The sequence below is a fragment of the Diadema setosum genome, chromosome 21, assembly GCF_964275005.1.
Source record: "Diadema setosum chromosome 21, eeDiaSeto1, whole genome shotgun sequence".
Taxonomy (NCBI): Eukaryota; Metazoa; Echinodermata; class Echinoidea; order Diadematoida; family Diadematidae; genus Diadema; species Diadema setosum.
Genome location: NC_092705.1, coordinates 16,633,004 through 16,705,092, shown reverse-complemented (window position 1 = coordinate 16,705,092; position 72,089 = coordinate 16,633,004). Strand labels below are relative to the sequence as shown.

The 72,089-nt window shown below is 38.6% G+C and overlaps 3 protein-coding genes across 3 annotated transcripts; 1 reads left to right on the top strand and 2 right to left on the bottom strand.

The window, feature by feature from the left end:
- Positions 1-15,678: 15,678 nt before the first annotated feature.
- LOC140244698 (uncharacterized) lies at positions 15,679-30,205 on the bottom strand. Its single transcript, XM_072324315.1, has 5 exons — positions 29,961-30,205; positions 19,859-20,220; positions 17,560-17,743; positions 16,892-17,065; positions 15,679-15,940 (listed from the first exon to the last, which is right to left on the bottom strand). The coding sequence occupies exons 1-5, from the start codon at positions 29,989-29,991 to the stop codon at positions 15,795-15,797; spliced, it is 897 nt and encodes a 298-aa protein (XP_072180416.1). The 5' UTR covers positions 29,992-30,205; the 3' UTR covers positions 15,679-15,794.
- A 4,988-nt stretch (positions 30,206-35,193) lies between these two features.
- On the top strand, positions 35,194-50,472 carry LOC140244523 (AMMECR1-like protein). Its single transcript, XM_072324150.1, has 5 exons — positions 35,194-35,795; positions 44,885-44,995; positions 45,556-45,670; positions 47,568-47,658; positions 49,780-50,472. Exons 1-5 carry the CDS (start codon positions 35,446-35,448, stop codon positions 49,962-49,964), a joined length of 852 nt encoding a protein of 283 aa, XP_072180251.1. The 5' UTR covers positions 35,194-35,445; the 3' UTR covers positions 49,965-50,472.
- A 12,016-nt stretch (positions 50,473-62,488) lies between these two features.
- On the bottom strand, positions 62,489-68,670 carry LOC140244585 (methylosome subunit pICln-like). The gene is made up of 4 exons (XM_072324208.1): positions 68,489-68,670; positions 66,068-66,351; positions 64,118-64,210; positions 62,489-62,895 (listed from the first exon to the last, which is right to left on the bottom strand). The coding sequence occupies exons 1-4, from the start codon at positions 68,611-68,613 to the stop codon at positions 62,792-62,794; spliced, it is 606 nt and encodes a 201-aa protein (XP_072180309.1). The 5' UTR covers positions 68,614-68,670; the 3' UTR covers positions 62,489-62,791.
- Positions 68,671-72,089: the final 3,419 nt, after the last annotated feature.

Genomic DNA, 72,089 nt, shown 5'->3' with positions numbered 1-72,089 from the left:
AGACCCCCCGACTCCTGATCGGAGGACCCGAGTTCGAATCCCGCCCAGTGCTTGGACAAGATGTTTTTACCCACTGTGTCCCTCTCTATAAGTGTATAATCTAACGGGTACCTGGCATGAACGCCTAGGGTGATAATAATAGCAGGGCCCTCTGGTAGAGCAGTGACAACACTGAAGAGGCTATGCCCTTGAAGCGGTGCAGTGACTTTGGTCAAACGATTTCCAATTCGTTTTTAGGCACCAAAATAAATTCAAATTCAGATGTAAGCATTCAATTTCGAGTTTGTGTGTTCAAATGAATGCGATGGGCTCAAGCCAACGGCGTAAATCCGTACTGAGGAGTAGGGGGATGATCGGCGATAGTCACCATCACCACGATTACAAGCCCATAACCGGACCGGCGCAGCCCTTGGGGGGTGGGGGGGGGGAGGGAGAGAGAGAAGCTTGCCCCCCCCCCCACACACACACACACATTTACAGGGATCAAATGTCCCACTCTTTTCCATGCAAAGTGGAAGAGAAGTGGCAGCAAAAATATGAAGACTTTTTGTTCTTGTTTTTGAATGTTTGTTTGTTTGTTTTTTGGTCGTCAGCCGACTTTCGGCGGAAAATCAGACCTTAAAAGTATGAAGACTTTTTTATTGTTGTTTCTCTTGTCTTTTGATGTTCTTTCTTCTTGAATGACAGGCGATTTTGACACCCCCCCCCCCCCTTTCAAAAACGTAGCGCAGTCCTGAATAATGCCCAAATAAATTCAATAAAATGCTAATATAGATATCCATTTCTTTGCATGTAATAACGTAGGCTAGTAGGTATTTTCCTGTAGCTTTTAATTGTATTCTTCAACAACTGTTCAATGTTCTTGATTTAAGTCAATAAAGCAATCATCCCAGGGGCATCGTTCCGTTTTAATAATGGGGGGTGGGGGATGGACTTGGAGTTTGAATATCTGTGCGAGGGAGTGGAGCGGCCTAGCCGGGGGAGGGTGTGGGAGAGGGGTAACCCCCTCCCACACGAGGAAAATTTGGCATTTTCAGACCTGAAATTCAGCGATCTGGTGCACACGTTTGGTGAAATTTGGGATTTTTTTCTTATCAAAAACAAGTAAGAAAAAGAAATATTATAGATAATTGAATGACTACATCGTAGTATTTCAGCTGTTGCTCCGCCTGTCCGACATCACTGTGAAGGCCTACTAAATAGTGGGGCCTATCACCGGCGTAGCCAGGATTTGATCTTAGGGGGAGCGGTTAGATGCGAGGGAGCGATGCGAGCGAGGGGGGAGGGTGAGAACTTTTTGCATATTTATGTTGTAAATGGTGCAATTTGATGCATTTTTTTGCGTGTTTTATCGACTTACGAAACAGTCCAACTTGTTTAAGGTAGCAGTACATTTTATGTAGATTATTATTGAACAATTTTGCCTATAAAATGGTATCATTTAGATAAACTTCTTGTATTAATTCTTACACTGAAAATCATGAACGCGATCATGAATTTTGACAATGCGCAGTCCCCAAAAGGCCGTTTGTAGCTAGGCCTATATTTTTTCGCTTAGGCAATTAAGGGGGCGCACCGGGCGCAACTGCTGGCAATTACTGGCAGCAACATCGGGAGAATGACATAACGATTAAATGCGAGCGAGCGAAGCGAGCGAGCTTGAAAATGTTGACATTTTACGGTCCAAAAACTGCCGTTTGTAGCTATATTTTTTCGCTTTGAAAATTAAGGGAGGGGGAGGCGCACCGGGCACAACTGCTGGCAATTACTGGCAGCAACATCAGGAGAATGGCATGACGATTAAATGCGAGCGAGCGAAGCAAGCGAGCTTGAAAATTTTGACATTTTACAGTCCAAAAACTGCCGTTTGTAGCTATATATATATATATATATATATATATTTTTTTTTTTTTTTTTTTTTTTTTTTGCTTTGGAAATTAAGGGGGGTGGGGGCGCACCGGGCGCAACTGTGGTAATTACTGGCAGCAACATCAGGAGAATGACATAAATGCGAGCGAGCGAAGCGAGCGAGCTTGAAAATTTTGACATTTTACAGTCCAAAAACTGCCGTTTGTAGCTACATTTTTTTCGCTTTGAAAATTAAGGGGGGGGGGGTGGGGAGGTGCACCGGGCGTAACTGCTGGCAATTACCCGGCAGCAACATCAGGAGAATGGCATGACGATTAAATGCGAGCGAGCGAAGCAAGCGAGCTTGAAAATTTGGACATTGTACAGTCCAAAAACGGCCGTTTGTAGCTATATTTTTTCGCTTAGGAAATTAAGGGGGTGGGGCGCACCGGGCGCAACTGCTGGCAATTACTGGCAGCAACATCAGGAGAATGACATAACGATTAAATGCGAGCGAGCGGGGCGAGCGAGCTTGAAAATTTTGACATTTTACAATCCAAAAACTGCCGTTTGTAGCTATACTTTTTTTCGCTTTGGAAAGTAAGGGATGGGGGCGCACCGGGCGCAACTGCTGGCAATTACTGGCAGCAAAATCAGGAGAGCGAGCCAGCTTGAAAATTTTACAGTCCTAAAACTGCCGTTTGTAGCTACATCTTTTCGCTTTGGAAATTAAGGGGGGAGCCCGGTAAGCTCCCCCCCCCCCTCCCCTGGATCTGCCACTGGTAAAAATAGTCAAGGGTGTCGGTTTATGTTCATGATTGGGGGAGGTATGACTAGCGAGGTGGCGTCGAAGTGACCAAGCGGGGGAAGGATGTCCAAAATCTGCACTTTAGAGCATCCCCTTATTGTTTGTGTTTGTGTGTGTGTGTATTCTATATGCATGGAAAAGTTAGGAAATAGCCCAGGTCAAGTCTTATTATTGACAATGCAAGGCATTTTGATATAGACAAGTATGTAAAGCAACACTGCAAAATCAATGATCTAGCTTTGATATAACGAAGCGTAAGGTACAAAGGTGTATACATTCTACATCACATTGCGCAACATTGCAGCGACTCTTTTTTGCCGTTCGGATGTTCTGAGTACACTGTGCATATCCTGCTTATATTCCGAATGCCAACCAGGAATCACGCTGAATCACAATCTTTTGTCGGCTCCGGGCTTTTTGAACAATGTTTCACAGTATATACCTCTTTAATTACTAAACCCTTTACTAAACCCTTGAATTACTATTTTGGTAAGTCTTTTTTTTTAAACCAACTATACGGGGGAGGGGGGGCATGTGCCCCCTCCCCCCCTCCCCCGTATAGTTACGCCACTGCACGCCCCTGCGTACACGAGGGTGCTTTTGCATTTTTAGAATTCAGATGAAAATATCTCGTAAACACAATTTTATGATGTAATCTGGGGGAAATTTCAATCCCAGAAGTGTATACTATTTTTTAGGGGAGAGGGGTGGAACCCTCCGTTAATTGAAAATATCTAGATATCTCCTTCCACCCAAGGAACATTTGCATTTTTCTTAAACTGAAGTAACAGACCTGGTGCACACTTTAGATGAAACATTTTGAAATCTGTCAATCTAAAGTGTATTAAGTAGAAATGACTGAACGGGGAGGGTATGGGAGGGGTTACGCCTAACCCCCTCTTACGCGAGGGAGATTGTGTATTTTCAGAATTGAAATTCAGCCATCTTTGGGTGAAATATTTAGACAGTTTTCTATCAAAAAAGTAAGAACATTTCCACATCTCGGGAGTTACGTGGAGGGGCAAAATGATCTGTTTGTCCACAATACATTTATGGGGGAACCATCCCCCCTCCATCGACGCCTCTGCATATGAGGGAGCTTTTGTAAGTGAAAGATCTGCTGCACACTCTTTGATAGATATAAGGAAATAAAACGTCAATCTCAAAAGTGTACAAAGTCTATCAAAAATGACCCAGTAGCGGAGCTTTTGCATATTTATGATTGCAATTCAGCGATCCGGTGCATAATTCTGGCGGTATAGTTGTACAATTTTCCATAAAGAAAGTTCGAGATTTGTCCTCATCTCGGGAATTTCTTGGGGGACAAATGATTTGTCTGCCCCCAACATTTCCGTGGGGGCAGGGCAAATGCCCCTTTGCCCCCCCCCCCCCCCCCGATAGATTCGACACCCCTGATCATCCCTGGGTATGCCCGTAGATGTATCAGAGTCATCATCGTTTCAGGAATGATTCAGGAAATAGAGGGGGGTTCAATTATGGCGGTATAGTTGTTGTTATTGTTTGTTTGTGTTCATACATAATTTGCAGATGGTCCCGAGTTGCTCGCTTCATAGCATGTTTACATGTAAGCCTATTTATGCTATTTGACGTTGTCAACGTCTGGACCATACCTTATGTCGATATTACTTTCTTCGCGAGCGAGCGAAGCGAGCGAGCGCTTGAGAAAATTATGTATACATTATCCTACAAGATAGAATACTGTTCAGCTCTGTTACCTGTCTGAAGGCGGGCGTACGAACGTCATGCAATATGCCAAAATTGATACGTGACATATTTATAGCAAAAGAAAAAAATCTGGATGTTCAAATTAACAAAAGATAAAAATGATTAGTCACATTCAATGATCAGTTGGATATAATCACGCTTTCTTATTCATAAACATACGTGGTTTTGAGTGCTTGAGCCATGGGCGTAAATCCCGGGGGGGATGGGGGATATATCCCCCCCCCCCCCTGAAATGGAGGAGGGGGGGATGGCCTGTACAATCATCCCCCCCCCCCCCCCGAAATTTGAGAAAAAATTGAGGAAGCAGAAATTTCTGCTTCCTCAATTTTTTCATCTTTTCTCTTTTTTTTTTTGGATAAATTTTGGCGAGCGAGCGCAGCGAGCGAGCCGAAATCTTGTATTTCAGCTTACAAAACATGGAATTCTTGGCGTTTTACTTATTAAATCTTACAATTCTAATCAAGATATTTTAGTGACGGCTTTAGAGATAACGATTTATACCAACAAACTAAGGACTTGAAAAAATACTCTAAATTAGTATAATATATGCGCGAGTGAGCCGAAATTTGTATATTTCTGCGTCATCATCACGTTTCGTTCTTATCTTCTTTTTATTTCTGTTAAATTTTGGCGAGCGAGCCGAAAATTTTTGTATTTCAGCGTACAAAACATGGAATTTTTGTCTTTTTTGCCTATTAAATCTTACAATTCTAATCAAGATATAGTGAGACGGCCTTATAGATAACGATTCATACCAACAAACTGAGGACTTGAAAAATACTCTAAATTAGTATGCGCGAGTGATGAGCCGAAATTTGTATAATTCTGCGTCATCATCACGTTTTGTTCTTATCTTTTTTTCTTTTTTTTTGTTAATTTTTGGCGAGCCAGCGCAGCGAGCGAGCCGAAAATTTTTGTATTTCAGCTTACAAAACATGGAATTTGGAATTCTTGTGTGAACACAATAAATATTGTTATTTGTCCACGTCATCATGTTTTGTTTTTATCTTGTTAGATTTGGTTTTCTGCGCCCCCCCCCCCCCCCCCCCCTCCCCCCCCCCCCCTCCCGCGGGTCCGGGCGAGTTCTTTTTTTTCTTTGCTTCTTCTTCTTCTTTTTCTCTCTTTTTTTTTCCTTCTTCTTTTTTTTTTTTCGTCTTTTCGTTTTTTTGCGCCCCCAAGGAGTGGCGCCCGGGGCACGTGCCCCCCCTTGCCCCCCCCCCCTAGATACGCCACTGCTTATATTCCAGTAATGTGCAGTTTAAGGCCCCGTCACTGTACAGGTATGCTAACCTGGAAACATTAAACTGCACATTACTTGAATATGAGTGGTTCCGTCCCATCAGCGAGGCATCCAACATCCCCAGAAGGAGTAGCCTACATACATGTCACAGTTATGCAGTTATTACAGTAACGCGACATAACCGTCTTTCCATCCCCTGCCTCGCCATCCGCTTTATTTTCGTGATATATACCCACGTCATTTCTACAGTCAGAAATCGTAGGCAACTTGTGCAGCATTTTAAAGTGCATGACCCTGGAGCGCAATTAAAAAGTCATCATCGAATTAATATTAAACAGCATTGTTGCATTTCCTGCCAGTCAGTGTAAACTTACCCTAACTGGTGGACGGTAGATAATCAAATCCTGCGAGGAATATAGAGTTCTTCACTTCGGAAACCGAAACAGAGGCTGCAGCGCTCACTGAACGTCTCTTCCCACCTCCCTGGTAGTACCCGTATACGCGCACGCCAAACTTGACGTATACATGCATTTGTATGTACACTAAGGCCGCGTTCATGCGAATTTCGTAGCCAGAATCACAAACATGAATCATGATTCAAAACGGCGTTTCAAATCACGGTCTCAGCGGAAGAGCGTTCATGCGGGCTTTCGCAACGCTGATTCTGGCTCTGCTCATCCTTTGCCATTGCGCAGCGCACTGCGCAGTTTGACCTTGTCTCTGCAACTCGAGCCAGACCTTCTTATTCCAGCTGTACAGGCCTTTACGTTTTTATTTCGGTGAATACTTTCCGATAAGTGGCATTCAGGCTCTGCCCACAGATCGAGGAACAGATCGAGGAATAATTCCTAATTCTTCGTCTCTCCAATTGTTTCCCTTGGTAGACACAGCGCTGCAACTATTACTTTTATCAACTCAATCGGAGAGTAATTAAATGTATTATTAACGTTAGATACTAGCATAGAATCGGTGTATGGAGTTGATGTAAACAAACAAGTGCAAGTATGGTACCAAAACACACGATTCATAAGACGTACATAAGCGCGCGAACAGAACTAGAAGCTGTGCATGGGATACCCCATGAGACACGCATGCGCACAGCGCACATTTACGTCATAGAATCATGATTGAAATCACGGTTGCGTTCATGCGGTTTCTGTGATCGTGATTCTGGCAGAATCATGATTCAAAACGCCCTTTTTTCCGCGTTTCAGATCGGCGTTTTGAAACGCGTTTAAATGGAAAAATCGCATGAACGCAACGCAACTAAACACGTTTAGCGACTAAACGTGTTTAGAAACGCAATTCTAGTTTCGCATGAACGCAGCCTAAACTAGGTGGGTACTAGTGGTCTGGAACCTGTGATTCCATTGCGAAATATTTCACGTCAATGGTCAGGGGAATCCCAGGTGGACACACCTTGTCACTAGAGGGCGATCAGCTCACTCCATCAGCTCTGCCCATCAGAGCAGTAACGCACGTTCCATTGCGAGCACATGTATCATGAACCGATGCGCTCTGTTGAGATGGTCCTAAAGTAGTAGTCTTCAATATACACTGTGGACTTAGTAGTGAGCCATAACTACGATGCAACATGTTCCTTGGGGAAGTTTTATTACGTTTGCTATATACATTATGTTTTTATCAGTATTTCATAGTCGAACCAACTCATGTATTCATTTTCATAAGTATAGGTTCTTTTCGGTATCACACTCAATGTGAGGTATCAAACTTTACAAGCATTATCATAGATAAAAGCAATCTTGCTGACACCGCTCTTTCCACAACGATCTCATAAAAGATGTCAGTATGACCAACTGATATACAGCTGCAATATCACTCACATTGGACTCACTACAAAACTCAAAAACTTTGTTTTTGTTCCCGTAACTATGTCAGTGTATGTGTTTTCTTTCAATCGCTGCTTTTTTTCCAAATGAAGCAATGTTAAGAGATCTCGCGAGGATTGTATAAGGAGTGTCACTGTGTAACGTCACTGTGTGACAGAGTATTGCACATTAAAAGACTCTATTATTGTCATTATTATTATTATTATTATTATTATTATTATTATTATTATTATTATTATTATTATTATCATTATTATTATTATTATTATTATTATTATTATTATTATTATTATTATTATTATCATCATTACTACTACTACTACTGCTACTATTACTATTACCATTTACACAACCTTTGTATGGTATGGTATGGTAGGGTATGGTTTATATAATGTTCTCGCAGCCAAAAGGCTGAATTGCAACATTTGTTCACACAATACATAGTTGATTAAAAAAGAAAATATTTACAATTTTCAAATCATTCATCACTATTTAAAGAATAACAATTGACATCATTTGCAACATTATTCATTATGAAATATATTACATTCACTATTCATTCAACACACTGTACGTGACGAATAAAAGGGACCCATGCGGTTACTTCCTTTTCTTACATTGTATTCACATCTTTCCCCTCCCTCTCTCTCACAAACATACACGCACGCGCAAACACAGGTACACTCACAAACACATACACGCAATCATCTCTTCATCACATCCAATAAATGACTCTCACACACATAAACACATACAGACACTACTAATACTCATTCTCCCACCACACGGCATTACTGATTATAACTGTACATTCATTTAAGAGTACATTATATATATATATACATATTGTTGTGTGAAAATTATTTGCTTCACAATGGTCTTATATTCAATTAATGTGCAGTTTAATGTTTCCAGGTTAGCATGCCCGTACAGTGACAGGGCATAAAACTGCACATTATTTTAATATGAGACCGTTCTGAAGCAAATAATAACTCACACAACAATAGATACATAATGTACTCTATTAAATGAATCCCACAAAAATCATCCCCAGGCATTCCAATTGATTCCTACTGATCAGTTACTAGCCATCCCCTTTAAATGAATTGGATCAACACCTGTTCTGAAAGTTTCAGTGGTAATAATGAGATTAAAGTGAAGCCAAACTATTGACTGTGAAACAACATTGCGACACCTTTGTCTAAAATAGATAAATGAATAGACAAATAAATAAATAAATAAATAAATAAATAAATAAATAAAAATAACAATGATGATGATAATATTGAGACCAGAGCAATCATGTTGGTACTCTTCACTGTGTGAATTAGCCAACGATTATTCAAATCAACATCAAAACGGCAGGTATATATACACTACTCACGTTTTATATCGCTATTGGAACACTGTGGTGTGGAAAAAGAACCTCCTAAACAGGCTTTTCCATGGTAAGTGTCAATATTGTTTTTTACCCTTTCCTTTTTCTCTGGTCAATCTCGATCTAGAACGCGGCCCCTAAAAACCTGCTATAAGAGTAAAATCCTTAGGATCCAGACGATGGAAATCATATAAAAGAAACATGGTAACGTCATTATCTTAATCACCTGCCATGTTGATCTCTCTTACCAGCCTTACCCACATTTCCACACATATACTGTAAAAGTGGATATTTTCGCGCGACCAATTTTTCGCGCTCGATCCGCTGGGCAAGAACAGGGAGATATAGTAAGAAGAGCTTCGCTTGTTTTTAACTCCGCGGAATCAAGACATCAACTATTGGAACATAATATCGCAAACAGAAATATTCGCGTGCTTTTGTTTTTCCGCTAGTTTTTGGTTGGGCGAAATGCGCGAAAATTTAAACGCCGCGAAAATTTCCACTAAGATACACCAGTACGTTGATAACGACACCTTGTCCTCCTCCAGCTGTGCCTCAGCGATCCTGTCTCCACTCCCCGATAACTGCATCAGTGTCACGTGTTCTGCCACCAACGGTGTTGGAGATACGTGTGTCATGGATGGAACATTGCCTGGCAGAGATTTCTTCTTGTAGGGTTAAAGTGGCATACGTAATATAAATTATGAGCTATCGTTCTTGAAGAAAATAATACAGTGTGGGCCTACGTGGGCCTATTGTAAAGAGAGATCCCTTCACCGTATTCAGGTATTAATAGAGGAAAGTATACCACTGATTAAAGGTCTCAATCACCACTAGCTCTATGTCACTTTTTTTCAAATTTTCGTGTATTATAGAAATTATAGGTACGTGTATTATGCATTGTTTTTTCCAAAACGCAAAGTGCTTTCATTTAAGTGTACAAAACCTTATATAGCCCAATAGTACAGAATCTTGGGAATAAGAAGATCATTATCCCAGAATACGGAGACACACAAGAGGACGCTAGAGAGTATTATTTCAGTGATGTAAAAATATAATAGATATGCTTGTTACTTACTGCTGTCTGATATTACCCAAAGCAAGTTCAGCCTTGTAAATGTTTTTTTTTCTCTCTTCTATTATAGGTACGTGTATTATGCATTTTTTTTTTCCAAAACGCAAAGTGCTTTCATTTAAGTGTACAAAACCTTATATAGCCAAATTCAACAAAAAGTGATATGCGTTAGCATCCGCATCGGATTGTGCAGAGGCAGCGTTTAATTTGTGGCATTTCGACCAACAGAAAAACAAAAACAAAAACAAAAAACGACTCCCCCCCCCCCCCCATAAAGAGATAGAGAGAGACACACACACACACAGAAAGAAAAGATAATATAAACCAGGAAAGAACAAACACTACCGTTCTCCATTGGTGTTTTATCGATAGAAGGTCCCACAGCTAGCCCTCATCGAGGGGTCCTTCGTCGAACACGTGCGTTCTTCTCGTCGACCACGTGCGTTCTTCTCGTCGACCACGTGCGTTCTTCTCGTCGTCAGTTTCATCCTCTCCATCATCACCTGCCCCACTGTCCTCATGAAGAGAAAGGGCGTCTCCTGGCTGAGGTAAGTATGATTTATTCACAGGGTGTACCTCCGTGCTTTGACAGAGTAACCACTCAAGTATAGGATGCTATAATATTTCTATTACATAATACTATGACGAATTCCTTTCCAAAAGGTATTAAATCCTCTTTTGGTGGCAAGGAATAAAAACTTTTTTTTTTAATCGCCTGATTTCTCAATTTTCTTGCAAAAAGAAAATCAATACTTTAAAGAGTTTACTGTATTGGACTACTAAAGATGAATATCTATTCATGATGAGTCTATTCTCTTTCTCTTTTTTATATCCGTTCCTATGCATTTATACCGGTATATGCACCCAATCAATCGCAATATCAAACCAGGGAGCGTTTTATCGTTTTATCATTGAATTTACATCATGAAGTACAGTATGCTTGTGTCCACGATGGCGTGTGTTGTACCATAGTCTCATTTCCCCCTTTTTCTTCTTTTTCCTTTTTTTTTTCTTTCTTTTTTTCCTTCCTAAGTTAATTTCATGTCAGTTGACATTGGTTTTGATTTTGTGTACGTATTTCCGAGGGTCCCACACCCTACAAGCTTTGCTTTTTAGTGGGACCCTCCATTTCCATTCTAATCTTTGTATTATGTATGTATATACCTTAGAAAGGAATTTCTGTTGTTGCTCGTGACCACTTGTATGTTTTCTTTGAAATGGTTACAAATATGTTCTGTAAATGTATTGTATATGATTTTTCCTGTTTATTCAATGGAAATGGAAATAAAATTGAAATTAAATATATTTTTTTTCTGAAAGTCCAATTTGGTGAAAAATGGATTTAGCAAATTGTGGAAATGAGTTCTTCATACATTAAATTTCTTGTATCATTTTACCACGTTAGTGTGTTGGTACTTGGTAAGAAACGCTGATACGCCTGAGTAGTTTTATGCTTGGAGATATCACCGAGACAGAATGGATAATGCTCGTTATTTCCATGGTTCGTTAATCGGAAAATGAAATGAGGTCCATTACCTGTGCCCTCCATGCAGTTTTTCTGATTTATTACATACTTCTCATTCTATTCACTGTCTTCCTTGTGGTTCACTCCCTGCGGCAGGAGTGTCTCAAATAATTTACTATCTGCCTTTTTATAAACAAACTTTTTTATTGTTGTTGAGTACACACTCTCTATATATATGTAGATATCATACCTTGTCCCCTCCCTCTTTTTTGTACGATTGACAGCATAATCAGTGTCCTGTTTATTTTTCTTTGGCAGCGATTTTAAGATCCCTTTATGACACTGCTGCAGGTATGCAACACTGCGGGGTTCAAAATGAGGAAAATCAATGGGTGGCATCAAGGTCTCCTCCTAATGAAGAATCAAAATTTGTACACGTTGTATCTTCACCCATTGTGAAAATTTCATCGTATGCGCATTATGTCTCATTTCTAGGTTCCGAAAGAGATTTACCGCCTATCAACGATCTTTACCCTAATAATTACCTGAAGTGACTTGAACCTAATAATTAAGAACATGCTTTCCGAGGAAAAGTAGACAGGAAAAGAACGAGCTTATATAACTGTTGTATATCTTATGTAATTGACGATAAACTTTACCTTTTAGTGATTTTGAAAGTACAGAATCATGCAGTGATAAGTCTGATACAAGACGTTAATGATCTCTCGCGGACTTATACAATAGCTGTTTCTTGTTGTTTCAGTGATTGGCGTAATTTAGCATACTGTTATAGAATGATGATAGTTTATTTTATGTTGAAACACTACCTGAGGCCATCTTCCTAGTCAAGCTCTGCTTGTAAAGATTGTCCACTGAATATCCAATTTTTTCTCAAAATTGTATGCAAAGCGTTTCTTCTGATCGTGTACCTTTGAGATGGCATTGCATTATACTTACTTTAGGCCTACATATTTTTCCTACGATTGAACTATGTTTTTACAGTGTATTATATACTTATACATGTATGTATTTTACATTGTTTGGCTACGATTGCACTACGTTTTTATAGTCTATACTGATGTACGATCATGCCGACACTTTGCAAACTTTTTTAGTATTGTATTGACAATGAATGCAGAAATAAAACGGAAATCAACAAAAGGCACCTAAGCTTTACATGATAGAATTATAGTTTGTGTGACCTACTAAAACATGCCTCGTTTTTATAAAACAAGGCTGAAAAGTAGATGAAGATAGCATTGGTGTCAAGTTTGTTTTCTTCAAAGTATTTTGTGTTTAGCAAGCAATCGCGCTAATATTCTTTGGTTAGTGTGCAGTCGGTTTTTATCATATCTGTATATCTTCCAATTAAAGTTTATGTAATGTTCTTTTGAAATCAGAGGAAAACTTATGTTTTTATGTTTATCCGAGCACCACCCGCTGGCGGTATAGAACTCGGTGAATGATGGTTCAAAAATTACCTATTGATTCAACAGACATAAAGCATTGCCCAGTGATTTAGAAGTAATGATAACAATTATTATCTTATCAGCTTATACATCTCTTTTGTATTCTTCTTTCCCACACTCCTTCCTTCTCTCTCTCTCTCTCTCTCCCTCTCTCTCTCTCTCTTTCTCTCTTTCCTCCTCATCCCTCGCCCATCCCCCCCCCCGCTAACATCCTCAAGCATGATGTAAACGCATAAATTATAGATTTTATAGTGCTCAAACAATCTTCAAATAACAACCGCAGTTTCAAATGCAAAGGTCAGTTGTATCCACACATTAAACGTGTGTTTCGCTCCTCTACCTTATCATTTTACGCCTTACGTGGTTATCGCAATGTTTCCATTTATTGGTCCAATATAAGTTCAGCGAATGATATTTCATCAGAGAAATCAAACACACAAAATCCGTCATAGCAATTTTACGGCGTAATAAAAAGACAGTGTACACTTGTGACATTTTCTACCTAAAACGATCTAAATTCCAAGTGAAACTTGAAGATTGTAATTTAAGGGAGGAAGGGGACACAACAATACATTGGTAAAAGACTACTATTCCTCTCGGGACATTTGAATAAGAACAGAAGCTTTCATTTACTTCAAAGTAAAGTATTTCATGTCATAGATTTCGAATTGTGACGTAATTGCATTTAATTAGATGGATATTGCTTTTTTACACTGGTGTTACCAAAGTGTGCCGAAAATAAACGTTCTCGTGCCATTGAGTCAACTGTGCTCAAATTTTGCACACACACACACACACAAACTATGAACAGGTAATTAATATGGCACACAGAGAGTTAACAGAATGAAATGCAGTCATTTTTATTTAAAAATGTGGCAGTATTATACCTTTATGTTACGGTGACAAGAATCAGCCCAGTTCAGCTCGAATGTATGGCTTAGAATGAATGCAATCTGCTTTTATGTAAGGACGTGTTATGCCCCAATCACAGACGGTTGACGATTTATGACTTTGTTTGTTTATTAATGCGACTCGTCACTTTTTTGAGGACGTGTAGCAGTAATATTGATTTTGATGAGACGCACCACAAGCATTCACTCTTATAAGTCATCTTGTGAGGGTGTCATGCGGTTGTCGTGGTAACATGCACTATACTTTGACCAGGTTTTGAGTGGTGCAATATTGATGATACACTGATTCGTGAAGTTTGATCATTATTTATACGACATGATATCTGTTCGTCGTGTGAAATACTGAACGATTGATTGTTCGCGAATAGACGAGGGAAGGAAAATTCATTTCGTTTTTCAACAGAACAAAATAATGAACAAGACAATATGGAAATTCACGGCGACGCAGTAAAATCATGCAATGTGACTGTAAACGATGAATGCTGCTGTATTTTTTTTTTTTTTTTGTAGATTATCTGTAGCTTTGGATTTGAGTGAAACACTGCTGTACGAAGGAATACATGACGAATGAGATGAAAAAAAAAATCACTTATTTTATACTGAAAATCAAAATATGCGAGGGATATTCCATGTAATAATATTTATTCCGGCAAATTCAAAATCATGAATATCAACAAGCAACTTTTTACATCATCTTTTCTCATAATAATTCAGCCAATTCAAAGTGGACATCTCATAAAACGCATTGAATGACACTTTCATTATTGATCGTTCAATATTGGTATAGGGCTCTTTAGACGCATATACGATCTGGAATGGCAGTGGGAAAGACTACAGGTTGTTCTACATTTTTTTTTCCCCTTTGCCCTCTCCTGGTCTTAGTCTCTCGTCTTTCACTCTCTAAGTTAGTGAGAGTCATGAGTTGTATTGCTTTTTTCCGATATGTCCCATAATGTTCTCTTTACGCTAAAAGAGATAGAGAGAGAAATAGTGATTACATGTGATTTACAATAAAAATCTATTGATTATTATTTTTCCCAAATGTTCTGCACCTACAGTTGCTGTCGGAGAAAGAATGAAAAAATTTGTCACAAATACCAATACTCTCGAATGTCACACACACATGCACATACATACACACACACACATACACACACACACATGTATACGTACAAACACATGCATACACAAAGACATTTCTATTGTGTTCAACAACAATCAAAATCGTTCCTCATTCGCGAAGTTGCTTCATTTCCAGTGTCAAATTAAACGACTGAACGCTAAGCGATTCATTCCTGTATAAATCAATACAACTGTACATGTTACCTATACCTTTTCTACATAATGACACACGAAAACTATATACCTTACGACTAAAATATATGTAACTGTGGCCCTTAAGCTATATTAGTTTCGCCGAGTACAAGACAAAATAATGCAGAGTTACACACAAAACCGTACATGAATTGATGCCAAGGGAAGGCACTTGTTAATTCCATATCTGTTAATCAAAAAATCATGTATATATACATAGTAATTACACATTTTAATACCATCTGTTTTAAGTGCCAGCTCATTACAAACCGGCGCAATACAAATCAATACGTCAACGAAAATTACTTTTGGGATATAAGTGGGCCTGAAGTGAATAGTGGTTGTGGTTTTTTGTTTGTTTGTTTTTTTCTCGTTGATCCTTCGACACAAGTTCAAAGGTTAAACGTGAGCACTCTTATACCACATATTCTGTCCTCTTTTCTCCCCCCCCCCCCCCCCCACCCCTTTCCCTGGAATAAACAAACATGAAGGAACAACTGTAATAATCACCGGAAAACTAGAAAACTGGATTCGACAGTCAAAAATCTCGCCTTCCTGTGTCGCCACATATACATTGGCTATATCCAATGGGACATTGAATATTATCCATGGATATGAAATCGAAATTTATATGGGGGGGGGGGGGAGGGGCCATAGGAGAATGAATGAATTTATTCATTATGTCACGCCTTATGAAAATTGGTTGTATCGTCCGGCAGCACTCTGTTTCCTGTACATGAGGCAGAGCCCAATCAGGAGAACGAAAATGACGGCACCTAGCGTCAACCCAACGATGAGGGCGGCATTCGGGCTTGATGGTACAATGCAGGAGTTGGCTGTAGAACAAAAAAAAAAAAAAGAAGAAGAAGTAAGTCATTACTTTGTCAATAAGTCAATGTGGGAAAGGTAAGTAGCAAGATGGGAGATAATATAATGATGTATTACATAAACATACATTGTCTTTCTGTCCAGTACATAATTATTATGCATTAAAAGCCTACTATTACGTATTTTAGGCTTACTTTATTGTATATATTTTGTATTATATCGGGCCTACTATACGTTGTATGAAATATGTGATATATCACAGTATATCATTATATCATATTCATTTTGATGGTAAAAATGCAACACGTTTTCTGCAGTCCCCTTTTTCACAAAATTACCAGTATGTTACAAATTTCAGATATTGTTACTTTTATAAATTATATCACACTGTTCTTTGTTTAATAAGTGAGCGAACGAATTCACGAAATGAAAAAAAAAAAAGTTTAACAGACCGACTTAAAGGGGCATTCCGGACGATTTTCATAATTTCACATCATGTAGTACATAAATCGACAGCTCCATGTATAGATTTGTGGAATTTATCGTGGTCCTTGAGCAGAGAAACAATACTTTGAAAAATCTTAAACAAATTACACTGAACAGTGTTGATGACAAAGGAGCCTCGCATATTTCAGAAATGTAGCAGTGTAATTCCATTACAATAACACTTGCTTGACAAGTTCACCTGTGTAGAATATATGCATGCCATCTTCTTTTGTTCCGCTTTCTTGAGCCCCAACTCATGCATTCTTATGGTGAGTCTGCCATGTCATCATCCTTGTTCATTGCAATTTGTTGTAAATTTTGAAAACACTCTTATTCCTCAACCTAATCACTATAAATTCTGAAACTCTGTACTCAGTATATTATTTATAGTTGTTCAAATGTAAAAGTCTGAAAATCATCCGGAGGTCTCCTTTAATAACGGATGATCAAATTAATCAATCAAGCATGCTCACCACTGCCCAAATTGTTTTTTTCCGTTTCCTGACTGTACGGCTGCAGCTCCATGTTCTCGAGGGTCAGGTTAAAGGTCATTCCCACGGTAACGGTCTCCGAGATGCACGAGTAGTAACTTCCGGTTGGGCTAACGAAGCGCCTCTGGAGCTTGGATTCCATTTGGGGAACCGGTTCTGCCGAGGGAAAAAAAAGATAGGATCTCGAGAGTTAGAGGCATGATAACATATATCATTCACAGAAAAGAAGTGATGATAGTCGTTATATCCGTAGTGCTGGTTTTGGCGTTTGGTAGAAGTAGAGGAAAAAGAAATTACTGTAGTTTGTGCTTGCAGAATTAGAGGAGTACACAACTTATAGGAGAGACGAAAGTAAATAGAAGTACTATCAGTTACATGCAGTAGTAGAAGAGGTAGTATCATTAACAGTATACTCATAGCGGAAGTAAAAGAAGTACATACTGGTATTCGTTGCAGCAGTAGTGGGGGGGGGGTTTGATCCGATTTGGATTAAATTGTCATCGTTGTACTCGCAAGACTTTACTCTTTCTTATCAGACCAACTTATAACTAGAACTTTTCTTTAAGAAGGTGGAGATAAGAAAGAGAAGATAATAATTATAAGCCGGAGTTGCAAAACCAGGGCTACAGTATTCAAACGCATCCGCTTACCCTGGTCGTTGATGTAAATGATAGACGTGTTCCACATATACCACTCAGTATCGTCCAGGTAAAACCTCAGGGTAACAAAGTATAATTTTACTTCATTGATGCTAAAGCTGAGTATGAAATCGGAGTAGAAGCCGTTGCAAACTGAACCTGCTGGCTCGGCTGATCCGGGTATCGTTATGTCGTCCTGAAGGAGCAAACACAAAGTGAGGCTGTACTTTACATTGCATTAATTATATCGAGAACACCAGCGTGCATAAATGGTCATATTTTACTATAGGTTTTCCCATCCATTTTCGCACTTTTGTCATTCAATTTTAAAGATTTATTATTCAATTTCGTCCCGTGAAGCACGTGGAGCGCAAATCCTAACTTCAATTTCGTCAATTGTCATTGTAATTCGTTTTTCGTCAAACATTTTCGAAGACATAGCATTCAAAATCGTCAATTGTCATTCAAATTCATCCCTCCCGCTGACGGATCGCAGAATGTGAAGATAATTCGTTTTTGTTCACACAATTTCATGAATTTTCATTCAAATTAGTCAGATGTTGTTGATTCTTTATTCTGAGGGTGAACCAACTTTAAGCCGACATATTTTTACTTTCTCTCGTAAATTGTATCGTTACACATTATTCCCTAACCATTTGCGTAGACAATACACACGGAAAACGGATATTGAAGGATAAACAACAATCAAAAGTCATAACCCAGGACAGTATGTCAGTGTCACCTTTTGAACTTTAACTCGTATAATTTTCAGGTTTTCGCATCATAATGCATGAAGCAAACTTACAATTTTGTACCTTGGAAAGCAGCAAACATAATCATGTTATCCATTCTTTGACATTAAACAGGCTACAATTATACACTTAAAATTTTGTCTTTAATCATGTTTGCCTATAAATCGTTGGCCAGTGTTTTCGTTCGCGAGACGGTACGTCTGTTTGTATCAGTGTGTACTCGGATTACTTGTGTGTGTGTCTGTGGTTCTGTGTGTGTGTTTGGGGGGGGGGGACACTTGTGTGTATGTTAACTCCTGAATGTAAAATGTGAACGTTTACAGAAAAACAAATACATGAATGACTGGGAATTCACACCGGATAGAGATATGAGACGAATATGAATGAAAATTTAACGAAAATGATTGACAAAAGACGAAATCGATCCTGCTGTTTTGAGTGCTGCGAGTGAGACTGACGAATTTGAACTGTAAATTACGAAAATATATGCCAAATGACTAAATTGAATGGACTTTATTTGAAAATGAACGACGAAAGACGAATTTGAAAGTAATATTGGCCTATTCCCGACATCCCGCGACGAAATTGAAGTAAAAATGTGTGAAATTGAATGAAAAAAAGTTTGAAAATGAATGGGAAAACCTATACTTTGCTTTGTAACTATAAAGAGGCTCCTCTGTTTCTTACTCAATTCTGTGTTGGCATTATTATGTCGGATGAACAGTCACGAAGTGCTACATTATAGTCAGTATCAACAGAATGTGTTTCGAATCATGTAATTGGCGTGAAAACCTTCGTACATTGATAATACAATAACACAATCCTTATAGAATGTGAAAATCTACCGTTAAGTCCAAGAATATTTGCATTAAAATTTATGATTTGTTTTATCTTTTAAAAAATTCTTAAACATTATGATCAAATGTACACTTTGTATATATACAAATATGTATTTGTTGTTGAATGAAAATAAAGAACAATAAAAGTGAATTATATGTAAATGTAAAAAAAAAAAAGAAATGATAGATACCGAGTAAAATCTAACGAAGAGGGTAGCGAAAGATGAGGAAATCCCTTAAGTCTCACTTTATATTTTTTTCTTTGGTGTTTTGTTTGTTTATGTTTATGTTTTGTTTTGTTTTGTTTTGTTTTTGCAGAATTGTTCCTTCACTTGGAATGTTCTGTAGATTAAACCTCTGACATTTACCAGCTCGATCAAAACGGCAAAAGACATTAAAAATGTTGCCACCGGCAGAACGTGTAAAATCGCCAAAATTATACCGGTTCATGCGTAGCAATTATATTCAACTCTAACAATCCAACAATAGTCTCAATTCGTTCAAAAAGTTTTATGTAATCTTTCTCCAACATGAATCAAATACAGTAAATTCCCAGATGCTAAATTTATGATGACTAGATGACAATCATGCAGCCAAATTTCCTCAGAAAGTGATGGGATTAAAACTTCGGTTACGGCTTCGATCCAGATATACAAGCTTTTCTATGTAGCCCTAAAAGTTCTGGCAAAAGATGAGTGGCTATAGTGCTAAATCCCTCACCGAGCCTGCCACGTGCAGTATTCCTTTGAATGTCATAATCATGCACGTATCGTTGTTTGAATCTGTCACGAGCCAGTTCGCAGAGGGCCAGCTAGTCGTGGTCATCTTCGCTGCCGTGGCTGTCGTTAACGTGGTCATCATCTCTGTGCTGTTGGTCCCATTGGTGGTGAGCATCGGTCCAGTGGTCATACTCGTCGTCGTATTGAAATCTGTTGTGTTGTCCGTGGCCGCTGTCGGTTCGTCCGTGATCATAGTCACTGTACCCATTGTGGTGGCATCCGTGGTCGTGGCTGCCGCGGTCGTGGCAGCCGCGGTCGTGGCAACCGTGGTCTGGGCATGAGCTCCAAGTATGCAAGTGTAAGCTGCAATGCAACATGAGGAAATCATTGACGTTTAGCTATCTCTTCATGTTATAATATGTTATTGTGTTATATCATTACGAGTTCAGAGAGACAAGTCTGTGTAACGGTGATATTCATACAGCTGGCCAAAAGAATTTTGAAAAAGTTATTGAACTACTTTATTATTATTATGTTTTACGATCCACTGATGTCTCATAAATGCAAATTCAAATGGCGTGAAGAGATGATGTCACGGCCTCGTAAGTTTACCATTCGTTTACTTTGTATACACAATCTGATGATATATCACATGAATCAAATTATTGTGTCGATGACACAGCAAGCACAGACCCTGCCCTTTTATGCAGTTGTGTCGCTATAATTCATGTCAGCTTCGAAATAATTTGATGCACATGTGACATGGTACATTTCTGTTGCGTTTAATTCCTTTATAAAACTACAAAAAAAAAGCTAAGATTTGTGTTCAGGTCAGTAGGATACATTGAACCACATGGTGCTAGTGCATCAGGGCCAATGAGATCATAACTGTACAACAGCAATATTACTATCTATTATTAACATAATTTTCTTCGTTGTCTTTTGGTTATTAAACTCTATTCCATGTAGAGTGCATTTGAACAAGAAACATGAGGTGGATTTTCACTGTTGCGATCGATTCAAGATAGCAAGGGGTAGGCCTAATAATTCCAAATGTCTGAAATAAGGTTTGTTAGTCCGAAGGTTCGTTATTCTGAAACACATAAATTCCCTATAGGCCTACCTTTATATAGACGCTATAATGTATCAGTCTTGTATTAATATTAATCTTGTATTAGTCATGTTAGCGTTGTTAGATATCAAATGCCTTGCCCGTCAGATGAAGAATATTATCTAAATTATTGAAACGACTTTTTAAAACACATGGTAACTCATTCGGTTTGCACAAGAAATTGGCACACAAGTATTTGGATTGAGGATGATATCTTAAGATTTTTTTCCCCGATCTAATGCTGTAACGCAGACTTTTTTAAATTTACGCCTGCGCGTTTAATCATCTTACGTCAACCTTTGCTATAATCCCGTTATACCGCATTATAAAAATTATATAACAAATAATACACACCAAAAAATACAAAGATACTGCAGATAGATTATGTAGATAGATATGGAGGGAAGTAGATGGACAGAGAGTGAGAGAGAGAGAGAGGGAGAGAGAGAGGGAGAGAGAGAGAGAGAGAGAGAGAGGGAGAGATTAATACATGTGGCCTAATTGCGTTCAAAGGTGTTTGCTTGATACCAGTACTGCTTGATACACAACATCGATGAGATAAACCAGGCGCATTTATTGCGTAGTGGCCCTCAGGAACGAATCCTAAGTTGAGTTTCCAATCCAACTCTACATTTAGTAATGACGTAATATCTTGCAGAGCGCAGGTCTGCACAATTGTGCACAATTGAACGGAGTGATGATGTTCTGTTCTACTTACACAGTATTTACGTCACATGGTAGTAATGAAAGTTTGTTGACTTTGAAGTGTGAATTTGAACACCTAGATTACTTTTGACAACTGTTTGCATATTCATCATCACAGATATTGGACCCAATATCAAAGTCAATTGCCCTTCTAATTCAAGTTGACTTGTTACACAAGGAATCGAGTTAAACATGACTATTAGTGAACAGGGAAACAGATGATTATGAAATGTTATAGCTTCCATCCACGTGCAAGCACAAAATATATAGTGATTTCAACTGCAGTCTCATTTTCAAATTAGATATGTAAGGTATTTTCATTGGAAAACAGTATACAGTAGTGCGAACAATATGAATGAAAATAATATATTGATAAAGTATGTACCCAAAAGGACTACGTTATTACTAATGGGCGGGCTTGTAATATGCATTTGATTTGTGAGGATATTGCTTTCTTGTCGCTCCTTAATGTTGTTGAAATTTTGTTTGATGGCATCAAGTTGAGTATTAGTCACAATATGAGGCAATGACAATGCACACACGCATACGTTATGATTCAGTTAAGTGTGGAAGACCCGTAGACGGAATTACATTGAATGAAAATGCATTTTCAAGGTATTTTTTTTTATAATTTCAATCGCTACAGGTTGTATAAAGAAAACCGAATGAGTGATACGTTTAACAATGCTAATATCAACGTATATATTACGAGTTTTGCGTGTATACCACATTCCAAACTACGTTAGTATAGGGGCTATATGTAATCACTATTATTAGCTCTATCATAATCATGACAGTCAGCATCACGTGAATGTTTATCATTGCTTGACATAGCCAACGGCGTAGCCAGGATTTGATCTTAGGGGGGGCGGTTAGTCTGCGAGGGAGCGAAGCGACCGAGCCCGAGCGAGCGGAGCGAGCGAGGGGGGGGGAGGGTGTGGGAGGGGGGTGTCCCCCCTCCCACGGTAAGAGCTTCTTGCATTTTGATGTTGTAAATGGTGCAATTTGATGCATGTTTTGCGCGTTTTATCGACGAGAAACAGTCCCACTTGTTTAAGGTAGCAGTATATTTTGATGTAGATTATTACTGAACAATTTGCCTATCAAATGGTACAATTTAAATACACTTCTTGTGTTAATTCTTTTCACTGAATATCATGAACGCGACTGAACCCGAGCGAGCGGAGCGAGAGAGGGGGGAGGGGAGGGTGTGGGAGGGGGGATGTCCCCCCTCCCACGGTAAGAACTTTTTTGCATTTTGATGTTGTAAAATGGTGCAATTTGATGCATGTTATTGCGCGTTTTATCGACGAGAAACAGTCCCACTTGTTTAAGGTATAGCAGTATATTTTGATGTAGATTATTATTGAACAATTTGCCTATAAAATGGTACAATTTAAATACACTTCTTGTGTTAATTCTTTTCACTGAATATCATGAACGCGACTGAACCCGAGCGAGCGGAGCGAGAGAGGGGGGAGGGGAGGGTGTGGGAGGGGGGTGTCCCCCCTCCCACGGTAAGAACTTTTTTGCATTTTGATGTTGTAAATGGTGCAATTTGATGCATGTTATTGCGCGTTTTATCGACGTGAAACAGTCCCACTTGTTTAAGGTAGCAGTATATTTTAGTGTAGATTATTATTGAACAATTTGCCTATAAAATGGTATATTTTTAAATACACTTCTTGTATTAATTCTTTTCACTGAATATCATGAACGCGACTGAACCCGAGCGAGCGGAGTGAGCGAGGGGGGAGGGGAGGGCTCCCACGGTAAGAACTTTTTGCATTTTGATGTTGCAAATGGTGCAATTTGATGCATGTTTTTGCTCGTTTTATCGACGTGAAACAGTCCTACTTGTTTAAGGTAGCAGTATATCTTAGTGTAGATTATTATTGAACAATTTGCCTATAAAATGGTATAATCTAAACACACTTCTCAATATTAATTCTTTTCACTGAATATCATGAACGCGACTGAACCCGAGCGAGCGGAGCGAGCGAGGGGAGAGGGTGTGGGAGGGGGTGTCCCCCTCCCACGGTAAGAACTTTTTTGCATTTTGATGTTGTAAATGGTGCAATTTGATGCATGTTATTGCGCGTTTTATCGACGAGAAACAGTCCCACTTGTTTAAGGTAGCAGTATATTTTGATGTAGATTATTATTGAACAATTTGCCTATAAGATGGTACAATTTAAATACACTTCTTGTGTTAATTCTTTTCACTGAATATCATGAACGCGACTGAACCCGAGCGAGCGGAGCGAGCGAGGGGGGAGGGGAGGGTGTGGGAGGGGGGTGTCCCCCCTCCCACGGTAAGAACTTTTTGCATTTTGATGTTGCAAATGGTGCAATTTGATGCATGTTTTTGCTCTTTTTATCGACGTGAAACAGTCCTACTTGTTTAAGGTAGCAGTATATTTTAGTGTAGATTATTATTGAACAATTTGCCTATAAAATGGTATAATCTAAACACACTTCTCAATATTAATTCTTTTCACTGAATATCATGAACGCGACTGAACCCGAGCGAGCGGAGCGAGCGAGGGGGGAGGGTGTGGGAGGGGGGACACTGGGAGGGGGGTGTCCCCCCTCCCACGGTAAGAACTTTTTGCATTTTGATGTTGTAAATGGTGCAATTTGATGCATGTTTTGCGCGTTTTATCGACGAGAAACAGTCCCACTTGTTAAAGGTAGTAGTATATTTTGATGTAGATTATTATTGAACAATTTGCCTATCAAATGGTACAATTTAAATACACTTCTTGTGTTAATTCTTTTCACTGAATATTATGAACGCGACTGAACCCGAGCGAGCGGAGCGAGCGAAGGGGGAGGGGAGGGTGTGGGAGGGGGTGTCCCCCCTCCAACGGTGAGAACTTTTTGCATTTTGATGTTGCAAATGGTGCAATTTTGATGCATGTTTTTGCGTGTTTCAACGAGTTGAAGCAGTCCCACTTGTTTAAGGTTGCAGTATATTTTAGCGTAGATTATTATTGAACAATTTTCCTATAAAATGGTATATCATTTAAATAATCTTCTTGTATTAATTCTTGCACTGAATATCATGAACGCTGTCTGCAGTTCAGCAATCAAACAGAAAAAGCATGCACACGAGAGTGTAGATAGGGGCATATCCCCTCCCACACGAAGGTGTTTTTGCGTTTTCAGACCTGAAATTCAGCGATCTGGTGCAAATTTTTGGTGCAATATTATACTTTTTCATCGAAGTGTTAAAATCACGGAATTTAGCTCTTATTCCGAATGTGCACCATCTGTGTGTATGTATAAAGTCTAGTGAGGTAGAGCTTAGGGGAAGGGGGATTCCCCCTGCCGCTCGCGGAGCTTTTGCGTTTTTAGAATTGAAATAAAGCGATCTGGGTATAGCCACAGTCTACTTCTATGCATGGCGGAAGGGGGGGGGAGGGGCGGGCGAGTAGGGAGAAGGCGTGGGCGAGTGTTATCTCCACCCTTCCCTTCCGATGGAGCTTTTGCCTGAAATTGAGATATCTCGTATACGCATAATTGATGGAATCAACATTTGGGAAATAAAAAAAAAAAAAAAACTGATGGGGGGGGGGCTGAGGGAGGAAAGGGTCGATTAAAAGGGGAAATTCCCCTTATACATGAGGGAACCTTGAGTTTTCGGAATATAAGTGATAAGTCTTGCATGTGCACTCAGAATTATTAATATTTTTTTTTTGTGTGTAAATCTAAAAAGTGTACTAAGCTAGGGAAAGAGGCACAGAGGGGGAGGGTTTGGGAGGGGGATACCCCCTCCCAAGCACGAGAAATTTTGCATATTTTGAATTGAAATTCAACGATCTGGTGCACACTTTGAGTGAAATATTCAAAAAAAATATCTTATTTGATGAAAGGTTGCAAAGGAGACCCGCTTCATGTGCATGCAAACGGTATACACGCATTTTTTTTTCCGCCTCCCAAATCCCCGGTCCAAATCTTAGGGGGGGCGACCGCCCCCATCGCCCCCCCCCCCTGGCTACGCCAGTGGACATAGCTCAAATTATTAGCTCCCGAGCGTCCACAAGGACTTTGAAACCCTTTATCAAATCCTATATCTCTTTGAAGATCTTCTCTTATCTTTATGAATTGTCAAATGTTGTTATACCAACGTATCGGCTTAAAGAGAAAAAGGAACAGAAAATATTTCGCCCTTTAAATCTTGGAGTGTTCTTATATCTCATTGTTGACAAGACGAAATGGCACGGTTATTTGCAAGATAGTGTTTGATCAACCTGTTCAGAGGTCAGAGGTGGTTATCCCCGTTGAAAAGTTTAACATAGATGAGCATGTAAGATAGCCATGTCATAACATCTATGCCATGTTGACAACAAATATATGTATTATATATATATATATATATATATATATATATATATATATATACATCACTAGTAAACTTTTTTTTATATTGACTCGTCACGTAAGAAGCTGGTCCTTAAAGCTGAAAGGTTACTACATGAACCATACCACACTACTTCACTACATCGAAGTGCAATTCCTTACCATGTCTATACTGACTTTCAAAAGTAGATTAAAAAGATAGATTTTAACAATCGTAATGTTTACCTCAAGAATTACAATGTAAAAAAACACTCTTGAAAGTAACATTAGGCCATAATGTAACCACCACATTGCCCTCCTGTCTTTAAGTTTTCAAGAACATAATCATATTACATTACCAAAAGACTTGATGTGACGTCATTACCATCTTCAATTCGGACATTATGGCTTCGACTATTATGATACTACCATTTCGTGGAAACTAGTGAAAATGCAGGTGCCATGTATGTATAGGCATAAAGCGTACCTTTCATAGTTCTGGTGCAATTTTGGTAAAACCATTGAACATCCTGTTCTCGTGGTATTCTTCTTTGAGCCAATTTGAACATGGTGTAAAATTGCATATCATTAAGGGGACAGTAATTTATAGGTAGTGTGAAATAGGCATAATTATATTTCTAGTATTACAGTCATGAGAAATTTACTCTATACCAGAATCAGAGTTAAGTGATTGTGAGGCATATTGACGGTTGGCAAGTGATAAGTCAGACCTATATACTCTTGAAAAAATCGAGTGAAAATGATCACCCTTGAAGGAGTGAATCACAGAAAAGAGTGAATTTACAGTGAAATTGGAGTGAATTTTGAGTGAAAATGTTCATTTTCACTAATTTTGGAGTGACCTCTGCAGGGATCACTCCAAAATCTTCGAATGATCCCTATGGTGATAGGTCACTCTAAAATGAGTGAAAATGCCGAATTCAGAATACATTTTGGCAGTCTCCATGGTCTAGTATCTTTTTAAGCGTGTATTGTTTTGTGTATATATGTTATACTTGTATATGATTTTTTTTTTTAAGTCTATTGTAATCCAATGTTTTATCATGTATATGTACACAGGGCTCCCCTGGAAAGCAGTTGAGAAACAGAGGGGACTATCCTGTTTAAATATGACGGAATAATAAATAGATAAATAAAATGAAAATTTCCACTCAAAATTCACTCCAGTTACACTCAAAATTCACACTTTTCTGTTCTTTACTCCTTAAAGAGTGAAAATTTTCTCTCGATATATTTAAGAGAGTATAATTTTATACTTTTTTATGACTTTATAATAAGCATCTCATAAGCAGGACTTAAAGAAGAAATCCACCGCAAAAATGAGTAAACTTTAAAAGGAAGAGAAAAAATATTCCTCGCGTAATACATGTCTCTCACAGGGGAGGCAGTAGCTGTACAGCTGTTCCTGAGGCGGTTTTGGTTTCCTCTTTTTCATGCATAAATATTATCATATCTTAAGTTTTATTTTTATATTCATTTTTTTTTGTATTCATGAATACAATGAGAAAAAAAGGAGATGAAAATTCCAATTTCGAATATGCCGTTTCCTATAACGTTAATGTGCTTGGAACAGAGAGAGATTTTTTGATGCAAAAATGACTGCATTATAGGGCCCCACACTTACATCATAACCACAACATGATAACAATCATGTCCTGTATAAAAAAAATGGGCATAGTTTTCTCCTTTATAAAGAACTACGAACATCTCTCAAACGGACATAGTCACTGATGGGGTGACAAGACCTCGTATCTCAAATTTTGGTGAAAATCACTTTTTTGGATTACTTGCCAGATAATCAGTCAAGTGACATCCTGTCCAAATCCTTACCCCCAAAAATAAAGCCACCATCATGTCACAGGAAAGGCAATCCCATTTGTTACAATGCTTTGGTTGCTACGTTTATTTGTGTTTTTCGCTCTCCTGATCATTTGACATTTTTGAGATACAAGGTCTTGTCGCCCCAACAGCCACGTCCGTAGTGTTTCATCTTCAATGACATATTAAATACTTAGTTCTTTAACTTCAATGACATTAAAATCATATTTCTGTTTCTCTTTATGTTTTTCCCTAAAAGATTCAGACGTCTGAGCTATCGAACGTATGTATATTGAGTAAAGGAGAGACACAATTTTCTGTACGCTTGTATATCCCAATACAGGATAGCGACCTTAAATGAACAGAACTGAATTCTTCTATTCGTTTTATATTCTGTACCAAAATCATATTTTTGTTTTACTCCTTCTCATGTGACATTCTTATCTACGTAGAACGTCCCTGTAAGTAACCCAATACACATACATGTAAGATGGCTCCACAAAACTGTAGCAGGATGTAGAAATAGTTTGAAGTTTGAACCACAGCAGCTTATACATGCCCAGGAAACTGGCAGAGGAACCTCATGTTGCTATAATGATGATGATGATTATGATGATGATAATATTGATAATAATAATGATAATAATAATAATAATAATAATAATAATAATAATAATAATAATACTGATGATTACAATAATACATATATATATATATATATCCTGCTTTTGATATTGCTCATTACTCCATGACTTGCTATACTCAAGACCTCTATTTCATCCATGTTTGTACAAAGAGACAATAAAGCTAAGATATAAGATCGAAAGCTCCTATACTCTCCATGCAGCTGCATACCATCCTGCGATATCCATTGTGTTCATATACATTTTGATATAGGCCTAAAAGTTCATGGGCAATGAACGTCACTCGCCATAAATAATTTGTGTGAAATTTTATGGGAAGGCATGTAAAGAGAGACTTGCGTCATACAGCATGATGCCGAGACCAAAAAGAAGTTTGTAGGCCTAGATGCAGCTCTAAAGTCATGTGATCACGTCGAGAGATCACGTGGTTAATAGTTTACCTTGAGAGGCGTGATAAGACCCTGTACATAATGGCATCGCGTGCAATCCTCTGTCATGCATGAATGTCGAACACTAAAGAATAAGGAAAGCACTAAATGCGTATCATAAATGAGACTTATTGCATGGACTCTGGAATCTATAAACTTGTAAAGCAATACACATAGTGCAAACCAGATTATGTATTTGCCGAAAAGAAAATGCAGTGTCCTGTACCCGAAAGAGTCGAGTATTAAAGGTGCGGAACTCAAATACTTAATCGTAGTGCCGTGAAGTTGAAATTTAATCACCATAATAATCATTAGATCATGTAACCAGGAACGTGATCATAGAGTGCTTGGGTGAATGGTGTGAAAAAAAAAAGGAAGAAAGTATGAGCGAAAAATAGTGGCAGATTATGCTATATTGCTTGCTGTTATTCATTTCTGCAGACTTCCAAGTTTTCAATCGATCGAGGGTGCATGGGATCCACCTTCTGGTTCTACTCCCCTTAGGACCCTAAACGTTGGTTGTTTTCAGTACAACTACCAGGAATAATGATAGAGTGAAAACCTGAATGTGTGTATGAGCTTAACCATCTTCGCCGCGGTCAAAATTAATGAGAGCACGGATGGTGGCCTATATTTTGAAATATATATAAATTTTTTTATGTGTGAATTCGGCTTTGATGCCGATTATTGCTGAAACTGTTAGATTACATGGAGCAATACACACAAAACGCAGGAAGTAAGCTTCGTGCGATTCTCCTTTTCATTTCTATCCTGTATTCTAGATAAGGTTAGCTGTCTTGATTGGCGTACTGGAGATCGAATACTGAGCATTTCATGATGTCACACTAACTTCATCTGTCGACTGGACCCTTTTATGATCGACGAACAATGAAGTGTACAGATAATAATATGACGTGAGCTGCGACAAGGTTGTCTTTTTTTTAAAAAGCTAATAAGACAATGCATTCATACAGTCGGTGAGCTCTTCCTCTGTCTTTACATCGTAGCTTGATTTACAAGAATTACACTTACCTATGAGAAGACAAAGTGCTACGGACTTCATAATGAAACAGGCAGCAGAACAAACACCAAGCAGAGAAAAGACACTGCAGAATCGTCAGACAACCTCCTTTCACCGTCTGATTGTTAACGCTGGATCTTTGTACGAATATAGATGTCAAGGGAGAGCCGTAGTTCTCATGAAGGCGGGAGAACAGTAGGAGCCTACAGCTAACTCATTCACTATCATTACACATACTGAGAAAATTGAGCGGGCCCTGTGCGTTACCCTATAAAATCGTGAACACGAGTGCTTATCTTGAACAATTTCCTCTGTCGCACTTTTTCGCCTGTTTGCCGATCAAAGTTCACTATAATTTGCCACTACACCGTGTAAGAGAATATTGTTACTATCCGTTGACGGTAGTGATATATTCCCTTATGAATTTGTGCAGGAAGTTCAGTCGGGTCCTTATCGGAAAAACAGAAGGATTCGAAGAAGTACAGAAATTATGCCATTCGATCTTAATTCCTTCCTGGGGCATGCATGAACTCAAACAGTGTTAAGATTATGCTATATTATATCAACGAAAACATTATTGATTTATAAACATTCTACAGCATGCAGGTCTATAATGACCGTGGAATAATTTAGTAATGTGGGGTTGAAAAGGGAGGGGGTAAAGCATGCAGGGGCAATCTATCCCCCCCCCCCCCCACACACACACACACACACATCCGGAATCTGGGGGGAAAATCTCTATTTACGCTAGTTGGTTTAAACCTTTTTGCGTGTTTTTCTTCTCTTACTGCCGCAATCTGTCATCGTTTTTTGGTTTTTTTTTGTTTGTTTGTTTTTTTTTTGTCATTGTAGTTAAAAGTGTGGGGTCCCCATCCCCATGATCGGCCTGAGATAGATATTGCACATGCAGTAATTAAGGTGCTCAATGGAGATAACCTAGCTGTTTGAATACTTATAGTATATATTTTCTTTACGTATCTGCACGTGTTCATGGTAGGTTCATGCTGCTGCCCCTATAACATTCGGCTTTTTCGTCTTTATTTCCATGAACATGGCTGTAAGTTCAAAGCGTTATGTATAGCCAGTCGTGATACTAGATAACAATATCGCAAACACAAAGGGAATAAATGCCGGGTGGTATCAACGGTGGATACATTCGTGATTCTATCATAAGTCTTCCGGTTTATTTTTCGTTTACGCATATAATATGTTTCTCCTTGATAGAGTCTAAATAGAAGAGAGGTGAACACCGGTGATCCAATCATTGTATAGGCTGGGTTCAGTACATCCAAGAAAGCGATATGTCACCGGTTCACGGGCTGGGGTCAAAGTGCAAAAGGGGCGTGTACGCGTGCGCGTCTATAAACTAGTCAGTCTGCGAGCTTTGCCATAAATTGTCACGAATTCTTTCATCCGTTCTCATCCAGTCATAAGTTCTTGATTTATTCATAATTAACGCATTAGTGCTCAGAGTAATATGCAGTGCAAATCGTAATCTAGTCCAACATATAGTTACGGTACCAGTCCGTCTAACAGGTCTAAATGAATGAATGAATGATTCATTACCAAATTTAAGTTCAAGTTTACAAGCACAGATAATTTATACAATCATTGAGAATACAATAATAATAATACAATTAACAGGAATACAAGACATGAAAGTATAAAATCAAACCTATCAACAATATGAATATGAAAGTACAAACATACTTACAAATTTGGTATAAAAGGGTCCAACAAATAGCAACGCTAGTGGACGTTTGCCCTTGAGTACAGAAGAAGAATATATGAATTCAACAAGAAAATTATTTACATTATGAACAAGTGTATTTACACTATGTACAAGATTAACATTTTGAAATTGATATAAGTGTACTTACATTACTTATATTACTAGAATTGAAGTTTTTGCTTTGTGGATTACAAAATAAACAAGTTTATTCCAATTATGTGTTTTCGATATCGAAAGTCGCGAAGTCGTGTTCAAAGTTATGATCGAGAAAAAAAAAAATCATACTGAAAAGCATTTGGCGAAATCAGTGTTGTTGTGAGTGCGTCCATTTCGCCCTTCTGACAAGAACTTCGAAGTAATGAAGCAAGTATGGTAGAATACAGTAATGGAGGTATGTGATACCTCCTTGGAGTACACGGAGCTCCCCCCCCCCCCCCCCCCTCCTTCCTCCCCCCCTATGCGCTTATACATACGCTGTCTATCCCTTTATCTGTTCTGGATTAGTAAAGACATTGTACGGCTGTACTTATGACTTGAGAGGATTTAAGCAAATGAGCAAAACAAGACACCGCTCTTCTGAGAAAAAGAATGAAATCAGAAGTATAAAGTGACAAACGGGAGCGGATACAATAAAAAAAAACTACACTTAAAAGAAAAGGTTAATTAAAATCAACATTTAAAAGGGGCGAGGAGTGACAGCGTTTTTAAAATGTTGTATTCACTCCTTTTATCCAGTTGAATCCAACAGTTAGTATGTGCTAGATACAGCAAGAAAAGTGGTGAATACAACATTCGCTCCTCGCCCCTTTTAAAACGTTGATTTACCCTTTTCTTTTTAAGAGTGTAGGGGGATAAGAAACATAAATTAAATTTCGTTTTTGATCAAGCAACGATAAAAGAAAAATACGTAGGCCCCTTGTAGAAATAATTATAAATGAATATTATGGAACATGTTCAGATATTCATGTGGCCACAGAAATGATATTGATTGTATTTTGAATCAACGCAAGTCATCATGCATTTAGTGCATTACATAGTGTTTGGTTGTTCATGAAAATAAAAGTGTCACCCTGAGAGCATGACGCGGACACAGCTTACGCCCAAAAGATGGCGCTATTATTCTTGCTGATGCGAAGAGTACTACGTGCAGAGACATACGAGTTTGGCAGATTATTTTGAAATAATAATTATTAAGATAAAACAGAATCAAATAATTAATAGGAAGAATGTAATGATAATATGGAAGAAGACAATATAAATAATATTAGATAAGACAAAACAAATTGGAATGGAATATGATGAAAATAACATGAAATTAGATAAAACAAAAATATGAATACAATGTAAGATACCTTATTGATTGCTTGTTTTTTATGTCTGATGTCCAAGTTAATCCTTTTTAGGTTCTCTTTGCGGCTCTAAAAGACAATGTCAGATTATGGTCTTCTTTTTTGCACTTGTTTTGAGAAAAAAGAAAAGGGAAAAGCGATCCCTCTTAATTTGAAGAAAACACGTTTTTAATAACTGAATTCTTATGTGTGGACGTGATGAACAATGTTATTGATGCAATTTATAACATTATTCTTTTTAATTCTGTACGTATGTTGTAGGCCTATAAATGAGAACGAAATGCAGAAGTAAATTGAATTGACAAGGAACGGTGGCAAGATTTGGAAAAATTTTAGAAAGGCTGATGACAAAATGAACCAAACAATTGTCAATGATGAATATTTCTTAATCCAATTCAAGATAATAATAACCATCAGTGGTGGATCCAGGCGGGGCGCACCGGGTGACGCACCGGGTGCGTGCGCCACCCCCCCCCCCCCACCCTTTAAATTTGTAAAGGCGCCCCCCCCCCCCCCCCTTTACGGAATTCCTGGCACTCCTGCTATAGGACTATGATGAAAAGTCATAAGCTGTATCAGACACTGGTTTGACTAAAATATGGTGATTATACTTTCAGGGGGTTGATTTGAATAGCAGGGATATTGCCAGTGAATGGCGTATAAAAATTGCGAGATAGTTTTTAAATTACATGTCGGAGAATTGCGCGCCGGATATTATTACGCCATCTGAAGTTCTCACCGATGATGAATAGGTTCAAACCTTTTAGAAAACCTGCTAATGCTGTGTGGTAACGTATACATAAGGATTATATCGAGAAAGTTTTATGAACATTTTTGTGATTTAAGTCTACAGAAATCGTTCACTTCACAAGTATGTATATGGCATACGAGATGGTCACTACAATAATATTTTCAGTTTGCGCAAAAAAAAATTTCAAAGAAATATTCGGCCAAGAATTCAGTTAACTCTTATTAGGAAGCGTATAACACGTCTGATAGAGAGGTTCAGGAAATTACTGGGGCATGGAGTTATATTCACAGGAGCATTTCTTGAAGTTCGGCTTTTCTGTTCCTTGTGTAAGCAAAGTATATAGAGCAATGAAAGTAGGCCTATAATCATTTTACTTTCATATTGTGAGTACAATGAAAGCATTCTTGCAACATCTATGCATAAAGTGGAACTATAGGTTGAAAGGAGTGCACTAGGAAGACATTCACGTTGGCATATCAGGAAACTGACGAGAATTGAATGTTATTATGAATATTCATGGTTAAGCTATAGCATCTGAAAGGAAGAGAGAAACAAAATAGGGCCTAATTGTTATTATGAAAAGGTATTGGATTGTTATAGTTATCATCGGCCCTATTACAATATCATATCTGAAAAGGGAAAGTGTAAAGGCCTTGTGGTCGATTTTTTTTTCTATCTCTCACACTTTGTCCTCAGCCCCCCCCCCCCCCATATTATCTCACAGCTGTTGGAAAATGTAGGATAGACTGAACCATGAATTTTGATTGTAGAAGAAGAAGAGGAAAGAAGAGCAGAAGAAGCGACGATTACATAGGGCCTATAGATTCACGGTCCTTTGCGCTCTTAACCGTGCTATACCTGAAACAAAAGGGACACAGCTCTGCTGCAGATACCTTAGGCCCTATAAAACATGAACATCTTGATCGTTCGAATACTGGATGTCTGTTGTACACCATGCAGGAATTTTTTTACGGTTTCGTGATCCAGAGGTTCCTAGTCCATTCTAAACGATTCTGCGTAAATGCCTTTCTTATATAGGAACCTGCGTGACGAAAGGCATATAGTTATTCTTGTCAACAAGGACCAAGGAAATATTCTTTTATTAATAATTTATTCAAAACAAATTTGACCTGTCCAAATGGCATGATTGAAAGTGGTAAACAAACTAGACTTATTCCGATATCATACAGGGAATATTTTCAAAATGCAGTGAATGGACCTATAGAACAAAATAAAGATATCTGAAAGTGAAAGGCTCATCAAAAAGATATGTCATAACGCGAAAGGTAAGGTGATGTTAATGATATGGGATCGTCGAATGTAAAGGCCTACATGACCATCACAGCCGTTCTACTGCTGTATTGCACTCTCGTCAATCACTATACAGCACACGCTGCTGCATTTATCTGTCAGATTGCACCTTCGGACGGGTTTTAGCCCATGCGATCAACATTGTAGACATTTATGTGCGGCTTGTTGGTCATGTTTGACCCTCTGGCTATTGTATTGTTCGATTTGACCTAGCCAAAGCTATCGACAATCCCTGAGTCATGCAGCAGAGGTAGCCATCAGCCCCACATCCATAAGGAATAACGAGAATTCTCTTTCAATCAGCTGAACAGCAGACTGGTAACACACCTTACCCCTTATTCGTGGTCGCCACAATGAACTATTCGATGTCGCGCGATAGCAGTCTCTCATTACGTTCTCAATCAAAACTTAGGAAAATGGCGACCGGCTGCTGCGGTGTTAAGCGACAGAAAGTGTCGGCTCCTCCTGAAAATGAAGGAAACCAGCAAGGATCTTCGACGTCATGTTCTGCAAGAGATTATAATCCGTCTGCCAGAAACGGTTCGGCTGTTATACCTCGACCAAATGGCCTTAGCAATGGACTCAATCCCAACCTAGCCCGTATTGTGTGTGAAGAGATGTGTTATTTCTGCTTTGAAACTCTGTCCCGACATCTTAACAACGAAGGGCCCGCACCATCGCCAAAATTCACCGACAAACCTTTGTGAGTGTGCTGAGTTTATCCCTAATTTCATTCAACAAAAAATGACTTCACACTATTTTAACAGAAATTGAGACTTGACAGTAGGCCTAACCAGTTTTTGTATGCATAATGTCATCATGCATTGTTCCATATCATGATCATGGATGCCCTTGTAGAAGTTGTATGGTTGAGGGGTCTAGATATCGCGCACGTAAATTTGAAATGCTCTTATAATAGAAGTTATTCTATAATCGTACCTGAATTTCTCAATGAATATCACGAAAAAGCAGAAAAATCACCTCCCAGAATCTCCTGATGATACGATGACGGAGTAGTGCGCTGTCGCCGTTTGTATGTCGGACTTTTTTTTATGCGTTCAATTTCTCGGGGTATGTAAAGATCGCGCAGCTGCCCTCTGTAGTTTCATGCGTGAAAGTGTCTGCCCCTCTGCGGCTGTAACGTGCTCCGGCTTTCGTAGAATATTTTTTCACTTGATATTAAATTTGTCCCTGTTAGAAGCAACAGCAGTTTTACCTAACTTGTGTATATTATTGTTATTATTATTATTATTATATGTGTTATTATTATTATCATTATCATTATTATTATTGTTATTATTATTATCATTATTACTATTATCACCACCACCATCATCGATCATCATACAGTAATCATCATCATCATTATCATTTTCATTATTATTATTACTTCCACCACCATCATCGTTTTATCATTCTTATTATTTTTATCATTGATATTTTCATAAAATCGTTAATGATTTTCATTTATAAAGTTTTCTTACAATATTTCTAATCACTTTAACCAATAATATACACGTAATATAAAATGGAAAAAAAGTAAAATATGAACATATACTTTGTGTGTGTGTGTGTGTGTTTGTGTGTGTGCTTACCCATTCGTCACCCTCTCATTTTCGTCACCCATTTGTCACACTCTCATCTAATTTGTTTTCTTCAGTATCATTATGGCCCTCCCCTGTCACAAATATATCACAAGTTAGCGCAAGAAATCACAAACAAATTCAAATTGAAATCACACTTCAACTTCGATAGACTGAAATATTTATTCCTTTGTAATATTATAATCGTTGTGTTAAAATATGACTTAAAACAACATTTATTAACAGTATTTCAGCGTAGCTGGCAGCATACATTGTTCTTGTGTATGATGACGTCACGTGGTAAACGATCGATCGAACAAATTACGAATTCTATCGACTACGAACGAGACAAGCGAGACGACACGTCTAGGCTACAACATCCTTAGAACAGATTTTAAGGGAAGGTAGGTTTGTACAAGGTAAAAAATTGGAAATTTAGTGGAAAATTTGTTGGAAATCAAAATTTCTTACCTGCTTCCTTCTCATGTTGAGCGGTAAGTCAGGTATGTTTATTCCATGGGCGTATTGGCAAATTTTGCGCTTAGTCCTACGCGTAATATCGCTTGCTATACGCAGTTACGCTATGCGCGATCATTAGGTCCCTGCGCGAGACCTAGTACCCTTACTATACAATTGTACAATTTGTAAGTAATCCACCAGCAGTTGTCAAGAATGGTTGTGTGAGTGACTAACGTTAACCTGTTAGACTCTTTCCCTCAGTTGCTCAGTAGCGGTACCTACCAGTATAATTATGAGTCAGAGAGAACCCTGTGGCTTTGTAGGCTCTAGTCTCTAACAGTTAGATCATAGATCAATCAAGTCTTCTATTAAACCCTGGGCTTTGTTGACTGGGGGTTGTTTCATGAAGTCAAAATTAATTTTAAGATTGACTAAAAATTATGGTATGCCACTTGTTTCCCTGTTCAATTTCATTAGCCTAATCACCACCCACTTCAAAATTATCATTACCGACCATGTTTACAGAATAGTTCTGTTGTTATTTATTTCATCTTGTGTTATCACTAGCATTGGAAAAAAAAAGTTTACAAAATCGTAATGTTCATTAGAAAAGTTGAGCAACATTGAAGACACACACAGTCACAGCGTACCATAATTTTTAGTCAATCTTGAATTTTAAAGGGACTGTATAAACGTCAATTACCATGAAAGTCACCACTACTTAAACTTAAAGTCGCCAGACATTCACATTGCATGTAATGCGTGCCGCGATCAGAGATCAGCTGGGGCGACAGATTTTCATCGCTCTCAAAAGACATTCCTAATTCACCTTTTTCCTCCATAAAAACACAAATAATTGCAACCCAAATCAAATGTACTTTACCATAAATGTAACAGGTGACAAAACCATTGTTAATGCGAGAATGTTTTTGATTTTGAATCGATTTCAGATTAACACAGTTTTTCAAATTATGTGATGATGCCCAATGCATCCTACATTGAAGTGTGTGTATTAAACACATGTGCTAATATTACGTGGCGCGCTTTGGGTGTGGCGAACTTATTCAGTGCCTATCGACATATATCGTTAGTTCGCCAACCCGGATGTGCATACGAAATACACACAAGTGGCGACTATACGGTAATTGACGTTACAGTACTGGTTGAGGTGGGTATTCATGTTTTGAACATTCCTACAATAAGTGAGATAATGAGAAACCTCTTATGAAATATGAAAGAGCATGTTATTTTAAGAAGGATTCAACGTTTATTTGATGAAAATTGGTTCTCAAATGGCCAAGATATCCAAAAAAAAAAAAAAAGTGATTATAAAAGGCGACAGGCCACGCCTTTTATTACTAATATTAGGATAAAGCGACTGGGCTGTGTATACATAGTGAAATAGTGTACAGTGTATTTTACATTGTGTATGCACAGCTACATGTATGTCACATCATTATCACAGCAAGTCATGACTGGTACTCTTTGTGGTCTCAGTCTGGTCTCCTGGGCTCGGGCCCGGCCTCAGGCCCGACCTTGGGCCCGGCCTCGGGCCCGGCCTTGGGCCCCTGGCCTCGGGCCCCCCATCCTCAGGCCCCCGGCCTCGGGCCTCAGGCTTAGGCCTTGGATCCGGCCTCTGGCCCCAAGCCCTACTGTACATTGTGTTATGGTCTTTGTGATTTTCAGCTGCATTTTCAAGGTCATCGCCAATAAGACAAGACAATTTGTGATGTTTACAAACTACATGTATCATCACAGACGATTCCATGTTGTGTTTTGGCACTTCATCTGCACGAAACTGGTACCTTGGTATACTGTTGACACCAAAAGCATGAGGCATATACGTAAAATCAAGCACATGGAAACAGTGAAAGGGACAAATCAGCATCAGCACTGGTGATGGCCAAAGCAAGCTGATTCTTCCAAGTACATTGTAATGTCATTGGCTCATCCAGTCAAAACATTACCTAGAGCTGTGCTGGACATTTGGCATATCATGGAACTGCTCCTCACTACAACTGTAGCTTGATTACCCCTTACAATCCTTCTAGGCACCTTAGGTCTTCAAACTCATCTCTACTTGCTGTACCACAAACTCATAATTCTTGGGGTGATCGATCATTTCTATATATGCTGGCCCATTCCTATGGAATAGACTCCCACAAAACATTCGTAATCTGTCCTCTCTAAGTGAGTTTAAGAGCTCACTTAAAATCTGGTTATTTAGACAAGCTTTTTTTGTAAACATTTCCTTTATTCCTTTTCTCATACCTCTTTTTCACTGGTATTTTCTTTCTGCCTCTCTTTCTTGCGCCATGAGCATCTATTCATGATGGATACCGGCGCATTACAAGTGTTCATATTATTATTATTTTTATTATCGTAGAAGACTTGTTCAAGTCATTTTACAATTAAATTTGTGCACCTACACTGTACAGTAGAACTGTATACTCTGACTACTTACAGGTCTACTGACCAATGTTAATCAGCACTACAAAACAGACACAGTACAATGTACCATGCATCCTGAATGCACCAACCACATACCACATGTAAGATATTTGTATATTTCTTGCTGAATTGTTTGAAGAAAATGCCATATTGATAGCTAGAACGTGTTATTAAGAGTATGGTAGTTAACATGACTTGAAAAAAATACAGAAAAAAGTGCAAAAAATTGCAGTTGGGGTAGGGGTAAAGGAGAAGGAAAATTTAACCTGAAACATGGGCAAAAGGTTAGTATCATGTGGAAGATTAGGTTTTACACTAAGATTATCATTATAATCCATTTCCTTGACCCCTAAGATATGGGGTTACAATGTAGACTCCAAAACCATCACAATAGACCAAAAGATAGCCGAGTTATGGCCAAAATGTCTTTTTGAAGCCAAAACGGTGGCCATCTTGGATTATTTTTACGATTTCGCCCGGGGCACCCCGGACTTCGCATTTTTTTCGTTCTTTTTTTTTTCAAAAATGGTGTCAGTAGGCACAAAGTCATCAAACGAGGTGATGAGCATGTTCTGAAAATGTGACCTAAAATTAACCCTCTATAGCCCACCTCTAATTATATTGAAAGTTTTGAGTCCATGGAATTTTGACTCTGAGTAGGAAATCTCTTTTTTTTTCTTTCTTTTTTAAACTTTAGAAAAATAGTACGTGTGCATATTCTCCATGCACATGATTTGTGTGTGTGTGTGTGTGAAATCCATCATGTTTTAGCCATGCAGTGACACCACAAACAATATTTCTCATGGTGTTTGTCTGTCTTTGTGACACTCACTTCTTTCTATCTTTTGTACACTGTGTTTTAAACTATGAATATGATTATATTGGAACATACTCAGAGTACATATGTAGAAGTGAAATATGCATTGTGAAAAAGAAAAGACGTACCAACTGTATTCAGCAATTTAATAATCTAAAACGTCATGGGAAACTTACCTAATAGTACAAACCGTATAACATACGGCTTGTTCAAGATTAAATTTGTTTTCATCACTTTCATCAAGGTTTCGTCCACGGGCAAAGTGTGTGTATTACCTACATGTACATACAGGTGTACCTACCTTATGGATACCTAGGGATGATTTTGAATGCAGGCTTTTTAAAAGTATTTTATAATCAGATACAGATTTGGTCCTTCTTGAAGTGAGCTGGGTCCGTTGCCAGATGGAGTGGCATCAAACTTAAACTTGATGGGTTCGTTGATCCAAAACTTGTCTTAACTGATTTCAAAGCTGTTACTGAATTGAACATGCTTGAGAACATGAACAAGCAGACATTCACACATACGTGTACAGACACACGCACGCACACACACTGTACAATTTGTATGCCTATAGTGTATGAAAGAAGAAGAAATCAGGTGTAGAACTTTAGTTGACTTGCCTTTTCATAGTGATAATGCATGATTTTACATGTATGTGAATGCTGTGCACATAGTACCATTCTGTACTGTCTATATTGTGCATAATTTATTTATTGTTATTTTTTTCTAAATTTCAAAATGCCCTGTCACCCACAGTACATTGCAGTTTACAGACATGACTGTCTCTGGAGGAATTACAGTTTGTACCAGACTGTGGCGCGTATTCACAGAGTGACAAACAAGATACAATGTACAGTATCTGTTACATGTACTTCTAGCATCAATACTCTGGCTGTGTGGCTCCAGGTTGTGACTCACAGGGTGAAGATTTGACCAAGGGTCAACTCTTGGGAGTCCCTTTCATTGACACACTGATGCCCCGACCTACAAAGATTGTACAGTGTACATACAGTACAATACAGTCCGACCTCTCCTGTCCGGGCACATCGGGACCGGTGCTCATCCGGATAAGGGATTTGGCCGGATATGTGAGACTCAGTCTCTAATACGAGCAGCTGCCTACAGATATACACCCATTGAATACCCACTGGTAGCTACATGTACATGTAACCTATTCAGGGTTCGAAATTGGCGATGGTCCGCTAGCCATTGGCCACCCGAAATCACGTCGGACTAGCTAAAAATCGTAAAATTATGAAGTTACTAGTCTGTCTGGCTAGCCAAAATATTGCTTCAGTGTCAAAATTGATTCTAAGTAGTCCGCCTGGCTAGTTAAAAAAAAAAGTTAAGTGCGACCCCTGAATACTATTGCAGGTAGCGTACACTGAAACTCTTTCTTTGCTCTGAGCTTGAAATTTGGCGGTAGTGAATGTCTGAATGGATGCTATTTTAGATGAAAATTTGATGTGAAGAATGTATGTTGATTATGTTAGGAATAATATGGAATTCATGCGAGTTTGTGTAGGAATTTTGTTTGAGTTTGAAATCCTCCCTTCTCCTGTCATTGTTAGATTAAAAAAAAAAAAAAAATCACGGCGAGATCGCATCCATACACAGCGAGATCTGGATAAAGGGAGGCCGTATAGAAGAGGTCGGACTGTATACCTGGTAGCGGTAGGCTGGTACCACTAATCTATCCCACCCCAGAAGCATTGTGCTACAGATGTAACTTGCTTCTGTTGCTGCCATTTACTCCACTATAAAGGCACACAAAGGCAGAGCTATCAACTGCAATAATTGTAGTATGTTTTATGATATTCTGGATTTCTGGATGTCTTTAAAACCTTTTCCTTTGTAAAAAGAAAAGAGATTTTTTAAAGTACATTATGATTTTTATTCAATGTTTTTCTGCTGAAATTAGTATAACTTGTTTGCAGACTTAGAAACTACAATTTGCAGTACATGTAATTTTCCCATTTTATAACCATGATGTGTACAATTAAAAGCTGGTATGATCATTTTATAAGAGAGAAAAAATGTCCCATTTTGGACATTTTTAATTGTCAATATACAATGGGAATAGGTGAGAATCATGCTATCAAGTTAGAAATACTGAATGTAAAGAGAAAATTCCCTTCATCCAATTTGTTGTAGAGCAATTACTGTAATGTACACTTGTATGCCATCCAAGTCATGGATCCAACATGTTTTTACAGTGTATACATGTTGATTCTCATATTTTATTGCCTGGATGGTTAAATGTACAAGTAATACCGGTAATTTGTATCAGATTAAAAGTGTACTGATGCATGTACAATGTACATGTAGTTCAAGTTAGAGAATAATGTAATGCCTGTGCAGTATAAAGTGGCAATACACGTACATGTACCTGGCTGCAAAATGTATGCATGTGATGATCGATCATGCCCTTGCAGTACTTAGTATTTTCCAACAAGCTCCATGCGATTCATTCTTGCGCAGAAGATCGATGGATGCTGCTGTAGCCTGATTTCAAACATTACATAGCAACCACAATCAGATACTACTGTAGTATGCTTTGAGAGTGCATATATGCGATACTGTCCGCGTATCTACTGTATTTTGCAAATTGCCTATATTCTGCAATATTCTGCATTTTTGGTATCACCCAACTGAAATCATGTTATCCCAGCATCACAACGTATGGTATTGTCACACATTTTTTTTTTGGACATACGCTGTATGTTGTCTGTGTCCATTTAATTTAAGAGCAAAAATCAACAGTTTATGCAGACGTACTGAAACAAAATCAAATACCGGTAATGGTAGGTCAGGATGGGTTAAGGGAAAAGAACATATTTGTAGTTGTAAAATAATGTAAGTTGTCAATTAATACCAACATCTGCATGCTATAAAAGTATTGACTCTTGGCTACAGCTGTACATTAAAAGTATGCTAATTAGATCAGGTGTGGTACTTTGGAGAGTAGGTCAAGGTTACAGTGTAAACAGATATGGCAAAACTCTGTGATACAAGCTGCCACACGTATCAGTCACTATTGTTATGTAATGGGTCCCATCACATTATGCATGAGTGAAGGCTGCCAAAGATCGGAGCAGTGGCCCTGACACACTTTTTGTATCAAATTTTTGTTTGGTCTTCAATTCAATCAATTGCTTTTTTTCTGCTGTACGTGCTGATGTACAAATGTAATGCTTTAGTGAGTCCATTGTAGTAGTGTTTTTTTTTAGTATTCCTGAAATTTTGTTACTGCTGTTGTCGTGGCAACTATGTCCATGATTTATACACATATCACAGAAATGAACACACATAACAAACACACACGCATTGTACACACAGGGAGACTCTTCCCACCTCTCTGGTGATACACTGAACATTATATACTGTATGTACACATACGAGTGTATTAAGCTTCACGACCATATTACAGCTGCATGTTGTATGTAATAGCTTTGGCAAGGTGCTACATAATAAACTACTTCAGTGTACTTGCCTGATTGCCCAAGGCAAGTGAAAATCGACAAAATCAGGCAAGTGTTAAGTGGAACAATGAGAAAAAGAAGATAATGATTGCTTTATAGTGATGCAACACACAGCATCTTTCCAGCACGTCTTGTACATTTTACATAATACATTGTATATGAAGAATAAGTGCACCGATGCAACACAGACACTCGATCAAACCAAGTTTGTTACTCCAATGTGTTTAAGTGTGGGAATCAATGTGAGCTGTTTATTTTGTAAACATACAATGTATGATTAATCCCTAAGTTACAAGTGATCTTCTAAATCAGTTTCTTATATTTTTTGACTTTTTTTTTAGGGAAAGTGAAAATTATGTTCAGGCAAGTGTTCTGCAACCATTTGAAAATCTGCTTACTGGACCAGGCAGGTGGTGAAACAAAGAAGTTACATAGCACCCTGCTTTGGTGTGGTGTACATGTAGATGATTTTTTTTTTCTTTTTCTTTTTTTTTTCTTTTTTAAAAATAGTTTTACCTACTAGTGTGATACATACAGATGTGAAGCCCAGTTCATTGTGTGTATCCCATGGCTACAAACTGAAATGTTTTCTTATTCAATGTCTTGCTGTGGATGATTGTTCATTTGTATCTAACATACGTTGTAATATTAAAGATCACTAAGCCAACTGCGCGCATCAAGCATGCATGTACAGTATGTACTATACAGCCATGTGAAACATTTGTTTGTTTGTTTCTACAGTATGTGCTCCATGCAGTGTACAGGTGTACCAAGTGGAAGTTGAAATTGATAAGTTAGATAATGCTGTGGAATGTCTATAATCTGTTGCACCAGGGAGGTGGAAGAGATAGCTCTTCTACCTCCCTGGTTGCACTTTCACAACCCTTATTCATGGCATTCTGCATCGTGGGTTATCATGTGCACAAAAGCATGGTATTCATGTACATTTCTTGACTATTTTTTATGTCACATTTTTTTTTTCTCTGTCCTCCTGCAGTCCACTGTTTGTTACATGGAAGATAGGCAAAGACCAGCGCCTCCGCGGCTGTATAGGTACATTCACTGCCATGAATCTCCATGACGGTCTCAGGGAATATGCAATATCTAGGTAAGCACAATTAGATTGTAAACATACTCTTCATTAGAACTTTCAATATGCACAATTGTATTCAAAATGATTTGGTTAATTTGCAAGTCTGAGTCGGGAGGATGCCGCTATATTTGCGATTTAAATGTTTCCGACATTGATTTAACTAGCAAATTAAATACTTGAATTGCAGCTGTGTCAGCCAGTGCTACAGGTCTAGCAATGTTTGGCAATTTTTATGACCCATTTGGAAATCTCATTTCAATGTTTGAGGGCTTTCCCTCAGTCTTGTTCCCAGAGATCAAATAGGATAGTAATAAACCAGGTTGTAGGGTAGGCAAGCTAACAATTTTGTCCGCCATCACTGGATGACATACTGAGTGCTCAGTTGGCTATATGCATGATGTGATTCTTAATGAGGTGATCAAAATTGGCTTGCATGTCCCCTTTGTGTTGTACCGCCACCGAAGTACACATAAAGGCTTCAACACTGCCCAAATTGTTACATGGCTTGAAGTAGAAAGCTTGTGGAACAGTGCTGCCGTGATAACATGTCTTCCCTCTGGTCCCATTCCTTCCAGTGCGTTCAAAGATACGCGGTTTTCGCCTATATCCAAGGACGAGTTAACGCGCCTTCACGTGTCTGTGTCTTTGTTACGTCATTTTGAAGATGCCAAAGACTGGGAGGACTGGCGGGTAAGTAATTGAAATATTAGGGGAAAAAATGAAAATATCAATATTTGTACAGCTTGGGATATTTGAGTGTGTGTGTCAATGTCATTGATAGCATGACAATATGTAAAGAATAGGGGTGCTACGTTGGAAGCACTTGCCCAGTTGCCCAGGGCAAGTGAAAATCAAATTTGGGCAAGCATTTTTTAACAATAAAAACAAATGCTTGCCCGAATTGGGCAAGCAAAAATTTTTGAAGCCACCTGCTTTTCACTTATTCTCCCTTCCCAACAAACCCACAAAGTCAACCGTACAGAAGCCCAAAGATAATGGCTGTTTACTGATGCAGCACACTGTATATTTCATTTCAGCATTTTTCCAACACTACATGAAGAAGCCCCAATGCAATGCAGCGGCAACACTTGATCGGACAGAGTTTATACTCAGTGTGATTACGCATGCGAATCAATGTGTGCTGTTTATTTCAATGATTGTGTTTTATTAGGCCCTTGACTCACACATGATTTTCAATAATCATTATGCTTAAAGTAGATGAGATATGATTTTTTTTTTTGCAAAAAAAAAACAAAACAAGCAACAAACAAATATAGTTCTTTGAATTTTTCTGTGTGGACCATTTTTCCTACATCACTTTTCCTAAACATCAAACTGGCAGGTTCAGTTAATGTCACACTGCATAAATGATGAAGAGGGTTCTTAATTGTGGCTATAACTTTGTTTATGCAGGGAGGTGCTAGAGAAGGAGAGGCAACTAAAGCTCTCCTCTGAAGTCATGCGCGGCACCACCGAGAAGTTATGCGTTCAACTACATGTACAGGTGTTACCCATGTGCTTTGACAAAAGAGAGCATCAATAATCGGGACTAGCGCTCTCACATCTAGAAACATTTGCTCCTACTGCAATTCGCTCTCTCTTTCAATGTGATGGCAACAATGAATTTGTGTACCTTGAATTGGAGCAGCGAATCAAAATGCAGTGTAAAACTCACAATTTTAACAGCAAATACTTTAAAAACACGCTGGAACACGCTTTAACGGAGTACTTTATTTGAAAGATCAAAATATCCCTTAATTATACAGATAGAAAATTAACATGCGGAAATGTGCGCATTATAGAAAAAATTAGGTTTTTAAGAGGGCCTAATTTTCATTTCCTTTCGATTTGCTAATTACAAAGAAACTAGAAATACCAGTTAATAATATTGAATTCTTTCCTAAACTATTCTAAATCAATTCGAGTATTTCATTTAAAATTTTGCGATGAAATAAAGCTTGTAATTCAGCGAAAGGTGAAATGTGTTCTTCGTCTCCGAACTTCGTCTTGCAACTAGAGCGGTGCCGAACATGACTTCAAAGCGTAATGGAATGCTAGACATCCCATTGTAACGCCTTGAACCCAAACATGTGTTTGCATGAATTACGAAGAGTTGCCACTCCATCTCTGTAACACCTCCCTGGTTTATGTACACATGTACAAAACATAAATGTGTCATTTTGAAATTTAGTCACAGGCTTTCTCAATAAAAACATTTTTGACAGTGGCATTAATGATATATGGGAGCATACACATATAAATGGCATGAACTTACAGAGAAAGAATGTACCTGGTATATTGCAGAATCTACAGTGTATGACAGCATGTAATATTTTTATGAGAAACCAAGCTTTCTATCATCTAGTATGACTGCGACTTGTGTACAGTCTGCAATGTCATTGAAAGAGTTTGAAAAATATCAAGAGCATGCTATTGGATGGGGAAATTCCTAAATATGTTCGGGTAGGGCCAGCCTTCCCATTGCATGGGATCCCAGCACTACTGGGTCTTTGAAGCTGTTCTCTTGCGTGTCTTCTTTCACTTTTTGTTGTGTTTTGTTTTATTTTGTTTTGTTTTGTTTTTGTAGGTGGGAACACATGGAATTAGGATAGAGTTCTACAATGAGAAGGGAACAAAGAAGTCAGCCACCTATCTACCTGAAGTCCCTCCAGAACAAGGTATGTATGACAGTGTGTTTAGACTACCCTCTGAGATAAACAGTTAACTCCGCTTGGTTACATTGAATATCTTGGGTTTGAAGAAGAATCTTCAACTTCATTTTTTATGTAGAAAATTTGACTTGAAATATGTGGTATGAAAAAAAAAAAGGAAAAAAATGAGTCCTGGAAAAGATGTTCAACTTTAATATCAATGCCACCTTAACTTGAATATATAGAGTCTTCTGTAGTTTTGGATGCCGGGCAATGACTAGCTCAAATAATATTGTGATGTCACTTTTCTAGTACATGCAATATCATGCTCCCAAAATGTCATGAATATGCACCTTGGTCATCTTTGCTGATTTAATAGTTTTGCTGAGAGTTACCAGTTTTCCATACTTTAAATAATATGCTAGCATTGAACAAATTATAAACAGAATTTACTGGTTATTGTACACTTTTTTTTCCTATCTAAAGTTTGGCTTTCTCACTTTTCCACTCACGAGGTACTGCCATTTGTTCCAGTAGTTGATATCTTGATTCTGCGGAATTAAAAACATGCAAAAGTCTTCTTACCTGGCTGAGCGCGAAAATTTAGTCGTGGGAATATATCCACTTTTACAGTACTTGAAAGTATATGGGAGGTTCAGTAGCAGTCAGCAGTTGGTCTGCTACGCTGACATAATCTTGAACAGTGTCATTAGTGTCAAGTGGAACAAGTTTCAAGCTAATCTGATTATTCCTTCAATAGTTTCCATGGAGTTCAATCAAAGTAGCATTCCTAAATGTTTGATTTTCCATCATAAACATTATATTTTGGTGGGTTAGGGGCATCCAGTTTTGATGGGTTGTATATCGACTAAACCCTGTGTGTCAAGGCAAAGCATTCCATTAATTCCTCCGAACTGGACCAACATGTACATGTTGTAAAAGGCCCACTCTGGTGTAGCAATGTGCCTCAGTTCAACAGGAAGGAGATATATAGGGAAACAATAGATTCTGTAATCTCCATTCATTAGCAGCTAGTTTCAAGACATATTTTGTACCAATTGACAGAGACTGCACTCTGGCAGACATGCATGTCAATCACTGAATAAAGCACAGTACAGGTTAAAGGGGATGGCTAGTAACTGATCAGTGGGAATCAGTGGAAATGCTGGGGGATGATTGTTCCAATTCTTGTGGGATTCATTTAAGAGTACATTATATATCTATTGTTGTGTGAAAACTATTTGCTTCAGAATGGTCTCATATTCAAGTAATGTGCAGTTTAATGCCCCGTCACTGTGCAAGCATGCTAGCCTGGAAGCATTAAACTGCACATTACTTGAATATGAGACCATTCTGAAGCAAATAATTTTCACACAACGATAGATATATAGTGTACTCCTAAATGAATCCCACAAGAATTGGAACAATCATCCCCCAGCATTCCCACTGATTCCCACTGATCAGTTACTAGCCATCCCCTTGAAAGTTGACATTCTTTCAGAAATAGACCTTAAACCCACTGAAAAGTAGTCCAGAGTATGCTTGGGCAGGTGTGTATGGGAAATGTGTCTTATAGCAAAATCAGCTAGTCGTCAGCAGGTTAACTACAAACTCTTACTTCGATTCATGACTCTGCGTACATTCTAGAAGAGGTCTTACATGTGTATTATCATAGATGCAAAAGCAATGCTCCCTGCAGTCTTAGAATTGTGCTCACTGCAGAAAAGTTGCACCTTAAAGACAAGCTTATCTAGGTCACTAGTGTCATGTGTCACTGGGTCTCAAGTGGAAATTCAACCATTTGTGAAAGCATTTTCCAAGTCTGGATTTGGAAAAAAACAAAACAAAATAGCATGCACAGCATCTGCCATGGGTATTTGAAATTAAGGAATAATGCCACAAAAAGTTTGACACTTGGCACTCATCCAGTGAATGTCTCTGTGGACTGATGATTATAGGAAGTGTAAGGCCCTGAAAAAAACAAACAAAACAAAACAAAACAAATGCCAGCAATGAAAACAAAGCAGCTTGTGTGAGAGATAGCTGTGGTGTAATAACAGTTTATTGCCCCATGTCAAAATAAAATCATTGATTGAATACTGAGGCAAGACCATGTGTGATCTACTTTTGGTTTTTCCCCCTCTACAGAGTGGACAAAGAAGCAAACGATAGACCATCTGCTGAGGAAGGGCGGCTACACGGCACCTCTAATACGAGACGAGTTTCGTCGCACTATACGAGTCACCCGCTACCAGAGTGAAAAACTGACCAAGAGCTATGCAGATTTCACCGCCCATCATGCCAGGTGTCGACAAGCCAACGGACACATTTAATGAAAGCTTTTGCCACGTGGGGGCAACATGGTTCAATCTATTTTTTTTCATCATCCTCTTTTTTATATGTATTTTTCAATTCATCATTTCTATGGAGACCTCATGCATTTTTTAGAGTCTGAACTAGATAGGTGCGTGTAGTAGGTGTAAAGTGGATGTGAACTGAGCCATCACATGGCCAAGAGTGGGATTGCCGTTCATGGTTTGGTAGATAAGGTCATAGGTGCAAAGACAAGAGTGTTTATTGCAGATTTTTGGTAGGGTGTGTACAAGTACCATTTGGTGGTGTGTAGTGGTTGTAATAGGTTTCATTTCAGGACTGTAGGACATGGCATCCATCTTGCGCAACCAGCCAAGAATTTCTTTCAGGTCTGGTGTCCTGGCATGTGCAGTGCTGTCATACATGTCTTGTTTCAAATGACACAATTGAGAGCATTTACCATTAAATCCAGAAGCTTTTTGTGGACATCTGATGTCTGTGACACTTGGGTAGTTTTAGCATTCTCAAGAGCAGTCCTTGCACACATTATTCAGCATCTACTCTCGGCAGCATCAAAAATGTTTTCAATCACTAATTTCAATCACTAATTTCAATCGCTGTGTTGGGACTGTGTCAATTGATATCATTAGAAAAGAAGGCTTTAATACAAAAACTGAACTTGATACCAATATACAGCACAGACTGGTTCTGTCCCTCTCTCATAGGGCACATTTGTGCACACACTCAAAGACTGACCATTAAATTATTGGTCACTGTCAGAATCAAATTTCTGATGAGACTACTACTCCCATATACGCAGTGACACTTACAGACATATAAAACAATCAACTGCACATGGAAATTGTGTGCGTCATGTGTAGAAATAGTTTGGGGCATTAGCATGTACGCCTTGTACCTCTGCAGCATCAGTGTGTGCTACAGTAACAGAATTCCAGTGCCATCACACTTTAAGACGATGTCTTTGCTCCTAGTGATCTAGCCTTTAACTTCACATTTTCATATCAGCTTCTGCACCAGGGCTGAAGAAATTTTCCAACTCTTGCCAAGAAAAAAAAATGCACTGAGCTCTTGATTTTTTTTTTAATTCTATATATACCTCTGCTATAATAACATTTTAGTCAATTGGACATCTTGGTCATTTTATTATTATTATTATTATTACTCTTATTTTTCATTATCATCCGATTGCATTTGCTGTGGTATGCTGAATTTCCTTTTTTTTTCTCTCTCTCTCTCATTGACTTTTTTTTTTTTCATTTGTTAAAAAGTAATGTCTCACCCCCCCCCCCCACACATGTATTTCCTTCAAATGAAATGTAATTTCCTCACATCTGGAAATATACTGAAAGTGCAGCAGTTTTCTTGGCAATAGTTAATTGTGCAGTACACTCCATAAAACATTCTTTTCATTTAATGTACACAACAATTTATGCCTCAAAGGGATAAGAAATGGCTTGGCAGCAGCATTTTGTTGGTCAAGCGATCACTAGAAATGTCCATTCATCATTCCCATTGTTGATACCTTCCCCAATATTGTTTCCTGGAGAGACATAGATGGCTTGTAGACTTGGCATGAACATTAATCCAAACAAACAGAACTTTGCAACAATGCCTGTGGATGGCAAATAGCTTTTGACATTTTGCTGTTAACCCATTTTTCCTGCAATTCTCAGAGAGCTTTCAATGCCCTTAAACAAGATTCTTTTGCAGGTCGATGGAGAAGAGATGGGTTAGTAATCTGTTTGTGCAGAAGCAGTCAAGCAGTACATGCATCCCCTTTGTACTGTCAACTACATGTGCCGTTGAACAATGAAAGTATTGATCGGTCAGGAGGTATGAATAAAGCGCTCACTGATGGGCTCAAAAACTCATTTGTTCTACACAAAGAAGGCACCTGAATGAGGTCAGTGAAAGCTAATCTGTACTGAGCTCAGCCTTGCTATGTACATCTTCATATGAGTTTTACATCGGTAGAAAGTGCGCATTTCATTGGAAAAGAGGGCAATTAATACTGCGATACACACGGTTTTCATACAGAAAGAAAACAGATATTGATTGAAGAAACTCTTATCTTTCTATCAAAGCTATTTTATTGGTCAGCATAACACAAACATGAATTTGGGCCACGAATGCAGGCAGTCTTGTCTATATTTTGGGAACCTGGTATACCAGGTTCCCGTATATCAGTAGACACCACAAGAAGGAACGGGTTAAATTGGCTCAGCTTTTGAGTGTGTTTTTATATGTGCATGTGTGTGTGTGTGTGTGTGTGTGTGTGTGTGTGAGAAAAAAAAAAGGAGAGAAAATAATTAGACTTGTCTACAGAGCTGGAAAACCAAATTCTAGGAGCCTATGAAATGTAAAACAATATATAATGTAATTTGTGGTACACAGGTCTGTGCAGAAGGCTTTGAATAGGAAGCTTGCTATTTGGGTGGGGTCAACCATTACCTTGAGAATTACATTAGACCATCTTCAGCAGTTAAATCAGATGCCTTTATGGTTGGTGGCTTGACAGAATTCACAGATGATAAATCAATCATATTGTTTCATACATTTACACACAAACAAACACACAAAAAGAGACCACAGCTGGACTGTAAAAAAGGTGTTTTATTATGGTCGAGTTTGTCAGTGTATGTCATGAGTAGATTGCATAATGAAGGAGTCGTTCAGAAATAAGACAAACATCTTTTCTCTCTGTGACTGACATCTCTCCAAGGTTCCATTATTGAAAAGTGTTAGTGTTATGCAGTAATTGCTAGGTATGTCTGTGTAGTATGTTTGCTACCAAAAACCAAATCCCACGCACTGTTCACGACTTCTTTCTCCATTTCCATTGCTTCACATTGTGTGTGTGTCTTGCTGAAACATGGTTTGTTAAAAGAGGAAACATTCCACTAGGTGTAGTGCAGGATGACCAGTGTATGTTTTGATCTGCTTCATTGTCAGTGTCAATCAAGTATGTCAGTGATAAAAAGATTGTGTGGAGTCCCCAAGGAAAGTCCCAGCTCTGTTTTTTGTTGTTGTCCTACTACAGTCTGGAGCCACTGGGAAACACTGGGACAATTCAGTGTATGTGTAATTATTCAGTATGAGTGCTCTATGTGCTTTCAGCTGGCAGTTTGTTAGATATCACAATTTGGTTTTCACCCGCAGTTCATTCGTGGAGATGTAATAAGCTCAGATTTCTTTCTGTAAACGTTCTTCATATCTTCCGTCAGATCTTTTTCACGAGCAATAATGATCTATCAATTCAGGTGATTTCTTTTATTTCATTTCCAGCATGGACATAGTGAGCTGTAGCTGCAAAGAAAAAGAAACAAGAGTATAGTTGATTATGCTGTGCCACACGAGTTCCATCCAGCCAGTAACTTAACTTTATGACTCCTGCGTCCACATGCATTTATCCAGTCTACATGTATCAATATTTTTCAGTAGAAGTGGTTACATTTAACTCACTTTGCAGTTAATGGAATACGGCAGCAATGAAATTTTTCTCCTTTTGTCCTGGCTATCAAGATCATGCACCAAAGTGAATTGGCAGTGCTTGTCAAAGTTATTCTCACAAAATTGTCAGGAGGGCCAGTTCTATTGTAAGTTATGAATAGAAAGGCTAGACTTATTTTGCTTGTGTGTTATTTGCATTGACAATCTCGAATGAGTTATTGAATGCTGGAACATGCCTATTTGTGTCAAATGCTGTACCTCAACAATGCCTTACAAATTAGGTACAATACTTAAATTGGGCTGACCTTGTCAGTACAATAATGATTCATCCCGTCTATATGTGGAAGGGCATATTCATACTGAGAATTCACATCAAATGGAATGTTTGTTCTTGTCGTTTTCCCTTTTTGATTGGACTGGGAGAGGGCTACACATGTCAGGAAATTTATGAAGTACAGATAGGTGCAAACTTCTTCAAAACTGGTCAAGTATTCAGTGTATGAGTGTCGGTAAGAAACATGGCATCGTGGGTACCTCAAAATGCTTGTTTTATGATAAGAGTATCATATGACACCTTCATTTGTTTCTAATGAAGAGAGACCAAAATTGAATTTTCGTTTATTTTGTTCTTTTGGACTCTGTAGGCAAGAGTCAAATTCCTGCAACCCTTCCAGGGGGGTGTTTCATAAAGCTGTTCGTAAAGTTACGAACGACTTAAGAACAACTGGCGATCAGTTCTTGTGCTGAATTATTGAAATTCTGATAAGTACAGTATAGCACATCAGAACGGGCAGATTCAATGGGAAGTAGCATATGACAACACAGTGCCAACACATAGGATTATGACAACACAAGTGAAAACTCAAAATGCTGGGATACTTTTGAATAATTACAACAGCTCCAAAGCCTGCTGGGATATGCATTTCTTGCACGATAGACAAAGTTAACTTTTCTTGTCTTGTCTCTATTTGACCCAAAAGGGCTGGCATTGTTTTGTGTGTACATTGTGTTTGTGCAGACCCTGCTGGAGTATTGTAACCTGCTTATTATTGTTCATGAGAAAATGTCACTTAAATGCGACGGACCACAGGTTTGTTTAATGGCAGATAAATCGTAATGTAGATGCTCTCTGTTGAGTACCCCATGCCAGCGCTCCTAAAAATTCAGGGATGACTGTACTTTGTTGACTCAGCCTTGTAAAGCACAATTTGTTGGTTGCATGGAATACTGGATTCCATTTTGTAAATTCCAAGTATACCGCTACATTGATTTTTCTTGCCCATATGGATATTGCTTTTTATGTTGTCACTGTGGACTTAGCAACTTGTGTGTTCGCATTGTCTTTTTTGTCATTTTTTGTTACCAATTTTTGGAAACTTCATGACAAGAGTTGCCTTAAGTCTCTCAATTGTATACTAATCACTATTACTTTTTATCTTATTCCTGTAATCTTTGTGTATTCTATCACCATAGTTTTGTCTTTTTTTACTTATTTATGTCATGTTAGTCTATTGTAAAAAGGAACTAGTGTGGAAAAGTAAGAAGATAAAAGGATAACTTTACACAGAAAAAGGAAAATGACAATGTATTTTCAGCCATCAGGAATCTTCAGCTTAGAATGGGGTAGCCCTTATTAGCAAGATGACTAGATCGTCCCAAAAAATATCTAAATTTTCTGGAGTTTTAATCTATTCTCTGTTGCTGGTTTATTACCAGAAAGCCTCTCCTCTAATGCCACATTGAGTCTGGAGTATCAAAACAGCCGGGTAATGTTACATCAGCAGCCAAAATTGATGGAGGTACTGGTGCATTGTAGATACATGCTGCTGCACCTGATGATTGATTGTGTGCAATGCAGTTATCAAAATGCAGGGAGCATACACAAAGTTTGATATCTCTAAGAAGAACCTTTCAGTCTGATGTATTATAGCAACCAAACTGGGGGTTCTGCCTTGCTTGAGTACACATGTAAGGGTGAACTCCGCACTCCCTCCAATGCAGTGTCGTACTGTATCAACATGGAAGAGTTAATAGGATGACCAGTCTTCACGCATTGACCTATGAGGTACAGTATGCCTTACCAGAATGTGTCACAGAATGCACAGGAAACAAATAGCAATATTAGCAGGAACAATTGTTCATGCTAGTTGGGCAGGACATCCGTACTGGTGGTGAGCATGGGTCTATGGTATCTTCAAAAATATAATTCTAGAGGGCTACTTTCATTCCTGCAGTTTGGCGAAGAGGTGTTGTGAACACCAACACTAGGGAGATTTGTGCCAGTTGCTTCTTGGCTGTCATCAACAAACTACATTGTATGTCTATTGTGACTCAAGGTGCGTTCACACTGCTTGTCAGTGTGTTCATACTGGACAGAGATTGGAATGGATATGATCGTGTGTGTCATACTTCTTAGTAAATATTTTCATACACTTGAACCATCTTTCAACGTGGTGAAATGGTTAAATGAATAAATTACAAAAAGGAAAGAGAAGGAAAATAGTCCTTATAGATTGGAGAGAAAAATAGATTTATCTACTGTAAACATTTTGATATTGTACCTGTGTGTGTGCATTTGTACAGATTGTAAGTTAGATCGAGTGTTTAGTTTATGACCAGTTATGTCTACAAACTATTTAGTCTGGATGGACTGTGTTAGGTAGCTAGATAGGTTTTTATTGAGAGTTCTATGACTGTTACTGTGGGTTGGTTTTTCTGGGATTTTTTTAAAAAGAAAGGAACACATGTTTTATGTAAATCAAATTGTAGGTTGAATGATTGACTGGACTATGAATAAAGTGCATGGTGATAAAAAACATCTTTGGTGATTCCTCTCTCTGTGTTCTCGCAGAAATAGAAAAAAAAAAGTCTTACAGTGTAACAAAATTATTGGAAATTGTGACGAGACGTCCACAAAATCCCATTTGAATGTAAACTCTAAATACACCATTGTATGTGTGCAAGTTGAGAGAGATAGAGTGAGTGAAGTCAGATAAAACTGTAACAGTTTCTTGCAATCAGAAATAAATTGAAATTTCTGCAAGTTGTGGGGAATTTGGAGGCTTTACAGATTTCATGCGACAGAATCAGTCTCGATCATGTATGCAAATTAGATAATAATAGTGATATCATGAGCTCACAAGTTTACCATTGGTTAGTACACATATGTACAAGAAGAACACATTCTTTTTCAACCATCTTGCAACAAGATCTCCCTCAAAAAGTCATCAACTACCCAAGGATCACAACTCATACGTTTGTGTCAAGAAAATTATGCATGTTCATGTATCAGCATAATCTTACTGTATTTTTCTTGAGTTTCATTAAAGGAATTTTTGTCATATGCATACAGGTACATGTACATGATGTGATGGAATCATAACTAATTTGCATATGTGATACATGAGGTTAATCATTTCAGTGCATTGTGATAATTTCGAAACTGCACAATCCTGTAACTTCGTTTACTTTTTTTTGGGGGGGGGGGGGGAGGGGAGGGGGGTTCCTGATGCTGTCTTGTTCAGTTTTAATCTATACAGTGCACTCCCGTGATAACGAAATTCTGTTAACAACGAAGCAAAAATTCAGATCACAACATTATCCACTCTTTGTTTTTTATTGTTTATATGTTGGTTATAACAAAATTTCGATATAACAAAATTTTTACATAACAAAATTTCTACATAACAAAGTTTCGGTATAGCGAAGAAAACTGCGGTCCAGAAGACTTCGATATAACGGGAGTGCACTGTATATGTACTGGTATCTAGGTCAAGGTTCCAAATGAGTGTTGGCAATGTCTAAATGATTGTGGCCCAATATAACCCAATTACAGGCAATTCAAGCGAACATCCACATTTACACTTGGAATTTTGAATTCTTTTTTCTTTACAAAAGATTTATTCATCACAACGAAAAGCAGAAGAATGTCAAAACTATACACAACACTGCTACTCTTGTAGTACCACATTACAAAAGTGTCTACATAATGTCAGACGTGTACATTTTCATTTTGTGTACAGTGAATGAATCACATTCTGGAGAAGCAGGTGGTGTAGGTCAAAGGTCAACTCACTGACACACTACATACTTAGCATTTATAGATGAGATATCAATAGTAGGGCTTCTTTCAAAGATGACAATTATTAAAGACTGAACATTAAACGTACAAAAGCCTGTCACACAGAAATTAATCATCTATATTTGCTGCAGAGGGACAAATAAGTTTGGTATAATTTTAAGCCCACTTCAAAGGTATGATTTCCAAGGTATGAAAAATTAAAGAAAACTTACATTTATTTTTTTGTATGCAATGAGACTTCTGTACGTGTCGTCAGTTTGAGGTATGGCAGGAAATCAGGTCAAAGGGAAACTGCCGAACTATGAATTACTGTGTTTGGTATTTATTATACATTGGCAATATATCACTTATGACTCATTACTATGCTACAATGTATTGTGATAAAGGTGCAGATAGTATTAAAGCCAAAACACAGTTCTAATATGCATGCAGAACTGTCGAATTTTGTTCCAAATTGTACACATATGCATAAGAAATGTCTGAAATAATGCTGTAAAAACACAATTTTAGTTGGGTAATAACGAAAATGCGAAATATTAGTCAACAGGGTTTGCCCTGAAGTCCACAATCTTGGAGCATACCCGAACATAATCGATATCGAAAATCAACAAATCGGGCTACATCACGGTATTCCTCGACCTTGTGTGCTAGAGTGAATTGCATGCAACTTCTTGGAAAAACTGATTGCTAGGTTATGATCAATCATCATGTAATGTTCTGCCTTCCTACAATGCTGAAAGGGAAGGGCTCTACTGGAAAAAAAATTGTGTACTACGATCGAAATTATTCTACACTTTTGATTTCAAAATACATGTACTCCAAAACAACTCATCATCCCGGCAAATCGCATCAGCCAGTTAAGTTTCTTGGTCGACCCTTTCGATGTATTGCAAGCAAAATTCCAAATGAGAACTATGTTTTGGCTTTAAAGCCAAGAAATGCACAATACAGAACAGTGATTTGGTTGGGGAAAAAAATAGAAGCCTCATAAAATTGACAGTTTGCACTCTGAACACTTCCTCCTAACAAGAGTCTTAAAAGTCTGAAAATCTGTTTTAAAAGAATTTTACATCAATATGAACCACATTTTGACAGTGTTTGGAAATAACCTAAATCTCCTGCAAATAATAGTGACCGCTCAAACTTATCTGCTTGTCAGTTTCTTGCTATTTCTGCAGTAGGTTTTTGGAACCTACGTATCTAGTGGATCAAATTTTCTAGGACACTGGAATATCTAAAAATACTGAATTTAGTAAACAGTGACATTTGGCAAATCTATCAGGCTTTTGGGGTGATACATAGGTCACATTTCAATTCATGTTTGGTTTTGTTGTATCAATTTTTCATATTCTTCAAATGGTCTCAACTACATTTCATGTACAAATATGTAACAAACCCTGAATGTTAGATCTGTCACATTCACACAATTTTGTTCAAATGCAATAATATGCTTTATTTCATGACTCTCTTTAAAAGGGAAACAAACAAGGGGGCCATATGGAACACACATCGACTTTGGCTGCTGAACAGCACAGTACATTCCATGTATGATGACTTATGTGGAAGAAAACAAAAGGAATGATTCCTTCAAAGGGTTTGAAATGTTTTTGTGAGAGGGTTATAAATCTGGAGGTGAAGTGGAAGGACTTACAACCTTCCCACCATGGCATTTCAAAGCCTGGAGACTATAACATACTGTTTATTTCTGAAATAAACACACACACAAAAAAAAAAAGATTATACACTGGTACATATAAGACCCAAGATGAAGTTAACGGACTTATCATCTCCATGACACTGTATGTCAAACCCCGAGTCTAGAACATTCATTTCATTCTCGACAACGAAGGTCATTATTTCTTGCATTACATGGGTTAGCCAAAGTACTCTAAAGGTAAGGCATGCCTTCCACTTGAATATTCTGTAGTGGTCATAGCATTTTTTGAAAGCCAACAGATATGCAAGCATGCAGTTTCAGTGCCCTTGCACCCATGTGCGTACGGTGCATGCCGACACCCGCATAGCCAATCTTCACTGCACACTGCTTCCGTAAATTATGATCTGTATGGATTACAAATTATCAGACACTCACACTTAAGCATTTTACAAGACAAATAAAGGAAAATATTGTAACCAATGAAGAATTGGTAGATTAGTGTATTAGTAAGAAAACGGTGAAAATTAGTCAAATATTGAAAGTTCCGTGATAGATTACATAATCGATCGATTGTTTTAGCAATCGATCATGAATCGATCAGTTTCAGGGAAACTAATGATTATGGATTGTTTTGATAGAAATTTAAGAGGGGTAATAATTGTTGGAGATGCAATTATGTTCAGTAATAATCTTTCATACAATTATTGCTTCGTTATCTAATCATTTTCGCATGATGAGGAGGGTTAATAAGCGTTAGTATTTGAAGAAAAGGTCAGTAAGTAAAAGGCGTAACTGTTTCGGAAATATAGCGGTCAGAGAATAAGAAGAGGTCGAATTTGTATCGAAACAGCTGGGTGGGCCCGGGTACGGGCCAATGTGTGCATGATTAGTGTTGTTGAGTGTTAATAAAGCGTTGATTGAAGTGGACACTACTGCCTGGACCATTTCCTTTGAAGTCTGCTGCAGCATAACATAAGTATCGGTGAGTAGTGCAATGCAATTACGGTGCTGCTTAAATAATATGCGAGTGAACTGGTGGTATCTAACATTGGTATCTGCGATTGGATGAGCTGCACTGGTATTGGTATCTGCGATTGGATGAGCTGCTCTGGTACTGGTATCTTCGTTGGATGAATTGTGACTGGTAGTATTCTGGTATAGTAAGCAAGTAATGGGAATAGACTGGTAGTAAGTAACCCAGCAACATGGTACATTTCAACGCCGTTCTCCACGCCTTGTTGTATATTTCAACCAAACGGACCCCAGCCTAGCTCGGACCATCCTGACCCTTCTCCAGCTAGTTGCCGGGGGCCGGATGGCACACAGCGTATAACAACATATACACTAGCGACAGAAGGAGAGAGGGCTACAATATATATCCTACTGATTTTTCTGAAAATATTACTGTTCCTTTGTTTATACCTCTCTCAAATAAAGTTTGAAGGGGTTACAGTACCAGGCATACAAGCAGGAGTCAGTGTGTGATGGGCAGTTGGTCTCTTGCAAATGTTGTGGATCAAACTACTTCTACAGTTTTCAAGCAATTCAAAGGAAATTTGGCACACAGGTTGAGCTCAATGTAAAGTTGTGCAAGACACATTTTGCTATAGTAGTGGAAAGTGTGTTGCTATGGTAACAGCACACTATAGCATTAAAACATCATGTATAAGGATTATGGATCTACTACAGTTTTTCAGCTATTCACAAGAAACTTGACACACATGAAAGATGTGATGTAAAGTTGTACAAGACAAATTTTGAATATCAAGCGTACGTATTCGAAAGTGCATTGCCATGGTAACAGTGCATTATATGGCCTCAAAATAAAGAAAATGCCTTGCAGATTAAAATTCTTCTCAAGTTTTCACACAGTGAAAAAGAAATTTGACTCACATGATGACTGATATCAAAGGTGTGCAGGACAAAATCTTTAACCCTAAAAAGACTGGGCTATTTTGATGCCTCACAGGACTTGGGGGGGGGGGGGGGGGCTCATTGGGTCATTGGCTCATTGGGCCCCCCCCCCCCCCCAAGATCTCGGCCGTTGACCGCGTGATCGCAAGGAAAATTGGCACGCGCGTCATCCACAAGGTTATCTATAAAACTGAATAGGTAATGATTTCACAATTATTCAAATTTATTTTTAATAAATTAATTATGCTAATTTATGCATAAAACACAAAAATTAAAGGTCCAAAACTGCTAATTTTTGGTCAAGGTACTCTTTGTAGGATTCTTATTGAATGTACATTTTAAAAAAAACGGCAGTATCATTTTTTTTCTTATGTATCTTATTGTTTTTAAAATTTCTTACGTATTTCTTTCTTTTAGACTTTTTGTTTTTTATTGTTTTTTTTCAATGGAAATCATCGGCGACATTATTCTGATCATAAACAACATGAAATTAATTGATTTTGATCTGTAAAAGTAAAAATAATAATACATTTGGTCAGAAACAGAATTTGCATTGGATTTGTACATGAATCACGTTTTTGAGCAATTTCGGGTCTGACATGCACATACAAAATATTGCGTAATTTCAGAACCGCGTACCCGGGCGTCGCGAATTTGGTCTCAAAAGTTGCGCAAGACTTAAAAGAAAAAAGTCATACAACGTCGCGGCGCAAGACTTTTACATTACAGATTTATCACAAAAAATGTCGAGGGGGGCCTAAACCCCCCCCCCCCAGTCTTTTTAGGGTTAAGAGCAGGGGAAGTGCCTTGCAGTGGTAACGGTGCATTACGGCCCCAAAATCTGAAAAAAAAGTCTTGTAGATGGAAATTCTCCCGTTCTTGAGTGGTCCAAATCAAATTTGGTGCACTTGCTGAATTTGATGCAAAGTTAGTGCAGGACAAGTTTGTAAGAGTAGCAAAAAGTGCATCATCATGGTATCAAACAGTGCATTATGGCCAACAAACCAGGAAAAAGTCTTGCAGATTGAAATTCTACTCCAGTTTGTAAGCCATTCAGAAGAAATTTGGCACACATGGTGACAGTAATGTAAAGTTGTGCAAGATATATTTTTGAAGAGTAGCAAAAAGTATGTTGCCATGGCAACAGCACATTATTTACTGTATATAATTCTCTGCTTGCTACCAGAAGTGAAGTGATATGGTGGGGGTATTAATAATCCTTTGGGTAAGTTCAGTGATATCTCTAATTTGCCGTCCCATGTTGTTTGTTTACACAAAAATGTTCTCCCATGGGAGTTCACCTCAGAATGTTCTGCTCGTGGGAGAACATGTACCATGTGGCCATGTTTATCAAAATGCCAACTGGCATACGACTAACCAATGTACGAATATGTAAGGATATGCTAAGAGGTCACCTTACGAATTCAGGAGAACATGTTCATAAAACTCTCTGGAAGAAAGAGTGAAACATCAGGGCAGAGTCAGATTAAACAGAGGGCAAAATAAGGTGTTCTCCTCTCTGCATGTTTTCTGTTTCCATGACAGAATATCTGCCCTTGGTCTCAGGGCCTCCTTCACCCTTGACACCGTGACCTTTCAAAGTACAGGTATCTGCTCAGATTCATGTCATGAAATATTTCAAATGACCCCGACCAAGATGGCACCATTAGTTCACAGCGGGCGATGGTAAGAGATGTGTTGTAGTTTCACACCACAAGCGAGCGTCAGTGCTCTGGGTCCATTTCCGCATCGTCAAACTGTCCAGTATCCATGGCATCGTCTTCGCCACCATCACCATCGTGTGCATATCCATCATCACCACCTTCATCTGTGCAATATGATAATGAAAAAGTTACCATCATGCATCTCAGGAAAATAGAAAGACAAAAACCATAAAACCATAAAACTGTCCAGAACAGACTGATCCCACAAGTCGGTCATAAAAGTAATTAAAGGCAAGAAAGAAAAATGTAACATTCATTCACACTAAAAACTGAGTAAAAACAAAAACAAATATCTAAAAGCCATGTAGTCTCTAAGTCTTGTAAATGCATGAGACGTTCATCATGTGCATGGCCTTCACTTGATGTCACATCGGGGGGCAATGTTTGCCTCAGCAAGATGGTATCATTACACACAAACTATTTGCTTGGCTGGGCTCATTGATGCTTGAACTTGTGACTTCCTCTGTACAGGGGGGTGTTTCATCAACGAGTTCGTCGGAGGTTTTCACCGACAAATTTGCTATCAGCCAATCAGACGCAAGGATTTCAGTAGCTTTTAACAGTTGTCAGTGTAAATCACTGACAAAAAGTTTCATGAAATGGTCCCCAGGACTGTCAACATCCATGCACCATAAAACAGGGAGGTTTTGGTGAAGAGTAATCACACAAATACTTCTGTACTTGTGTGTTACATGCATCTCAATAGGCAAAATATTACTCTTAAACAGTCAAACCTGTCTTTAAATAAGCAGCCACCTGTCTATAGTGACCATCTGCTTATAGTGGCCACTGAATAATTCCCCTAACGCAGTCGGCAGCCACAAAAATTTAGCTGAAGGGTTAAATCAGCCATGAATACTTAGCTTAAATTACTTTCATTGTGTGAATTCTACCGAGTCTTATCAAAAGAACAGAAGAAGGCTAAAAGAAAATTTAAACATGAAGTTGTAACTGTAAAAAACAAAAAAACAAAAACCAACACAACATATAGCTGCTCATGCAAACTTATTTGCTGTTTTTAAGAATAACATGCAGTATTTTTAATATGCTATTATATAATACAAGGGTTAAAATTCAAAATGAACATCAACCTGTCTATAGTGGCCACTCTTGTGGTTTCCCTTGGGTGGCTGCTATAGACAGGTTTGACTGTATATGGGAAGCTTTTATAATCTCTTGTCAGGACATGACGACACTGTTAGATTTCCAGGGAGCCCCCTACATCATCAGGGAAACTTGGCAGCTACATGTATAACCATGTGTGTGTCTGAGGGAGGTATGCTGCAGATGACTTAGCCAACTCAGACTGGAGAGTTTCTTACTCACCTCCCTGATCGTATGGATCGGAGCCATCAGAGCCATCATCTGGGTCTGGATGCAAGGCCTGGCACTGTGACAGCGCATCAAACATCTCTCGTACTGTGGAAGAAAGTCAGCATCAAGAATGCAGACTGTTCATATACAAGGGTACACTACATGTATACGTACAATAGTGTAAATGTGTGTCCACCTGCTATCATACATTTCATATACAGATAGTGAGATATCAGAGAATTAAACTTTAAACAACTATGCATCCCATTAACAATGAAAGAGATAGACTTCAAGGTTGGAATAAATACTGAATTGAACTTTCTGACATACTCTTATTTAAATTATTACATTAAAAAAATGAATACCAATGTCATCCCCTTACAGAGAACAACCTACATATTGGTGATTTCAGGTTCTGTGCTAGTGTTGGTGTTGGTGCTAAGGTGATGTCTCCCCAACAGCAATGGTCGGATTTACATGTGTGCAGGAAGGAGGATAGAAAACAAAGATTGGCCAAAAATCTGGCTTTGGCACCCAGATGACATGACAGTATCAAAAGAGGGACATCATTTCATTTTTCTTTTATTTACATTTATTTAGAATTTGTGCCTCTGAAATTGCTTAGCTGAAGACATTATCAGCATTTTCTTTATTTTCCATTACTGTAATATCTACAGCAATTAGCTAGCACCAGCAATAGCAGATTTGTTTGTGTGTCTCTTTGTGGGAACACTATAATCATTTTCCAAATACATTTCCCATTTTCTTCTTCATCAATGTGGCATTGTACTTTGTATATACATTCCCATTAATGTATAATGAATATGATTATTTTTTACAAAATCCGGTTACAATGAAGTAAAAATTCAGGCCACAACAGTACCATTCTCATAACTTCTATGTTTTTTTATTGTTTATTTGTTCAGATTAAATAACGAAATGCCAATATGACAAAAGAAAATTGCCGGTCCCAAGAACTTTGTCATAATGGGAGTCCACTGTGTGAAAAATATGACATAAACACTGTATATACTGTCAGTTGATTTTGCATAAGGATATGCATTATGCAATTTGTCCTTTACACATTTACATGGTGTACACACAGTATACAGTAAGCATTGCAGCGACTTCCTAAGACGGAGTTCATATACTCTACAATATACACACATAACAGGCTACTGCAACTACTGCCATGATTTTTCTTGTACCAAAGGCACTTCCCAAAGTTTTTTTTTACTTTCTGTGATGAAAGATAGTCTGTCGTATTCATGAAACTTAATATAATATATAAACATATATAACTGCATATAAACACCAGACCAGAGATGCATACAGTTGTATAAAAGTTTTTTTTTTTTTTTTCATTTTCATCTATTTATATAGACATCATACATGTATACTTATCTGTGTCAACCGTATCTGATATCTTATCAGTTATAATCATTAAGTTTGATTTGGGTTATCTTGGTGGCTACTGCATTCTTCCCGAGCACATAGTGCTTGGAATATATTGTATCGGCATACTCGTGAAATAGGCCCCACCACTGCGTGTCCGTACTAATACTACAGCAGCTCGACTGTTTATACTTGTGAATTTAGCCCCACTGTGTGCCGTTCATTGGTAGATAAGCACGGCGGTGGGGCTTTCTTCCATGTGAATGCGGCTCCACCAAACGGGGTTTACGCTATCTTATGACACAGCAGTGGGGCCGATTTCCATAGCATAGCATCTTTCGTCCTCCCTTTCTCCCGGTTTTTGCTTTGGTCTTCACCTTTTTTTTCTTGGAAGGACTCCCTAATGTCCTTCGACTAATCTAACGGCTGATTTAACCATAAATACAACCCTTAACTAACCCTAAACCCTAACCCTAAACTAACCTTGCTTGCTAACGCACAGGTACACGCGCACTGCAGTGGGGCCGATTTCACAATTTCGCCACTGTATCATTTATTCATACTTACATGAAGACTTGTCCTGTGGGACGAACCGAATCTCTCTGACCTCCGTGCCCTCTTCCTCCTCAAAGCCAGTGTCGTCATCGCTGCCTTCACTGTTCTGAACGGGAGCATCGCCACCAGCACTCTGTGCTGCCACATCCCGCAGCTCACTCATGATGTCCGAGTCTATCATGAGATAGAGGCATTCGTGAGGGAAGGCGGAGAGGTCCTTGGAAACAGCATGCACAGTGATGGCAGGGTATGGAACGTTGAATCCTTTTCCCTCTGCATTGATCCAGGCTACATGGCTAGATGGTTTTAAAGGGAAATTTGTTTGGCAGTAAGACTAGATAATAATGTGATTAATAGAGTAAACTTCTAATTCAATGTAAATTCGTACGGTCTTAAAAACCTACCAAGGTAACCTGCATCATTGCACCAAGCCCAAGGTTTACCCGGCACCCTCCAATAAAAGCATAGATGATTAGAGTACATTTGCCATTTGGGCTGGGTGGCTTGCTTTACCTGGCTACTTTGAGTACTTGTACACAATTTCCCGGTTTACCCTCGTCAATCGTCCTCAGTCCATTTGTCTCCGAGTGCGTTATTTTGCTCCCCCCCCCCCCCCCCAATACACATGCACAGCCCTGTCGAGTCGCTGTATGGTGTAACTATATAATAGTAATAAGCATTGTGTCTGGTCGGGCTGCCAATGCCCTGGTCACTATTCACTTTGTTTACTTTGGAGCTACGCCCCTCAGCTCTGGTGCATAGGTGTAGTCTAAGCTAGTAAATTTATTGACCGAAAGATTGGTCTGTATCTGGTCGGTGGGGATATGTTCCACGGCCGCGGAGACTGCCTCTGCTCTGGCTTCACATAACGTCAAAAAAATAAAAGACTCCTCCGGACAGACGGATCTTTCTGTCTAGAATTAGTAAATTTAATATTCACTTGGGCAAGCAAGACTTTTTTTTTTTTTAAAGTTGTGTCACTGACGCACTGACGCCCTGCCTCCCCCCCTCCCCCCTCCCCCCCCCCCCCCCCCCCGACTTGGCCTTGGCCATTGTTGGCATGCCATTGCTATTGCCACCAAGCACCACATGCACAGACAACTAAACAAGTTAGACCTCTAGGCTTCCTACACCATGTAGACAGTGTCTATCTGATGTTAGCCCGACCAGACGCTGTTAATACGCTGTGCGACTACGTACGTACAGCGACTGGGCCTGGGCTGTGTATAGTTCAGTTCGGGAAACCCACTCACAAGGGGGGCCCCTCCTTATAAGTAACCCGTCCCCCTTATAAGTAACCCCGTCCCCCTTATAAGTAACCCCCGGGGCACCCCTTATAAGGAGTCTCCACGCTTTTTTGCAATGCAACGCGAAAATGAAAGGACTGCGGCAATTCGCTTGATTATGTATATAAAGCTTCACAAGTTTCCTAGTTACTCACGAAATTTCAGCAAAATCGGTTTGAGGCATCATATCTAAAATCATGGATTTAAATGCGATGTCAAACGACCCATGCGAATGCTGAAATGCGAGCGATTACTGGCGTGAGTGTCGCCAGGCGCGGCGGCGCGGCAATGTTTGAGTGCAGACGTGGCGACTGACCTCCGTACTCAGTCGCCACGTCTGCACTCAAACATTGCCGCTCCGCCGCGCCTGGCGACACTCACGCCAGTAATCGCTCGCATTTCAGCATTCGCATGGGTCGTTTGACATCGCATTTAAATCCATGATTTTAGATATGATGCCTCAAACCGATTATGCTGAAATTTCGTGAGTAACTAGGAAACTTGTGAAGCTTTATATACATAATCAAGCGAATTGCCGCAGTCCTTTCATTTTCGCGTTGCATTGCAAAAAAGCGTGGAGACTCCTTATAAGGGGTGCCCCGGGGGTTACTTATAAGGGGGACGGGGTTACTTATAAGGGGGACGGGTTACTTATAAGGAGGGGCCCCCCTTGTGAGTGGGTTTCCCGAACTGAGTTAATCTGATGTATGAAGAGTCTCGTGTCCGTTGCGTTATTAACCACATAGCTAACAATGCAACATCAGAGACTCCAACTCTCCCGTTTTCGACGGGAGATCTCCCGCCGAAAGCCCATTTTTGCAAAATCTCCCGTTCTCCCGCTTGAGATTTGATTTCTCCCGCCCTGGCTCTGCGTCTCCCGGTGGAAAGGATTTCTTACTTATTGCTATCATATGCTGAAAAAATAAGCCCTAGATAGCACCAGAGAACATCTAGAACCCTAACGTTAGGTGGGGCCTAGGAACTTCGCGCTTCGCATACATCAACTTGGAGTCTCCCGTTTGCTAGGGGTTTCGGACGGGAGAATCTCCAGATCAGAAGGTGCTTGGGGTTGGAGTCTCTGCAACATTTCATTTGGCAGAGGAGTGTCAAGAAAAGATGAAAAAGAAGAACACTGGGGATAATCTACCTTTCAGCTATGAAAAGAGTGCCTTGCGCCAAGTCTTGCTTCTCAACAAACGCCGAAGTTCCCGCACCTTGCCATACTACTGGTCCGATTGGAGGTTGTACTGGATTGATGAAACCCATATTCATAATCCGGTTCGAGTAGTGACAAACGTTTTGCAGCCTGTCGTGTTGTGGAGGGAGAATGCCGGGGCTATACAGCTGGACAAACAGAAAATGTAGTTTCTATAACTCTTAGTAGAAATACCTGTGTAACCAATGGTAACGTTACACAATATAAAGCACTTTTGACTGAGCATGCAGTGTAGCGTTACCACACTTTTTGAACACACCGCTACAGTCCCATCACGCTATGATGCTACGGCGCGCTGCGGTACTGTGCCGGTAAATCAGTACGGCCAGACCAGACGCAGTCGCAACGATGCAACCGTACCAATCGTTGCATGTGTCTAGCTGCTGCTGATCGTGAGCTGACGGCATGATACTGTATGGTGTCTTTGAATACATAAAAATGAAATAATATACATGTAGTCTTTTCGAGTCAACTCTGCCTCTGTAATACTGGAAAACTTCTTTGCCCAAACCCCTAACCCAGCAGAAATTTATTCTGAGAACATGTACAAACAAAATCATTAAAATCTGCAACTCATACGCTACTGCGTGACATTATGCGATTATCCTTCTTTATCTCCCCCTTAACTTCTTTTCCTTTTTCTTCTCCTTCTTGTTCTTCTTTTTCTCCTCTTCCTTTTGCTTCATCTTCTTCTTCGATCTTTTTCTCTTCTTTTTACCGCTCTGTGTGTCGTGAACACCTCCGGTCACCATAGCAACGCGAGATGGCTACTGCTTTGGGACCAATTCTCCTTCTTCCTTCACTTTAAGTCTAGAATAGAAGAATTAAGTTTCGCACGCCTGATACACTAACGACCAGCCTTCGACGCGAAAGCACGGAAACGTATACGGTACGTCAAGTTGCAAACTCGTCCAACCTCATCATCTAAATCCAAACATCGGATTCGCGAACTTCTCTCTCCCTCTTCCACTATCTATCTATCTATCTATCTATCTATCTATCTATCTATCTATCTATCTATCTATCTATCTATCTATCTATCTATCTACCTATCTAATCTATCTGTTTTTTATCTTCTTCTTTTTTTTTTTGGCTTGTCAGCCGATGAAACCCAGAAGATGGGCACCAGAAATATTTTGTGCCCCTCCCTCTCCCATACATGGAATTCCTGGATCCGCCCCTGTACCAACCTAGGTTATCTTTCTTGGTGTCTGCATTTTCTTTACCTTTTAGCTGTCTGTTTAATAATCTACTCGTATTCGAAGTCACAAATTAGATTTTCGTGCACTTTGTATCCAGGGTCCCTCGACAGTTACAATGCTCACCCCGTATTGACCAATTTATGTACTCCGATTGACCTTCATCTTGATAATATAGGCCTACAATTCTCGAATCCACTATTGATTTAGTTTCTCCTTCAAGGTTAGACTGAGGTGGGATTCCTGTAACAGTGAAGTTAAGCAGCACGTTCTAGTGAATGGGAGAGTAAGATAAGATGTTCCTGCAGTTTACAACATCAAGCTGAGAAAATTAAACGTTCAAGCATAATCTGGGTACCTCGATCCTGTTTTATCAGAACAGATTGTGATAATTCAGTTCAAATCAAATTTTATTGCCAGTATCACATTTTTGTTTTCGATACAATTTGTTAGGAAAACAAAAGACAATGCATCAACATACATGATAAACATAAAAATACATATCAAAGAACTTACATAAATCATACATGCATAATTATACCAGCATCTTCTATTGATGCTTTTAAAAGGAATCTCAAGACCTACCTTTTCAATCTAAATTGACAATAGTTTGCCTGTATGTTTATCTATTATGTGTATGTATATTGCTTGTTTGTTTATTGTTCTTATATCTTCTGTGATACTCTGTTGTAACGTGATAGTATACTTATGTACTCTGTTCTGCAGCGCCATGAGTATCTTTTTAGGTAGAATGTGCGCTTTATAAGAGTATCTCTATATCATTATTATTATTAGCAGTAGTAGTAGTATAGTAGTAGTATTAGTAGTAGTAGTAGTAGTAGTAGTAGTAGTAGTAGTAGTAGTAGTAGTAGCAGTATAAACCTATTGAACAACTAATTGGGAAAAAGGGGTCAAGCATACATGTGTTATCATTTATTTTCAATCATGAACAGTTCAGGGTTATTATGAATACAATCATGTACCATGATTATTTCAAGAATGTATGCTAAAATAACGAGATGTTATAACGAGATTACCATTTTTTATTATTGTTATGATTACGATTGTGATTATTATAATTGTTATTATCATTGTCATCATCATCATCATCATTATCATCATCATCATCATCATTTATTATTACTGAAAGATTATTATTGTGTGCTGAGGTTGGCTGGAACGCTCTAGACTGAAAGATGGCGCTATCCGATTTTCGATCATTGATGAAAAGGGAAATGCATGCACCACAAATTACGTGTCAGCCATGTATACATGTACGTACATGCCGCCGACTACTCTCGCGATTTAAACATGTGATCAGTGTAGTACTAGTAAGCCTGTGGCATATACTAGAGCTGTGATACAGCTCTATGGACTACGGAGACCAACCGCGGCCATTTTAGGAAGCAAACCGCTGGATTATCGCGAGCATACGTGACCTGTAAGAGTGAATTCTGCCTCCCTTTAATTTTCTCCCTTATTTATTTTTTTTTATAAAGCTTTATCAAGAGTTTTCTATTACATTCTCTCTTGCAATTCAATTCGCGAGCATACGTGACCTGTAAGAGTGAATTCTGCCTCCCTTTAATTTTCTCCCTTATTTTTTTTTTTTTTATAAAGCTTTATCAAGAGTTTTCTATTACATTCTCTCTTGCAATTCAATTTTCTTGCTTAGGCTTGCAATTTTATGAAGTTTCTCGTATTATTTTCATACATGTATTTTGATAATTTGGTTGTGTATTCTGTGTGGGTGCATGTATTACATTCCTCATGACATGGTGAAATATTTGGACAATAAAATTCTCTATCAAAAAAGAAAGAAAATCTTCATATCTCGGGAATTAGAGGAGGCAGGGATTTTTGTTTTTAGCTTTATCAATAGTTGTTTATTCAATTCTCTTTTTCGATCTTGCTTAGGCTTGTAATCTTATGAAGTTTCTCGTATTATTTTCATATTTGGTTGTGTGTTACAGTTTAATCCTAACCCAATTTAATGACATTAATTTGTATGATTTTGCGGCCTTAAAAAGGACTGCTCACGTGATCTGCCAGCGTCATTTTCTTTTCTTTCTTCTTTTTTTTTTTTTTTTTCATTTCATAATGATGTTGGTCATTTGTATATCAAATATAGGGAGTACTTATTTTCATTCTTACTGCGGGTATTCTTATATTTTTCACAAGGGATGTAGTTTTCGGAATACCTGTGAATGTTTGTGTATTGGATTTCAGTTGGTGCTTGCTGATATTAATTTTTTTATTATGGTGGCGCGCTGGTGTTGTGGGGGGTTGGGTGCTGGTCGGTGATGTCCGGTTCCTGGGTGTGGGTGTTTTTT

Excerpts from the sequence above, each read along its gene's own strand:
- LOC140244698 (XM_072324315.1), bottom strand. The coding sequence starts at position 29,991 with ATGAAGTCCGTAGCACTTTGTCTTCTCATAG. Across the intron at positions 20,221-29,960 it reads AGCACTTTGTCTTCTCATAG|CTTACACTTGCATACTTGGA; the intron begins GTAAGTGTAATT and ends GTTGCATTGCAG. Across the intron at positions 15,941-16,891 it reads AAAAAACAATTTGGGCAGTG|CCAACTCCTGCATTGTACCA; the intron begins GTGAGCATGCTT and ends TTTGTTCTACAG.
- LOC140244523 (XM_072324150.1), top strand. The coding sequence starts at position 35,446 with ATGAACTATTCGATGTCGCGCGATAGCAGTCTCTCATTACGTTCTCAA. Across the intron at positions 35,796-44,884 it reads AAATTCACCGACAAACCTTT|TCCACTGTTTGTTACATGGA; the intron begins GTGAGTGTGCTG and ends GTCCTCCTGCAG. Across the intron at positions 47,659-49,779 it reads TGAAGTCCCTCCAGAACAAG|AGTGGACAAAGAAGCAAACG; the intron begins GTATGTATGACA and ends CCCCCTCTACAG.
- LOC140244585 (XM_072324208.1), bottom strand. The coding sequence starts at position 68,613 with ATGAATATGGGTTTCATCAATCCAGTACAACCTCCAATCGGACCAGTA. Across the intron at positions 64,211-66,067 it reads CCCACAGGACAAGTCTTCAT|TACGAGAGATGTTTGATGCG; the intron begins GTAAGTATGAAT and ends TTTCTTCCACAG. Across the intron at positions 62,896-64,117 it reads CGATCCATACGATCAGGGAG|ATGAAGGTGGTGATGATGGA; the intron begins GTGAGTAAGAAA and ends CATATTGCACAG.